The sequence below is a fragment of the Podarcis erhardii genome, assembly GCF_964252035.2.
Source record: "Podarcis erhardii genome assembly, chromosome: 1".
Taxonomy (NCBI): Eukaryota; Metazoa; Chordata; class Lepidosauria; order Squamata; family Lacertidae; genus Podarcis; species Podarcis erhardii.
The window spans coordinates 109,034,343-109,106,431 of NC_138497.1; the positions used below are offsets into that span (position 1 = coordinate 109,034,343).

General features: G+C 44.5%; 1 protein-coding gene across 8 annotated transcripts; it reads left to right on the forward strand.

The window, feature by feature from the left end:
* Window positions 1-17,032: 17,032 nt before the first annotated feature.
* TANK (TRAF family member associated NFKB activator) lies at window positions 17,033-54,354 on the forward strand. Of its 8 annotated transcripts, none has more exons than XM_081872888.1 (10): window positions 17,033-17,185; window positions 23,220-23,322; window positions 30,290-30,451; window positions 34,142-34,250; window positions 35,592-35,692; window positions 41,892-42,071; window positions 43,138-43,211; window positions 43,728-43,846; window positions 45,850-46,418; window positions 51,674-54,354. In XM_081872888.1, exons 3-10 carry the CDS (start codon window positions 30,353-30,355, stop codon window positions 51,845-51,847), a joined length of 1,425 nt encoding a protein of 474 aa, XP_081729014.1. In that variant the 5' UTR covers window positions 17,033-17,185; window positions 23,220-23,322; window positions 30,290-30,352; the 3' UTR covers window positions 51,848-54,354. The 8 variants fall into 8 exon arrangements, with proteins under 8 accessions (XP_081729014.1, XP_081729019.1, XP_081729017.1 ...); XM_081872893.1 differs by lacking the exon at window positions 17,033-17,185 and adding an exon at window positions 20,478-20,635 and having other exon boundaries at window positions 43,728-43,813; XM_081872886.1 differs by lacking the exon at window positions 17,033-17,185 and adding an exon at window positions 20,483-20,635.
* The last annotated feature ends 17,735 nt before the right edge of the window (window positions 54,355-72,089 follow it).

A 72,089-nucleotide genomic window follows, 5' to 3' on the forward strand; every position in this document is an offset into this window, starting at 1 on the left:
CATTGTTTAGTAAATAAATCTACCACACCATTCAATATTTGGAAGGAAAGCAAAATAAACAGTAGCAGGGAAGTACCACTCAAAATACCTCTGTGCAGCTGGAAGCCCATACGGCCTGTTGGATTGCAACTGGCTGATCATGCAGAGCTTGGCACTGTACCACAAGTGTCTAAGAACAAAAAAAAAAAAAAGGTACCAAGAAGGAATATTGGTGTAAAACAAATCAAAATGTAGAAGCAGCAGTGCTATTTTTCTAGATAAAGAGGTGTCGGAACTCACCATGAACGCCTCTCTTGTTGTCTTATAATGGCATTGGTGCCCACCTGAGAGGTGCCAGAACTCATTTCCAGCAAGTTCTGGCTTTAAAAATGCCCTGAGAAGAAGTATGAAGTTCACCACTGTGTGCCCACAATTCACAGTGATGAAGCACAATGCATGACAGAGTCATTCTGTGATCCTTGTCAGTTTTCCACTGCAACACTTCAGCCTGATGTAGATAATATATTTCAAGGGTAGCCAAAATGGTGGCAACTTCCAGCCCAGATGTTCTTGCATTAAAACTTTCAGCAGCCCCAAAGAGCATGTCCAATTGTTACAGTTCAGGGGAGTCATAGTCCAGCAACAGGAATACACTAAAGATTTAAGCACTGGCCCTTCTCAGAGATAGTATGTTGCGTTGGCTGGCTGACCCATTGGTTTGACCTGGTAAAATTGGCCTTCTGAAAGAAAAGCAGCAGCAACCCTGATTTTAAGGTGATGGATACTTGCCTTTTGTACACCAGTGCTTAATGTAAGCAGTAATATTTTCATGTTAATCAAATGATTAAAATAATAGTATTGAATAGATATGGCAATATAAGCAGCAGCTGGTTACACTGACCATGAGGATCAGGGGCATACACAACACAGGGCATAGACCCATGACAGACAACTGCATAATGTTTGCATGTGCAGGTCCATATGTATGGATATCATAGAGGGTGGCTGACCATGGAGGCTGGTGTCCATTGGGGCTGGAAGGGCAGAAGGCAGAGAGATCCAAAAGTAGATGGAGCCAGAGCTGATGACAGGCAGAGCAACCACCTGACTGGTTGTAAGTAAGAAGACAGGTAGAGGCTGGTGAGGATGGACTGAGGTTGGTGGGGCAGTGCCCCATTTGCCCTAATGAACCAGCCTGGTTGGCTCGGGCTTCACTGTCATGGTGCTGTGCCGTGAACTGGCCGCCATGTAAGAAAGTTATAAGTTTAGGAAAAGGGAGGAAAAGGGGCGGAAGATTCAGGAGCAGGAATGAAAGATCTGAGTCTCTGGTCTCCAGGGCTACCCCCTAACAATGTCCCTGATGGGGATATAAGTAATTGTGACTTGAATGAGTAATGATCTGATTAATTTTGATGCAGCCTGTTTATATGTGTGTGAGAGCAGGAGAGAGAGATAAAGGAAGAAATCTGTCTGTTTAAGTGTGATACCTAAGCTGATACCCAGCCTGACACTATCTATAACTCCTAATTTGTTCTGCTAATGGACAGAGTCCGTCCATATGGGGATTAGCACATAAACCCACTGAGCTGCTTCTGATATTTATGCAAACATAAGAACCTCAACACCATCTGTAATGTTCTGTTCTAGGTGCTCTGGTTTTGTTTTTTTAATAGATTGAAATTTAAACTTTCTATACTGCCTTCAAGCATACCAAAATATACAGTAAAGCCAGATGTCTATATATCTAATGAATCATACACTTTACAGTCTCTGGCTAAGATAAAAAAGGATGGAAAAGAAGATGATGAAAATCCAACAGATGTCCCAAAATATCTTTTGTGTCTCACAGCACTTCAAATCTTCCCATTGCTGCAATTTCTTTTTAACTTCTTTATGTCACTATTACTAAGCAGATGCTGATTCACTGAACCAGGGGTGAGGAACCTCAGCCCCTCCAGACATTAGTCATAGAATCATAGAATTGGAAGGGACCCTGAGGATCATCTAGTCCAACCCCCTGCAATGCAGGAATACGCAGGTGTCCCATACAGGGATCGAACCTGCAACCTTGCTGGACTTCAATTCCCATCAGCCCCAGCCAACATGGCCAATGGTCAGGGATGATGGGGACTGTAGTCGAACAACGTATGAAGACCTCCAACAATATCAGCAGGTTGCTCTGCACTGAACAATGGTGTGTGTATTCTAAAAACCTCCAGTACTAAAAACAAAAGAAAGGGGTTGGAATGCCATGGATAGCATATTGCATAAAAGCAATTTCCAGAAAGCATGCATAAATCTCAGGTTAAAGAAAGTCTTGGTAATCTTTTTGTTTCTAAAGAAAGGAATAAACTTAGTTTCTTGCTTCTTTGGCAGAGGGACCTATTGATTTTGAAATCTTATTTCAAATTATTATTAACTGCCTATCCCCACAAGGCTCAGGAGTAAACCCTACACAAATCTGGAGCAGAGTCCCTGAGGCGGTTGGATAGCATCTTGTACCCCTCCTTCCAACAACTTCTGCAGCCATGCTGGTGCCAAACATATTGCTCTACTTTCCTTTGGACCACATCAGCGAGGTCTTCTTGTCTGGGCAGCCCAGGACCTCCATACACACTTGCCTGGCTTGTGCCCTGGGCAGGTCACTTTGGCGCTGTGGAGGCACACTCCATTGTCTCTTGAGACAGATGGAGGCCAACAACAACAATCCCCGCAACAAGCCTTTTAATTAGGTCACACATTACAGCATAGAAGAAGACAGATCTTTGTCCCAAGGTCTAAAATTACACAGAGGGAAAACAAAGGAGAAAGGGAGACAGGGTCAGCATTTCTTAAACTGCCCCAAAACAGATTCCAACAATAATGTAAACAAAGAACAATGACAGCAAAGCACAAGCAACCATAAAATGCCATCAATAAAACAATAACAGCAACAATAAAAAAGAAAGAATTGTTGCTCATTAAAACCAAGAATATACAAAAAGGTTTTGACCTGGTGCCTAAAACTCAGTAGCATATGTGGGCAAGTATCTCTGAAGAGGGTGTTTCATAACCCAGGCACCACCCCAGAAAAGACCCTATCTGCTCACCACTCAACTATTCCCTGAAAGAAAAGGTGCACCTAAAAGGGTTTGTGGTGGTGAACTTAAAAGATGGACAGGTGAACCAGTGCTTCAATTTATGCCATCCAGCACAAGCTGGAAACCAAGTGAAGATGCTTTAACTAGTGAGGCTGAGATATATACAAAAGAGCCAATCACAGTCAATAACCTGACGGCTATTTTCTGAACCATCTGAAGTTTCAGAATGCCCCCTGCTTTCCCTCGCCTCCAGTGTCCCTGTTCTTTAGAAGTAATTGACTCATTGTTCGCAAAGACTTTCTATTGTCTAATGTTAGCTCTGTGCTCTTCTCTCCCCCCCCCCCTTTGCTGCTACACGTGTTAACAACAGCCAGGAGAGCTGGAAAAAATAGTTCTTGCAATAATTATACCAGGATCACCCACTACCAAGCTGGCATATGGGGGAGAGGAGCTATAGCTATGGATGTAGCGCTATCCCCAACGCTTTATATTCATCTGGAAGGCATGCTTGTTCTAATTAAACTTTTCCTAAAATAGACAGGTCTGTATTACAGGACCAGTTTGATTTGGTGAATCTTGACAGTTTCGGTGCTTTTAAAAGATGATTCTCCATTCGGGTCCAGCCGGAGACAGGAAAGTGAACAACTGAGGGCAAGGAAGAACAGAATGAGAGCGAGGAGGTACAGCGCAGGCCAGTGACATTCGTACAAGCTGGTACAGGCTGCTAGAGGCTTCTGTGCCGACACAGCACGGCAAGCGTCTACTTTGGACAAAAAGGCTCTCCCTTCCTCCACTGCCTGCTCACACTTAGCTTGGGAGTTTTGCCTGAGAGCATGCTCCCTGTGCATGAGCTTCTGCTGCTCATTTCTCCACCAGTCATTCTTAAGGGATTCCTAATCAGCCTCTAATACTGTACGTTTCTGTTTCTGGTCCACAAAGGACTTTGAAGATAAACAAAAACTTCAGGGAAGGAGAGCCTAGTCATGCTGTTCTTGACTTTTGGTGCTGGGGGAGATGGGTGTCCTATCCTGAGAACTAGGGTTTGATCACTTTTGGTGCTGGCTGCTTATTGGGTTTTTGATCTTCTGTCTCATCTTTGTCCTGAAATTGGACTGGTGCCTACACATCTTCAAAACAAACTAACTAAATTCATTTTGGGAGCGGGCAAAACTCGCCGGAACTTGATTCCAGCACCTCTCAGGTGGATGCCATTGCCATTACTGTATAAGAGAACAAGGAAAGCATTTGTGGTGAGTTCTGGTACCTCGTTTTCTAGAAAAACAGCACTGGGACCAGGGTACCGCTCAGCAGATAAGAGCCCAGTGAAACAACTGCATCCACCATTTCCACCTTCATGTCAGTGAGCTGGAGGATTTGCTATTCATTTCCCACTAGCCAATAAGGCAAACCCTGCATGACTTCTGACCCACCCAGGTGAATGTTGCCCACCAGTCATGTCCTGAGGCCTGATAACATCCTTGATTTTTAGTCACAGACAGCAGAAACAGGAGGTTACTGGTTGCCATGGAAGGCTTTTACAGGAGCACACCGGTCTGGAAGCTGGTCAAGAACTTTATTGCGTGGACAGGTGGAGTCCCCAGATCCCAAGTGGTCCCCCCCCCCGTCATGTGGAATAACGACTCTAGACAACGTGCTATGGGATTAAATTGGCCACAACTTTATTAATTTTCCAATGTGGGTAGACCTTGGCTCAGGCATTGGGCGTTCTCCCTCCCCAGTCCCCAGCCGGGGACCTAGGGAGCTACAGGGTTATCCAGTGGGGGGTGGGGTGGGCTGGCTCTGGAGAACATATGTTCAAGCAGAGATAGCCGCCCCCGTTACGCCGCCGCCGCAGGGGAGAGCAATGACGACCTTTCGGCGTATGGTCAAAGCCTCCCTTCAGAAACCCCTTTAACGGGGAACCCTGGTATCGCCGCCGCAAAGAGGAAGATGGACTAAAGGATTCCGCCCAAGGCCTGATACCGCCAAAGTTGTGACGTTTTGCTACGGGAAAGGCGAAACCTGCCAATGCAGGGAAATTCCTTTCCGGCCCTTTAACAGCGACCTTATCGTAGCAGCGCCCGCATACCTGTGGAGAAAGGTTAACCTGCAAAACCTATGAAGAAAAGTTAACCTGCAAAATAAGACATTAACTGAGGGTGGGTAGGGTGGGAGAAGCTCTGGAGCCAAGTGAGGATTACCAGGTAAGATCCACCCACTATTGTGTGGGCAGGTAATCCCTCCCCCTACCTAGCCTGGTTTCCCTGGCAACGCTTCCCCCAGGTGGGATTGGACAACTCACTGGGGTAGGTGGGGACCTCCAGGTATCCCACCTGAGGGAAGGCAAAGCCTATGCTGATGGGGCCACTCCAGATCCAGGGCTGCACGCGTCCACGCAAAGGGCGCCCCCCGTTTTAAGCGGGGAGCGGTCATTGTCTCTCTTAAAGCAAGACCAGAACAGAAAGAGGAAACTCCTGACTCCACTCAGATATAACTAAGTCCAGTGCCACCTAGTGACTATATAATTATTCCACAAATTGGCCATAGGTGGCTATACACACAAGGGTTGCATTCAATTTGACCAGTTATTCAGGCCTGCAATAAGGTATCACATTGGTAATCAATAGAAGATCTTTTGCGATGGAAGATTTGTTTCCACTCTTTTGCTTGTGTCATGAACAAAACCATTAGAACAAATTAGTTTTTCTCCTTTATAACACAGTTTTCTAAAGTCAAGTGCTGTTCTATTAAAATATGCCCAGATGCAGATTTTATTCTCCAGACATGCCCGCCTTAATGAGGCCTAAGCATCTGAGCAGGAAATGTGCTGTCCGAAAAGATGATGAAATCTGGACCAGTATGTTTTCATAGCAATATTTTTCAACTGTTACATCCTAGCCATACGGTACTTGTGGCTCAAGTTGTGCATTGCTTGGTATTGTGCCCAGTGTCTCATAGCATGTTAACTGAAGCAGCAGGTCTTATCCCTTCGGCCTCTTCAGGAAAGAGACACTCACGCCAAGGGGCCATCATGAAGAAAATGGGCAACGTGGATGCTTCTGGAAACACCTGCAAAGTTAGGCAGATCCTCTAAGCTCAGAAATAAACATTGATGAGATATTTTGCTGGCGTGCCACACTTATCTGGTCCTTTTCGCTTTTGCCGCTGGTAGGAAGTACAATATTTCCACCACCTCAGCATACACAAAAAATGTTCATAAATCACACACTCATCCTTCAGAAGTACCTGTATTTCTGGTTGCTCAGAGACATCTGGCACTGATTCAACAGACTGTGCGGGTGCATTGATGACTAAAAGAAGCAGGATGTTAACGTTGTGGAGGTGCAGGGGGATGATTTACAAAATCAATCCTCTTGGCAAACTGGGAATCCAAGTTTCAAAGGGCTAGTGCCCGGTCAAAGCCTAGAAGAAGATGGCACCTGTCCGTCAGTCCACATGTAGTGCAGTTTCTCTCACTAGAAACAACAGCCACCATATTGCAAGAGGTGGTACTAGGCAGGGCATGACCTGGTAACAAGTGTGTTGAGAGCAGCTGTAGCAAGGTGGGGAGACCAACATCAAAGAGAGGCTAAAAAAGCAACTCCCCTACGAGGAAGGGCTTTTTAATTTAGAAAAGAGGCAAGTAAGAGGGGGACATTGTAGTGATGTAAGAGGTAGTATGCTTTTGAAAACCAACTGCTGGAAACTGCAGAGGGGGACAGTGTCCTGTTAGCAGGCTCCCCATAGGCATCTTGCTGGTCACTATGAGAAGAAGATTCTGGATGAGATGGATCTTCGACCTGATCCAGCAGAATTCTTCTAACGATCCTAAGCAGGCAAATTGCAGGTCTTCTCAGAGGCCCCGCAGTAGGATAATTCATGCTGCACTCCGTCATCCAGAAATTAATGTACGGACAGAAATATGGATTTACTGCCATTCCTAAACTATGCTATGTATTAGTATCAAGTTTGACAGGGTTTTAAATGTGTGGTTTTTATTATGCCTTTCAGATAAAGCCTAGGGATATTTATTCACTCGCCACTGAAGATAGCATTCCCCACCCCTGCCCCCAAGCGATCATTGATTTTGTATGTCCCAATATTATGGGTCTTCTAAAACGGCTTTAAAAATGGTGTTGGAAATCACCATCACTGACTGTTATATAGGAAAGGCGAGTGTTGGTGAACAGGAGTCCCACTTCATTCTTATTTGATGCATGGCTTCCTTCTCCGTGCGAATTGTTTACAGACCAATCGAATGTCCCCCATATGCCCCCATATGTTTGCCATGGTGTTATCTTTTTATTATAAAATAGACACTTTTTTAGAAATAATGTTTTGTTTTTCCAATATGCTGCGCTGTTTGACTGGCTGAAGTTTTATTTCTTCAGTTGATGAATAAATAAACTTCTCTCATCCAGTAATTTGAAAATGGTTGGCATTCTATTTGGTATAATTGGGAGATGGAAGCAAAATAATTATGTTTTTGTAATATAACTGATACATTCAACATAAGGCTTCTGATTTAATAGCCAACATGTTCTCTTTACATGGCTCCTGAAGGGAAGAACAGGCTAAAAGAAAATAATAATAATAATAATAATAATGATGATGATGATGATGATGATGATGAAAGGACCTATAATGGTGTTTTTATTTCCTTGGATATTCCCCAGCTATTGTGAAGACCATTTCTTTGCAATATGCATTAAATATTGTACAGCCTGCCTGGGATGAGAATAGATAATAGAGGGTGGGGGAGTGAGAAATAAGTTATTTCTGTTGATGTTTTTGTTGTTGTTCTTAAATAAATTAAGGTTAATTGAAATGGAACACAGGTATGCGTTTTATTACACTTCTGGGTATACAATCCAAGGACTGTTTCATAGTCAAAGCTAATGCAAAATTCTTCTTAATTAGCATTGCTGCCCTGATTTTTATTCTCTCCCTCCGACCCCCCCCCCCCCCGCGCTAGAGAAGAATGTGATGCATCTCAGTTTTAAAATGTTCAGATATATGATGGAGGTGAAGAAGTGATCTGGTAACTGAATGACTTTCCTGGCAGGAGCGAATCTGACAGGATGGCATTTTACTAATTAAGAAGAGTGCTGGACTAACCAGATGGGCGGAATACAGATTGGAACTTTTTAAAAAAGACTCGAATGAAATGGGGGGGGAGACACACCACCCAAATAAAAATATCCAAACAATTATAATGTAGGCACTTGTGATATATCGGAAAGAGGTCATCAAACTGCTAGAATAATCAAAAGCTATGGAAAGAGCTCAATTACATACGACACAAAATTAGGTAAGGAGAAGCAGCAGAAGCTTGCAACCTGCCTGGAAGAGGGATATGCAGAAAGATGCAGACTTCTGGTCACAGATCCCCTTGCTGGATGGGGTTCTATTTGTGGAAAAAACTGCTGTGTGAGTTAAAGCATTCTATCCAGCATGTTGAACTGCATGAAGAGCTAAGAGTTTGGTGCAGTCATCTTTGGGAAAGCCAACTTCCAGTTTGGGGAAAGATTGAATCCAGGCCTCTCCTGTTCCCAGCCCTGTCCTAGTCAGTGCTTTGTGTGTCAACCAGGTAGATTCCTCAAAAGCTGTGAATGCTGGCATGCTGGTGAGACTGAAGACAGAGGTTGCACAATCTGGTCCACCCTTCTCTCTCCTTTTGACAACCCTTTTCTCTCTTTCTGATGCCTGCTTTCTCTTGTTGTGTCTCTCTCTTCCCCCCTTCACCCCAGTGCCGGATTTACATATAAGCTAAACAAACTATAGGGGGACACGGATGGCGCTGTGGTCTAAACCACTGAGCCTAGGGCTTACCGATTGGAAGGTTGGCTGTTCAAATCCCCACGACGGGGTGAGCTTCCGTTGCTCGGTCCCAGCTCCTGCCAACCTAGCAGTCTGAAAGCACATCAAAGTGCAAGTAGATAAATAGGTACCGCCCCGGCGGGAAGGTAAATGGCGTTTCTGTGCACTGCTCTGGTTACGACAGAAGCGGCTTAGTCATGCTGGTCACATGACCCGGAAAAACTGCGGACAAACGTCGGTTCCCTCAGCCAGTAAAGAGAGATGAGCGCCACAACCCCAGAGTCGTTCGTGACTGGACTTAACAGTCAGGGGTCCTTTACCTTTTAAAACAAGCTATAGCTTAGGGCCCCACTCTCTTGGGAGCCCCCAAAGAATTCTTAATTGTACAGTGGTACCTCGGGTTAAGTCTTAATTTGTTCCAGAGGTACGTACTTAACCTGAAACTGTTCTTAACCTGAAGCACCACTTTAGCTAATGAGGCCTCCCGCTGCCGCCGCGCCGCCAGAGCACAATTTCTGTTCTCATTCTGAAGCAAAGTTCTTAACCTGAAGCACTATTTCTGTAACCTGAAGCGTATGTAACCTGAAGCGTATGTAACCCGAGGTACCACTGTGTTTCACTATTAATATACCTCTTCTTCATTGTATTTCAGTTCAACAATTACTTTGATAAAATACATATTTTGTTATGTGCAAATAGTTTTAGATACCTATTAGGTCCATAAATTACCATATAGCATATATTCAACACAAAAAACAGCGACAATTTGTTGACAAAGGACAGCTGGACATATAAAGGGCCCCATTACCTTCAGTAGCTTAGGGCCTCATCAAACCTAAATCCGGTCCTCTTCCTTCCATCCAGTGGGCTGCCAGGAGAGAGACAGATTGCTCTCGCCAAAAGTCCAATTTGACTGCTTGAAGAGGGCTTTTGAAATTAATCCACAGGTTACCCATCCCTGTTCGAACCCAAGCTCAACCCTCTAAAGAAGTACTGTGACCTCATTGGTGCTTCACTCACCACCACCACCTCTTTCCATTATTTTGCCCATTGCTATAAAAATGCTCATAAAGGGCAACAGGTCTAAATGAAGAAATATTCCCAAACATCTACACACAGATAGAAGGCTGAGTAATCAAATCCCCTGTTGTTTCATAGCAATACAGTGAAATGCGAGTGAGGCTTTGGCAGTAATTGCTGCATTTCCGTTCTGAGTTTTCTGATTTTACAGGGTGAAAGATGAATTAATATTGCACTGATAGCTTTTTTAAAGAAAAATACTACAGCTACTCGTATCTACTATCTATTTTGGAACGTTGTTCGTCCGTCTGTTCACTATGCATTTGCACACCTCTAAAGATATCATAACCAAATTGGGCATGATGGTTCCTGATATGAAAGAACATGTTTTCATCTATGTTTGGATACTATTGGACACCATTTTGAATCAAGATGGCGGACCAGACCTTTCCAAACTGGCCTTAACTGACATTCCCCTATTGGAGGACATCTTTTCAGAGGACCTGACACAAGAGGTAGATTTGGGGCTGCGGGGTGAGATCAGGGTTGGGCTTTAACTTATTGTTGTGATGTGGCTGTGTACGAACTCTGCGTGTGTTTCTGTCAAACATTTCTTCAGCACTGTGCAGCTTTCCCAGCTGCCTGCACTTCCTGATCTGAATAAAGTCCTCTGGGAGAAATTACCTCAAGTTGACTTCCCCTGAGCTTTTATTTGAGGTGGAGGAAAACCAGGCTACTGTGTGCCTGAAACTGATGTTTTCACTGGTTTTGCTTTTAAGCATGGGCAGAGCCAGGATTTTTCTTAAGGGGGGGGGCAGAACCTCAGATTTGTATTGATTTTGGGGGGGGACAACTGCCCCCTCCCCACTATGCCAGGCAAGGGAAACCCAGTCAGACGGGCAGAGTATAAATAATAAAAGTATTGTTGTTGTTGTAATTATTATTATTATTATTATTATTATTATTATTATTATTATTATTAGGAAGTGCAGACCACTGGCGCTGACAGATCACCAAAGAGATGATTTGTGGAACAAAATAAATGGCATCACGAACACATCTGAAGGCAGCCCTGTTTAGGGAAGCTTTTAATGTTTAATAGATTATTGTATTTTAATATTCTGTTGAAAGCTGCCCAGAGTGGCTGGGGAAACCCAGCCAGATGGGCGGGGTATTAATAATAATAATAATAATAATAATAATAATAATAATAATAATATATTATTACTACTACTACTACTACTACTACTACCCTGGACCACCTTGAAAGAAAGGTAAGCCCAACAAAAGCCCTGCACCTATAAGAATTTTTCTGAAATTTTATCTCCTCATTCATAATTTTCAGATGCAATTTCTTTTCTCATAAATTGGTGAAGAATGCTTGAGGTGGGCAGCGGCGGGAGGGAACGCAGGGGAAATGTTTGGCACAGCAGTAATAAGGGAGCATTCATTCTTATCTGCTGTCAGTATGTGAGCCTCCAGTCTCTGAAGAATACAAGCTACAGCGGATACACCCTCCTTCCTTTCCATTCTTCTCATTTCATTTCCTAGCTCTTTTGAATAAGAAAAATAAGAAAATCAGATGATCCGTTCTGTGTGCCTCACATAAAGATGCTCTTGCATCTCTTGCATGTAGGCAGCCAACAGAAAATGAGTACTGCGTTAGAAGAACAGGTGTGTTTTCACTTGGAAGAAAGCAGCAAGAGATATGAAAATGACTTTAACAGCTGGCGAGGAAAAGATATTGAACTTGTGCCAGGCAAACGTTTTATGCGTGTGTGAGAGAGAGATTTTCCTTTGCGAAGGGCTTGCCCAGATGGCATCTTCCCCTATGTCTGGTTTAAACCGGAAATGGGGACGGGGAAATAACTGCAAGAAATAGGTAGCAAGCAGCTCATTGTTTTGTGGCTCATTCCTTCTTTTGGATTCCGCAACCTGTGTGGATCCTAGCAAACCTGGTTCTATCATTGGGGGTCAGCACAGTCCCAGTTCCTTGCAGGTGACCCATGCAATGATGGAATTATTCACCACTGAAAGCCAAAGATCCCAGTTAAGACAGTCACAATTTCAAACCATTGTGAAATCTTAAAAGATCATAAAATATAAATGACCGTGCTGCAAAATTATCATGCCATAAGCAATCATGTAACAAAACAGTGACACTCTGATATTTGCTAGCTTTGTAATATCTTGGGTGCTTAAGCTAGGTTTATTAAAGTAGGTTTATTAAATATGTAGGGCCTATACCACTTCCCACTAAAAAGTCCCAGAGTGATTTACAAGCAAGTAAAATATGCAATAATACAATGATTAAGAAAAGACAGCTGCATGTATAAAACACAGTCATCAATCGCAGGAGTTGGGGCAGGCAGGAGTATTCTCATGACACAAAATACTGTACTCCCTTCACCCCAACGGTTGCAAGAGACACACAGGTTAGGACTTGTAGCTGTGAACATACACTTGAAAGCAATGGATCTAGATCATGACTACTTCTATCATTTTTTTGCAAATGTCAAGGAAGGTAAAAGACTTTAGAGCATATCCACCACAATTGCCCTTCCCACAATTGCGGTGACACAAATCACAGCTGATTTTACAGTGTTTGCCCTAGAGAACTGCAGCTGGTATGGTTTGCAATTTCAAAGCTGTGGCAGCTCTCTGCTGCTGAGAGCATGAAGCACACTTGCTTGTCACTTGCAAAACCTTCTGTCCAGAATCAAGTAATTATAGGAAATCCCTAATTCCACTGATTGTTGTTTTCTCCTCACTTAGTCTAGGAATGAAATATGGAAATTGCATGATGACTGCTTGAGAAATTAAGTGATTAACTTTTTATGTTGATGAAACTGATCTGACTGGAAGGCTGCTTGTGAAGAAACTCTCTATTCTCTATTCTCCGCCATAGCTCCCCCCCCACCCCCGAACTGTGCAGCTGTGTGAAAGTCACTAAGCCTAGTGAAATTTCTGCATAGCATTTATCTAGAATATATTTTGAAGATCTATGGATGACTAAGCAAGTGGCTGCCTAGCACCAAACAAAACACACTCAAACCCCTTAAACAAAGAAGACATTTACTCAACAAATGTGTTGAGGCATGTTCACAATTCTTCCTCTTTTGCAGACCTTTATGCAAATACTGTATGTAAAAAAATTTTTACCTTGGGCAGGGTACTCATGTTTATGAATAATCCATAGTTGAATCAGCGAGACACCTTTATTTATATAGTGAAATCTCTATTTATTATACTGCATTTGCCATTGTAACAATTTGTACAGTTCAGAATCTCAACTGGCCTGCATGACTGCTGTTGTGCTAATGGAGATCCTTGTACAGTACAGTGGTACCTCGGGTTAAGTACTTAATTCGTTCCGGAGGTCCGTTCTTAACCTGAAACTGTTCTTAACCTGAAGCACCACTTTGGCTAATGGGGCCTCCTGCTGCTGCCGTGCCTCCAGAGCACGATTTCTGTTCTCATCCTGAAGCAAAGTTCTTAACCCGAGGTACTGTTTCTTAACCCGAGGTACTGTTTAGCAGAGTCTGTAACATGAAGCGTATGTAACCTGAAGTGTATGTAACCTGAAGCGTATGTAACCCAAGGTGCTAGTGTGACTCATCAGCCCCATTGTTTCACATTTACCACTGGAAACGGGTACATCCTTATGGGGATTGGCACTATCTACCCTCCAGGTAAGTAAGTCAGTCTTCAGAAGCTCATTCTGGCAAAGATGGAGTCATGTTCTAGATAACTTTGTCTATAGTCTGCTTAGATATACTGTAGAAGACAGCTACTAAAGAATGCTGCTCATAAGTAGCTGCACAATACTTGTCCCAGCAAAAAGCTCTTAAAGCCTTCCAGACGAACAATTTAGCATCTGTTAAAGGGCTGTTGCATTTCATCAGCACACAATAAACCTGAAATGCATTTTTTCTTGCATCCTATCTGTGGCAGGGGATAGTTTTGGTTGGGTTGCCATTTTTCATAAAAATATGTGAAAATCCAGACACAAAAGTTGTTGAGCTTTTGCTCTCTCCCCCCCCCCCTTTCTCTTTTTGCAAAATCTCCAAACAGGAAATTCATTTCCACCGTGGGTTGCCACGTACCCAGCTATGCTATTGTAGTTCAGAAACAACAAAGTTTCCCAACAGAGCTTCCAGGTAAAGTGGCGATACTGAGGGTGCCATGCCTGAGGGCCCCTAAAATCTTGGAGCCAGCACTGTTCATACCCATACCCATTTTATTTTTTTAATCCCCTAGCATTCTACATGTGAGCACTCATTTAAGCCTTAAAAAAAATCAGCAAGGCTCTACACCAACACACTGCACCATGACTTCTTCACCAATCAATTATATTTTCATTTGTTTTAGATTAGCCCGTGATTTTATGATATTATTGTTTTAGACATGTTCTTAGCCACCACCAGAATCTCATACCCTCCAACATTTCTCCAATGAAAATTGGGGCATCCTATTCAATACTACTACAGTGGTACCTTGGTTTAAGAACAGCTTACGGTAGTTTATGAACAACTTGGATTAAGAACGCTGCAAACCCGGAAGTAGGTGTTTTGGTTTGTGAACTTTGTTTTGGAAGCAGAACATGTTCCGCTTCCGCTGCTATGGGAAAGCACGCCTTGTTTTAAGTACGCTTTGATTTAAGAACGGACTTCCAGAACGGATTAAGTTCGTAAACCAAGGTACCACTGTACTAATCATCACCATCAGCATCTCAACATTTATAACCCAGCCATCTGCTTGGGTTGCCAATATATATATTTGACTGACAAAACAATACAGTATATAACCATTCAAATGTTGTGTGCATTCAAATGATGTGTGTACTGCAATATCCATTGTCAGCTAAAAGTGGCCTCTTGGTGATTTCCTCCAGGACTGATTCTGAACCATGGTGACATATAAGGCATCTTCTTTGCCCTGGAAGGGGCCAAGCATTAGTACCTTCTGGAAGCAATATAGGGCTGATTCAAAGTGTGCTCCCCATCCCCACTTTTTAAAAAAAAACCAAAACAAAACACAGAGGAGGTTTTAATGGCTTTTGCATTTCCCAGAACTGTAATGTAAATTTGAAGTCTATATTGGCCAGGATGCATATTAGATTTTTAAATGGCTTTCCTCCACATGGACATTTAAATGCACAAATCATGCAAGAGAGGCTTTTAATGTGCGAAAACATCTTCGGCAGAGGAGACAGGAGAGGCAAGGTGAAAATTACCATATCCTGGAGACCCACCACTGAAGAGCCAAACAGTTGCTATTTTCCAAACCCTAAATCTTCAAAAGAATTGCAATGTTGGGCTGCCTGCCAATTTAAACAATTGCCAGTAGGCCCGATGATCCGGTTGCAATCAAATAGACAGAAAAAAGCAGTAACCACTCAAAAATCTCAAAGAAACAGATTTTACATGTTTAAACAATTCCAAAGGAAGACTCCTTCTATACCCAACAATATAAAGAGCAGGAGCATTGTCTGACTTTGAAATGCCACCAAGAATGTCTAACAAATCCAAATCCACTCTATATCTGAACTGACCAATTTGGGAGTTGCGTCCAGGTGCTCAGATTGAAGGGTTGGTAAAAAAGAAAAAAAAAATGCAAAGTGTGGACTTTGTTTTCATTTACAGTCTCTTTCCCCCCACCCTGAGATATCATAGAGTTGGAAGGGACCCTGAGGATCATCTAGTCCAACTCCCTGCAAGGCAGGACTATGCAGCTATCCCATATGGCAGTGGTTTTCAACCAGCGTGTCATGGCACCCTGGCCTATGTCCCTCTTTCTTTCCTTATGCCCTCTCACATCTCTGCCTCCCAAAGGCTTGCACGACTGTTTGTTGCAGCAGCCCTGGCTACAAGCTCCCCAGGCGAGTGGTGCCTCTGGGGCTGGCCAGGGGGTGCTGGTTGCAGGAGCTGATGCAGCCTAAGAGTAAGCAAGCGGGCGAAAAAGCCCAGCCAGCCAGTCTACCAGCCCTTGCTGTTGGGAATGGACAGACACATCCCATCTCCCTATGGGGCAGTGTGAGGAGGCACCTCTCTGTGGGGTGGGGGGTCGAGCTCAGAGATCAAGGGCAGCAGCAGCAGCAGCTGCCCAGAGGACTCCCAAGGAGAAGGAAGAGGAGAGGAGGCCAAGGGAGGGTGTTCAAAAAAAGGCGAGAGGCTGCCAGCTCTGCAGGCAAAGAGTGACATAACTGGGCTCCTGAGCCCCACAGGGTGCCACAGAAAGAATGTCGTTGGTCAAGGGAGCTGTGGACTCAAAATGCCTGAAAATTCTGCCATTCAGGGCTCAAACTTGCAACCTTGGTGTTATCAGCACCACACACAAACCAACTGAGCTATACAGGATATCCAACTGAGCTATTCTCACTATGTTAATTTAGAACACCTTCACCGTCTTACATGTGCTAAAGGAACTGTGCCATTTCCCATGAAATGTAATTCACACATTCATGTTCATCACTTGCTGGCAGTAACATCAAATGAAGACTTGCATGTGTGAATGAACCCTTGGCAAACGTAGCACTGCAGAAATAAAGTTTGCATCGAGGTTTTTAGTATCACATATTCCAAAATAAAAAATTCCTTCCAGTAGCACCTTAAAGACCAACTAAGTTAGTTCTAGGTATGAGCTTTCGTGTGCATGCACACTTCTTCAGATACACACACGTGTGCATGCACACGAAAGCTCATACCTAGAACTAACTTAGTTGGTCTTTAAGGTGCTACTGGAAGGAATTTTTTGTTTTGACTATGGCAGACCAACACGGCTACATATTCCAAAATGTCGTCTACAAGTACTTGCAGGTTTTAACATGTAATATGTGAATCTGACCTTAATATATAATTATTTCCCTGTTGTCTGATTTGGAGAGCATTGTGATTACTTTGATAATACATATATTTAGGGGGTGGGGTAATTCCTCTGTACTACTGCACTGCTGTTATGTGTGGCCTTTCTGAAGTGCATGAGATTCTTTCCTGGTCTAGAGTCATCTACTTACAGCTTGTTTTCACTTTAAATTCTCATTTAGAGAGAACATGTTTCATAATGATTGGCTATCTGTGGCTACATACAAGGAAGTTCTCAAGTGGGGGATTTCTCAGTGGAAGTTCCCATCTAACGTCAGTCATAAACCAAACAGGACACTGCCTGAGCTGTACTTTTCTTAAGCTCCTGGGGAAAAAGCTTTCCGATTCTGTGAACATTATCTACTTTGTTATTATTAGGAACGGAGGCAAAATTAAAAGGTTCATCAAGAGATTACGTACAAGGTAACCAAAATATTTCTTTGTATATAACCCATAAACAAAGACTGTTTGGTGCTGCTGAAATATATGGTGTGAAGCTGCCTTGTGTCAAATCGCTATTTTGAAGAAAGGGCATAGGATCTATAATTCTAATATTAATTTTAACTGATCTGCTGCTTCTGTTTAAGTAATTAAAGTTGGGCTCGTCTTTTGATTCTTAACCTTTGTGCCCACCCATAGTCTATGAAAATGAGGTTGCAGTCTTAAACACATTTGACTAGGAAGGAAGTACCATTGAATTTAGTGGATTTACTTTTCAGTAAACACAGCTGGGGCTGTGCATTGACAGCAGCCTCACAAATATAGCATGTTAAAATTCAATAGGTTGCCTGGGTAAATCCATTCTCTGCTTTAAACAAGTTATAATGATTTTTGTTAAGACTGCATATATCCCTTCTCCTCCTAACATGAACTTCCTGTGGGTCTCCATTGGAATCAAATTTTACTCATCCTCTAGCACTGAGACTTATATATGCGTTCTGCTCAGTCATCACAATTCTGGTACAATCATGCATAACACTGTGGACATGATTTGTGTGCTGTTTTTACGGTGGTGCCTTATGGTAGTTTAGTACTAGAGCACAGGGGTCTTGCTAGGTACTTAAAAAACTAGAGGACCAGGCCCGTGACACAAATGTACATAAAACTATCACATGATAATTTATACATAGAGTTACCCCTGGAAAATTAAGGTGGTTGGTGGCTGAGGTCTCACTAACACTGCACTTGACGTGTGCACAGCTGTCCTATAAATTGCTTATGCTCAAGAAACACTTTTTTAAAACACACACATTTTAACAGTGATGGAGAAGTACAACCCATCCCATAATAACAGCACATCCCTGGACTAGGATTAGTAATGATATTTTACAGTGATTTAGTACTAGGGGAACATCTATAATAATACTGAGCTTTTAATGCAGATGTAACGAATCCCAGCGACGGGGTGAGCTCCCGTTGCTCGGTCCCTGTTCCTGCCAGGGAAAGCACGTCAAAGTGCAAGTAGATAAATAGGTACCGCTCTGGCGGGAAGGTAAACGGCGTTTCTGTGCGCTGCTCTGGTTCGCCAGAAGTGGCTTAGTCATGCTGGCCAATAAAGCGAGATGAGCGCCGCAACCCCAGAGTCGGTCACGACTGGACCTAACAGTCAGGGGGTCCCCTTTACCCTTTACTAACATTATACTAGGCACAACCCATCAGGAAGCACTGTCAGATTTATTGTACTACAATTGTTACAAGGGGGCTGGCACAAGAGAACTTGCCAATGGATTATGCTCAATAGTTGGTGGGAAGAAGCAAGTTAGAGATTTGTCCTACCACTCTCCCTAAGGCAGGGATTGGGGAGCCTTTTTGGCCCAGAGCACCAGATCTTTATCTCCTATGGGCTAATTTTGACAGCTAGGCAGAAACACCAACCTGTCAATCATCTGGCATCATAAGGGCCTAAATTATACCATTCCAACCATTTTTGTTATATAACTACCGTGGTGGAAAGGTACAGATGAGTGCAAAAAATAATCACTTTACTCACATTCATCATACTAAAGTAAGACTGTACTCCTATGCATACTTCACCCGAAACTAAGCCCCCACTGCTTTGGTACTTACTTCTAAGTCAACATGTACCATATTTTTCCATGTAGAAGACTTGGGTTTTTTCCTAAAAAATAATGTCAAAAATTAGGGGGCGTCTTATACACGGAGCCATTTCCCCCCATTTTCTTAAAGCTGAGTCCCCAAAAATAGGGGGCATCTTATACATGGGGGCATCTTATAGATGGAAAAATACTGTAAGTTGACTATGGATGCCACCTAGTTAAACCTGCACTGTACCTTGGACTCCCATTGATCTTGATAAGAGACAACACATGCCTAAACCTCTGTATCTGAATTATGAATGTTTATATTAGGGCCTGGATTTTACTAGATAGAATGTTGGACATTATTTTATTTTTGCTTCACGTAAGATGGATGATGTTACCATTATTAGACAGAAGAGTTTTTGTGGGGTAGGAGACATTAATCCACTTGATGTGGGCCATCTAGTGTTTGAAAATGTGGATAGAGGATGGGCTATTAATGAGTTCCATCCCAAATGTATTTTATATATATATATACAGTGGTACCTCGGGTTACAGACGCTTCAGGTTACAGATGCTGCTAACCCAGAAATAGTACCTCGGGTTAAGAACTTTACTTCAGGATGAGAACAGAAATCGTGCTCCGGCAGTGGGAGGCCTCATTAGCTAAAGTGGTGCTTCAGGTTAAGAACAGTTTCAGGTTAAGAACGGACCTCCAGAACGAATTAAGTTATTAACCCGAGGTACCACTATAAAGAAAGCACCATGTGCTTTCCATATGGTGGATTGTGCTTGCATTTGGGAACCCATTAATTAATTTTTAAAAACCATCTGTTGGTAGTGCTAATGTTCCAACCCATTTTGGATTATGGTGTAGCCCAGTAATGGGTCCCAACCCACCTGCTGAAGTCTAGTGCAGTAGTGTCACTGGGCCGTATGAGCTCTGATGAGCTCTCTGTTGCAATGAGGCAAATCAAGGCTCATCTGGCTGGTCAAACAGTTGCAAGGATGGTGCAGGGAGCAACAACTGAGCAGGAAGCAAGCAAGTAACCCCGTTTCAAATCCCACCAGGGCATAATTACATCTCTGCACTACATAGCAGGGGTGGGTATGTGTGGCCTCCAGATGTTGGTTCCCCAACCCACATCTCCCTTCTTTTTTCTTCTTTTCTGTTCCCCATTGGACGGTGCATCAGTTAGGACTGAGCCTAGCAGGCTCTCCTCTGCACAGCACCGCAGGGGAACTTCCAGGCACCTGGACCTTCCAGATGTCAATGAACTCAGACTCTCATCTGCCCCAGCCAGCAGGGCCAACAGCCAAGGACGAAGCGCCTGGGCTGCATCCCCCCCGACTCAAGAGCAAGGGGGCAAACAAGGCACTTTCGCCTCCCCGCTTTCCAGGCGGGCTTGGATCGGGTCCGACGAACTTGGCTAGAAGGGAGGAGACGCAGGGAAAGGACTGGAAAGCAGCCAGCGGTGTGCGGACTGCGGCCAGGAGCAGCCAGGCAGTCGCCCTCTTCATTTTCTTGGGCGAAGGCAGCAGCAGCGGGGGATCTGGCCCGTGGAAAGGGGCAAGGGGCAAGGGGAGTAGAGGAGGCGGCCCGTGATGGGCGGGGACCTGCTCTGGGACCTCACCCCGCTGACCCCGCTTGGGCACGGCGATCTCGGAGGCGCCGCGCGCAATTTTACGCGCCCAGTCACATGGCCCGCGGAAGGCAGCAGGAAGTGGATTGTGGTTCCTGGGTTGCGCGTCAGGGCCGCTGCTTTGCGCCCGGGCGCTTGGAGAGGCGAGCAGAGCGGAGGTGGCTGCGAAATCCGTGAGCTTCCTTGCCTTTGTAAGTAGCCCGCTGTATCCCAGGCTGAGCAAACGAGGGCGATCGCCCTTCTCCTCTCTGTTACCAGCTATTGCCAGACGCTTCACCTCCTTTTTGTAGTTGTCCCTTGCCCTCCTTTAACCCTCTGCGCTTTTGAACGAGCATTTCCGCGACAAAAAAAGTGTGGCGCTCAGCCGCATCTCAGAAAAGCTGGCGCGTGTTTCTCAAAACGGCGCGATCATAAACTTGTTTACTTCTCTTTCCCTTTTCTTTTCGTTTTGTAAGCCTGGATTTAGTCGGAGGGATCTGCTTCCAAACTCAGTGTGCATGGGAATGCCGCCTAACTAGTGTTGATTTTTCTTCTCCGCGCGCACCCCCTCCAAAAAAAAAAAAAACACACACAAAACTTCCCGGCGTCTTTCTGCTCACTAACTCGGCCTGAAGAAGTTTGCGGGGCTACTTTCAGTGCGTCTGTCGCTCATGCATTTCCTTAGAAGGGCGGAAGTGCCTAGGGAGGAAGAAAACACACGCATGCAAACAGAGGGATAGGCAGGCGTTTAGGTGGCTGTTTTTGTCCAGAGCCAGCTGCACCTGGAACAAGAAAGGACTGGGTGGATTGTGGGTTGGACCCTTAAGTAAGAGAAAAGGAATTGGGTGTTTTAATGTGCGTGTGCCCTTCACAGGAACAGAAGGGCAAGGGACAGGGAAAGCTTCCTGTTAGTTGTTTTCGAGGCTGTTTTGTGCAAAAGCCCTGTGAGAAAATCACGTTCATCTCTTGTGAGCTCAGATGACATCAAGTGTGCCTCCCATCCCCCTTTCTCCTTCAGCTTATCGCTCACAACTGGAACTAGAATCCAGAGTGGAAGACTGTAAAAGTGGACAGGTCCACTGACAAGACGAAAGACAAACACTTAGAATGAAATAATTCTGAATTCGTCCGGAGTATCTTTCATTTGAAGTTGGCTCCCCTGATGTCATGGTAATGTCAGATTGACAAGTGCAGGGGGGTCTGCTAGCTGCATTGTAGTCCCCAACTCTGTCTGGTTGGGACCTGGAAGGCCAGGTTTCCAATCATGACTCAGCCACAAAGCTCTCTAGGTGATATTGGGCCAGTTGCTACCTTTCAACCGAACCCTACCTTGCAGGGGTGTTGTGAGGATGAAATGCAGAAGAAGAGAAGCATGTACACCACCTTGGAGGAAATATGTGACATAAATGGAGTAAATAACCTAAAATATTAAATACAGTGGTACCTCGGGTTACATACACTTCAGGTTACAGACTCCGCTAACCCAGAAATATTACCTCGGGTTAAGAACTTTGCTTCAGGATGAGAACAGAAATCGCACGATGGCAGCGGGAGGCCCCATTACCTAAAGTGCTGCTTCAGGTTAAGAACAGTTTCAGGTTAAGAACAGACCTCCAGAACTAATTAAGTTCTTAACCCAAGGTACCACTGTACATAGTTTAAGGTGTGAAAGAAGGAAACTTTTTTTTTTTTTTGCTACTATTGTGAACAACTGGAGGTCATCAATCCTTGCTGATCACCCAGAGATTATTTAGTAGATCAGTTCTACCTTCTGCTTACCCCTGATTTAGTTTTGGGGCTAACTGGTCACTATAATTAAGATCAGATTAGAAGTGCTTTTCTTCCCGTATATAGAGTGGGTTGGCGTGCTTCAATCATTGCTTTCTCTTTTTTGCCCTATGTCCACTTTTTGATGTATCCCACTGACCTGGATTGCTGATGGCTACATGGTCTTGCTTTGGGAAGGGGGTGAGGTTGACTGTAGTGAGATGTAGTAGGCCTCATTTTGCACAATGAGGTACAAAAACAGCAGCATGGGTCTCTTTAACATTTCCATTCTTCGCACAAGCTCTGGTGTCCGGAGTCTCCCTAAGGATGCAACCTGTGCAGCGTAGTTTGGGGTTAAGTCCTATTGAAATCAGTGGGGCTGCATACTCTATATTGGAGGGTTGGTTGGTTTTTTCACTGGCTGAGGACAGGAAAAACATGCTATGGAAACATTTACAGTGATGTTGATGGAAAGCTGTAAATAGAAGATCAAGCTTGAACTTTTGTATTCAACTGACAGGTTTGCAATCCTAAATGCACATTCCAGGGAGCAAGACAGTGGGATTGACTTAGAGGAGACAGGCACAGGTTTGCTCTCTCGGGCTGCAACCCTGTGCACATTTACGGAGCAGTCCTAACATGGGACTGAGGAGGAGTGATGTAGCAGGATCCATCGTTGCTGGCCAGGGCAGAAGGTGGCTGTGGTGGTGGGTGAGGCAGTTCTTCCACTTCTCTAAACTTTCTCCAGGTTGGCATAGCTAAGTGGCCTGAGGATTGTGCCTCTCAGGGGGTGGGGTGGGGGTATTGTTCTGTAGCGTCCCACTTGGTGCTTGGCGGAGAGACCTGCTGACAGTGGCTTTCCTCCTGACAGGGGCCTCCAGCCAGAGTGGAGAGAGAAACAGGCCCATTGTCCCAGTGGTACTCCTCTGTTCTGGAAGAGACCGGCATCCTCATCCAAACCCCATTCCTGACTCTATGTAAGGCAGCTTCCTATGGAGGATCTGAACCTGTGGCACTTCTTTCTTGCAGGACCAAAAGCTTGATTCCAGGGGAACTATGAAAAAACTTCACTGAGAGAAGATGACATGGTTCAAGATCGCTTTTGCTATTCCTGCCAGAGCATTTGCAAATGGTCTGTATCAATTTGATGCTGTAAGAAATGCAGACTTCTCTGCCTAAAGCTTTGTTTGTATTTCCAGTCCATCTCAGAAACATCTCTAACCCTAACAGAGTTTTAGAAAACATTTTTAAAAGAATGTTAAGGATCGTCCTGAGGTTGACTATCCCAGTGAATGCTGTCCTTGGAATAAATAAACAAAAAATTATTGTTTTTCAATCCAGACATTAGATGCATGCATTTGGGCCACCCACTGGTTTCTCTGTTTTTCCTTGTGAGGTTGGAAAAGCAGGTTCTAAACTTCACTGCAGCCAATCATGACACTTGGTTTTTTCAAAAAAAAAAAAAAAAAATCTGCAAGACATAACTTGCAACAGTTTGCTAAACAGTGCGTAGGCATCTTCAGTGTAAATGCAGAAAAGGTGAAAAAGTAAGCTTCAAAGTATGTTATGTAAGTATGCAAACAACACAGCACACTTATCAAGATACTTGAGATTTTGAAATTATGCTTTTTACGTGCATAGAGTTGACCCAAACTGTTCACTTCCAGTAAGAAAGAAAGAAAGAACAGTCTTGGGCTTGGATGCTAGCATTTTGTTTGCCTGTTCATTAAAGACTGCAGTTCATTAAGGAGAAGTAGAAAAATCAATGTTTGCAAATTAAGAAATTTTCATATAGAACATGATAGGCTAAAACCATGCAATAGTCTTGTAGAGCTGGCTTTCAAATATGAATGCTGTAGGGGGCGCAGGTCACAGGGATTTCGCCTACCCCTTTCCCCCGTGAAATGGGCAAGAGCGAGCTATTGCATCTCCATTCATTTCTATGGGACTTGTGCAGGAGAACTTCCTGGCTGTATGCAGCTTAAGTCGTACAGAATTATTTTTACTGTGCCCGTAATTTGCATGCAGTGTGAAAACAATTCTTCTGAGGTCAAAGTTATTATTATTATTATTAGTGGGTGGTAGGGGAAACGGGCGATAAATTCTATCTCCAGGGAAGTAGTGGGGACACAGGGTCACCAGCACCTACTCTAGGCAAAGGCCTTTATGTTTTTTCAGGTCCTGTAATGTTTTTGTCGTGTCCTGCAATTGCTTTAACTATGCTGCTGCTGTTACTGTTTTGCTGGTTTTTTAACAAGACTTTTGTTTGATCGTAAAACACCAGGAGAGCTAAGGTGATGCAGTAGGGTGCGCATGTCCTTAACAGACAAATTGTAAATACAGTGGTACCTCGGGTTAAGTACTTAATTCATTCCGGAGGTCCGTTCTTAACCTGAAACTGTTCTTAACCTGAAGCACCACTTTAGCTAATGGGGCCTCCTGCTGCCACCGCGCTGCCAAAGCACGATTTCTGTTCTTATCCTGAAGCAAAGTTCTTAACCTGAGGTACTATTTCTGGGTTAGCGGAGTCTGTAACCTGAAGTGTTTGTAACCTGAAGCGTATGTAACCTGAGGTACCACTGTAAAGGAAAGCTCCAGTTGGGCGTTTTAATGTGTTGACTAAATGTGCAAAGTGGGTGGGGAGTGTAGGAATGAGACCTCTAGCTCCGCCCACTCCTGTCTTTGTTTTCATCACTTTCCTCCCTAGGGTCCCTGTGCACAAGAACTGTAGAAAATCATGGTTCCAAAACATGCAGAAAATATACCGTAGTTAGAGTATATGAGGATGAGTTAGCCGGGTTGTCCTCACAATGCCCCCCCCCATGTGCTCAGTCATAACTTTATTAGAACACCTGAGATAGGGCTAAAGTTCTAAGCCCACCTGTAGTTTTTAAAACCATATCCTCTGTTGCTGCTCCTGGATTGAGGATTCTCTCTCCCCCCCCCCCCACTCCTAAAGGATTTCCTAAAATTTAACTTTGTAATAATACCGAAAGAATGCTAGGAATGAGCAAGGATGGTCCTACCTGATATGGTGATGTTCTCACCACCAAGGGGGCCCTGTTTGTATTTTTGAACTCCAGACATCAAAACGTCTTGGGACATCACCACTGTTTTGTGTGCAGAAGCTTTCAGGGAGAAACAATATGTAGTGACTTGAGTGATGAGTAAAGAACCGTGTTTTCTCTTTCTTGTGAAATTTTTAAATCTTTCTTTGGAAGAGCATGCTTTCAGAGCATGCATTAACGTCAAAACTCTTGGTGTTTAGTGATGGAGGCAGAGCATTACAGTGGTACCTTGGGTTACAGACGCTTCAGGTTACATACGCTTCAGGTTACAGACTCTGCTAACCCAGAAATAGTACCTCGGGTTAAGAACATTGCTTCAGGTTGAGAACAGAAATTGTGCTCCGGTGGCGCGGCGGCAGCAGGAGGCCCCATTAGCTAAAGTGGTACCTCAGGTTAGGAACAGTTTCAGGTTAAGAACGGACCTCCAGAATGAATTAAGTTCTTAACACGAGGTACCACTATAATTTTGTCTCAAGCCTAGGTGGTTTTGTAACCTTCCTTACCTGAGTAAGCTGTATGCCATGCCTTGCTCTGCATTTGTGTTAGGAGAGGAAGAGCTCTCAACCCTGTGTTAAAGGCAACAAACATTGACTCAGTGGCCTAAGCAGATACGCTTTCTTTCTGCCACACCAGAATGCCAATACAGTGGTACCTCAGGTTAAGTACTTAATTCGTTCCAGAGGTCCGTTCTTAACCTGAAACTGTTCTTAAACTGAAGCACCACTTTAGCTAATGGGGCCTCCTGCTGCTGCTGCGCCGCTGGAGCACGATTTCTGTTCTCATCCTGAAGCAAAGTTCTTAACCTGAAGCACCATTTCTGGGTTAGCGGAGTCTGTAACCTGAAGCGTATGTAACCTGAAGCGTGTGTAACCCGAGGTACCACTGTAGTATTTTGAGGCATTTGCAAAACTCTGACACATTCGGATTCTGCCTTACTCAGATGCAGAGTTTGCAGGGAAAAAGCACCATGACAACAATGGCCACATATGTGAAACAAATAGCTGCCCTCAAACATTGCTTGGTCAAGTTCCTGCATTGCAGGGGGTTGAACTAGATGACCCTTGGGGGTCCCTTCTGACTCTACAGTTCTATGATTCTAAGCTGCGAAATCTGACCAGAGTGTGGAAACTGGCTAGCGCATCAGGAGGGAACGGTAGCAAGATAAAATGAAGCATGCCTTCCTCAATCCAGGGGTAGTGGTGCTGTAGAATTAACATGGTCTGCCCTGGGTGTGGTACCCAGAGTAGTGTGGTATAATTGGGGTGAAGTAATTCAGCAGGTAGGGACGTGGGTGGCGCTGTGGGTTAAACCACAGAGCGTTGGGCTTGCTGATCAGAAGGTCGGCGGTTTGAATCCCTGCGGCGGGGTGAGCTCCCGTTGCTCGGTCCCTGCTCCTGCCAACCTAGCAGTTCGAAAGCACGTCAAAGTGCTATATGGAACTGGCTGAAATGACTGGCAGAATCCGAGATTTGGGAGAAGAAGTAATAAAAGAGGACTGGAAAAAATTCAAGGACTATTTGCAAAAACATTGTAAGTTGTATGAATGTTAAGAAAATGCATTTTTTAGGAAACACCAGCCCCAGCAATTGTAATTAGATGAAATGAAAACTAAGGTACAAAAAGTTAAAGGTGGAACAATGAAATAAGGTTTATTGTGTTTCAAATAGGATATATAAGAATTGGGATACAATATTTTGAATTTGGAAACATGATAAATTGAAAGATACAATAAGTTATGAAACAAGATAATAAATTGCTGAAGTTTGTATTATAAATAATGCAGAGTCTGGAAGATGTGGGGAAGTCCAGATAAAGGGAATATGGAAATTTGAAACATCTACTTTTTTCTTTTTCTGTCTTTGTTTGTTTCTCTTTGTATTTCTGTATTCTGTAAAACCAATAAAAATTTTATAAAAAAAAAAAAACGAAAGCACGTCAAAGTGCAAGTAGATAAATAGGTACCGCTCCGGCGGGAAGGTAAATGGCGTTTCCGTGCGCTGCTCTGGTTCGCCAGAAGCGGCTTAGTCATACTGGCCACGACTGGACCTAATGGTCAGGGGTCCCTTTACCTTTACCTAATTCAGCAGGTCTCCATGCAAATTGCTAGGTGACTTTTGACAAGTCACTAGGGAGGTGTTTGGACAATCCCACCAGCAACTGGGATCCTGGGATCATGCCAGGCTGCATATTTGGCATTGGTAGAAAGAAGAGCTTCTGACCATCATCTCCATTTATGCTAAATCCACAAACACATGGCAGAGGAGGGCGTGGTTAACATTCTTGCCAACATTGGGTTCTATCTCATTCCCCCTCTTGCTTTACTAAGGTGGCTGAGTTGCCCCGAGTTCCTTGGTAGGAAACGTAGGATGCTATAATAATGTTTGCTAACCACAGCCTTTGCCCCCATCCCAGACAGTGGAATGGCCTCACCAGGAAGTCTTGCCTGGCACAGACTTTGTTTCTGTCTGGTGCCAGGCAAATGTGTTTTTATTCTGCCAGGCATTTGGACAGTAAAAATGGCCTGACTTTGGGGTGTTTTACTTTTGTTGTTCAGATGTACGTGTGGGCATGTGGTTTATTTTATCATGTCGGGTAGGCAGTTACAGTATACCGGTCTCATTATAATGGATTTTTATTTTTATTTTTTTATTTTTACTGTACAGTGGTACCTCAGGTTACATACACTTCAGGTTACACACTCCGCTAACCCAGAAATAGTACCTCAGGTTAAGAACTTTGCTTTAGGATGAGAACAGAAATCGTGCTGTGGTGGCGCAGCGGCAGCTGGAGGCCCCATTAGCTAAAGTGGTGCTTCAGGTTAAGAACAGTTTCAGGTTAAAAAAGGACTTCCGGAACGAATTAAGTGCTTAACCCAAGGTACCATTGTAGATGTTTTGTTTAATATATGTATAGCTTCACACAAGAGGAGACCCAACATAATTTACAGAGATAATATCCAGTCCAACCTAACCCCCATCATCACCTTCTAGGGCAGGCAGCTTTAGAGTTGAGGAAATATCACTCTGCCTGTGTGGGTGTTTGTTTGTTTGGCTGGTTCCTTGCATTTAACTGGCACATGCTCCTCAGGAAGAGCGAAACTGACTTCGCCTCTGTCTCCCTTCAGCAACAGAAGCTCACTTCGCCAAGAACAGCTTAAGGGAGGTGCTATCCCTGGCCAATTTCCTAAGCTAGGCTTTTAGTTATGAGATACATATATCAACTCCAGCCATGCAAGGAAGTCTGCAAGATTTACAGGTCCACAAAATTTGAGTAGCCATTTGCCATCTTGTACATAAGAAAAATTATTTTGGTTTAAATGGCAGGGGGTGTTTCTGGGTTTGGTTATTTTTTTTGTAAAAAAAAAAAAAAACTTGTTGCCTGGAGGCAGGTCTTATATAACCCAGGAACCCTGATTGCAAGCCATTTCTAAACCTTGTAAAGTACTAATAGGTTAATTGCATGTGAAATAATCTGCTTGCTACGCAGAGCATTTACAGGGCAATCCTATAGATGCCTACTAAAAAATAAGTCACACGGAGTTCAGCGGAATATACTCCCAGTTAATAGGGTAGCCTTGACATCATTCTGAACTTGTCCTTCTTTGGCTCCATCTGCACAGTACATTTTAAGCAGCGTCATGCCGCTTTTAAGTCATGGCTTCCCCCAAAGAATCCTGGGAATGGTAGTTTGTTAGGTTTTCAGAGTTCCCTAGGGAGATTGTTAAACCCCTCTGGGTATTGTAGCTCTGTGAAAGGAATAGGGGTCTCCTAACAACTCTCAGTTGCCTGGACAAAATTCATTTCCCAGGATTCTTTGGGGGAAAGCCATGACTGTTTAAAGTGGTATAGCACTGCTTTAAATGTACAGTGGTACCTTGGGTTAAGTACTTAACCTGAAACTGTTCTTAACCTGAAGCACCACTTTAGCTAATGGGGCCTCCTGCTGCCGCCGCGCCGCCGGAACACGATTTCTGTTCTCATCCTGAAGCAAAGTTCTTCACCTGAAGCACTATTTGTGGGTTAGCGGAGTCTGTAACCTGAAGCACATGTAACCTGAATCGTATGTAACCTGAGGTACCAGTGTATAGTGCAGCTGGGGATTTATTTATTTATTTTAAGAAAAGAAAAGGTAGTTAAAAGATGGCAAGATGGCGGAGCAGACATCCAGTTCCAAGCATGTCTCCCACTAGCAGCTTGCCCACCTAGCACTGGAATCATTGCAGCTTATCAGGACCAGGCTGGGGAGGGGCATTGGTGAGACTGGGGTGGGTAGGTGCCCCAGACTGACTTTGCAAGTGTGCCCACACAGCCCCTGACCTCACTGCCAACTCTGCCCCTCCACAGAGAGCCCAGTGTTGGAAAGGCAACTCTGCCCTCTCACACCAGCCACTACTGAGGCCTACTCAGAAATAAATCTCACTGAACCCAGTAGGGCTTACTTCCAGGTAAACGTGCCTGGAATCGCAGCCTAAATCTCTTCGACTAGCATAAATCCTTATTTTTAGTAACCTGTTTTTAATTGGGGAAAAAAATGCAGTCTCAGCAGAAGGGAATGTGTCTGCCTCCGAAGGATCCGAGCTTCTGTAGCTTGTAGAAATTGGTAAAGGTTCCTTAAATAATCATAATGGTTTGCCTTAGATGATAAATAGAAAAGTGGGGGGGGGGGGAGCAGAAGCCTGCTAGTGCCAAAGTTGACTCTGTTTAAATTAGAAATTTGTCACATTTAATTAATTATGTTCTGGAAGCTGTTCTTGTTTGTTTGGTATTAGATCTGAGGAAAGATAATTGGATTTGGTTTCGCAGCGAGCAATAGTCTGTGGCTACGGCAAACTGCAAAGTTTTGGTCAATAACTGGTGCAACCTAGTAGTAGCTTTTACCGATGACTGTTGTGTTGGCGTCTCTCTATATTTGTGGAGAAAGTATTGTGGACACTGGAGGACTTAATGCTGCGTTTCGGGTGTACATTGGGTCACAGCTGAGTGTTGGGTTGGGTTGGGGAAAGTCCTCCAATGCTTTCCTTTCCTTTTTCAGTAAGGCAGCCAGGTCTGCTGCATTTGTAACTTCTTCCGTGATGAGACACTGCTGGAAGGAAGCATGGATAAGAATATTGCGGAGCAGCTCAATAAGGCGTACGAAGCCTTCCGACAGGCGTGCATGGATAGAGACTCTGCTGTGAAAGAGCTAAAGCAAAAGGTACGTGGCTGTTTTATGTCTAGCGCTACAGGCTAAGATTATGTTTCTGATGGCTCCCAAAGAAAAGTCGACTCCCGATTTCACACACAAAGTGGAATGGTCAACACAGTTGGATAATGCCAGGGAAATTCTGTTAGTTATCTGGGGTGATCTGCTCCTTGCAGGTGTGAAATTGTGCCATGCAGCTTGTTTGCCCTTGTCCATAAAATTGAGGTTTTTGCACCTGTCTGGGGTGCAGGTTGTTACCAGCTTTTAACTGTGGGGAGGCCTTGAAATGCATATTATAGATACTGCTTCTCTGGTTGCCCTCCCCAAAGCAGGCAGTGCCTGTCCGGAAGCAAAGCAAAGCAGGGTCTCTCCTTTTTGCAAGAGGAAGTGCGAAAAGAAGCAGTCATTTGGAACTTCCCCACTTTCGTGTTAAATATAGCTGGTGCGTTATTTCAAAAGAGAAAAATTGCTTGGATGCCATGCACCCTGTGAACTAACCCCATTTGTTTCCATGGGGGACAGTTAAGCATGGGCTTAATTTCTCCAGTAATAAGATTTACTCTGGCTGGATTGTTCTGTTGGGTAGTTAACCAGCCGGCAACCCCAAATTCCAAGCAGCTTGAAAAATTCTTACTTAAAACAAAAACCAGACCAGCTCTTCCTAACTATCAGAAACAGTGTTTTCTGATAAAATTCAGAATTTAAAAGGCTTTTAAAAAGCACCAGCATTTATTGTTAAAAAGAGCCAGATTTATTTTTTTCCCCAGACTGTCTTCATGTAAGGCACTTTGGGCTAGGAAGCCATTTGTGGCTTCCGGATGCTTGGAACTGACTGCACTTTTAGACCCTGTCTGAATAATTAAGGCGACAAGAGGAGGAATGTGCTGGCGAGCCTTTTGTAACAACCCCAGCAAGCATTTTCAAGACGCACGGCACTAATGCTCTGCGTCCCTTCCAGGAATCCTCAGAGATGAATCGGCCCGGCACTTAGATTGAAAAACCTAAGGACTTGAAATGGCTGAGAGCTACGGCAGTGGACTGTGTGACTGCTTGCTGCACCAGAAGCAGAGAGTGTCATGGCTGAGGAGATGGCAACTCTTGCCGCTTCTGGGATTGGCTGAGCTCCGATTGGCTGAGCCTGCTAAGGCAGGGATGGGGACGTGCATTCCCTTCTGGGCAACCTTCCCCTCAATGTGTGCCAGTGGTGGGTGGGGCCAGAGGCTAAAGTGCGCGGAGCAGCAAATGCCACAATTTACCTTCATCCAATAGGCTAGCTTCTATGTCTGGCCCTCTCCATCCTCTCCCGGCAATCGAGAGGCATCATCCCAAGACACATTCCAGCCAGACAAAGTCACTTGGGCGGGGGGTGAAACAGGGCCAGAGAGGGCTGTGGCCCCGGGGAGAGTTCTGAGAGCCAAATTGAGAGGCTGCATTGGTCTCCATACCTGAGGTTCCCCACCCTTGTACTAAGGGAAATCAGATCTTCACTCTGTCCTCTGCACATATTTGTTCCCTTAAAACAAGGTTGGCCCTCCAGGTGTTGCTGAACTCCAATTCTCATCTCCCTAACCATTGGCCATGCTGACTGGGACTGGTGGGAGTCGAGAACATATGGAGTGTGGCCACAGACTTCCCCTTGAAATGTGGCTGTCGTCGTTTTGCTTTGCAACTTTGAAAGTTAACCTTTATAGCACATTTAACAGCTTTCATTTACACCCTCCTTCCCATCACTAGGCTGGTGAATGGCGTAAGGACAGGCAGGAGGATAGTATAATGTCTCTCTCTCTCCCTGTTTGACCCTTAAAACAACCCTGCGAGGTATTGACTGGCCCAAGGTCACCCAGCATGGACTTGAACCCAGGTCTCCTTTGCCTTGAAGCCTAAGTGCTTGCAGTAGTTAAAGCACATTTGTGATCTTCATCACTTGATGGCTTAAATGGAGAAGAGTGCTGACACTTTCCTCCCAATTGCAAGCTTCCCTGTTGGGTTTTGTACAAACTCTGCTTACTCACAGTGTTGGAGTCTTGGAGGTGAGGCCCTGCCAGGATAGTTCACACTCCCCCCCTAAATTTTCAGTTTTCATTTTTCAAAAAATGGGATAGGGCCACCTTTGTGGTTGCATTCCTTTTTATTAAAAAAAACACACACATCTTAAAATTGATCTCTTCTCCTCATGGAGATAAAAGGGATAAAAGTTTGCCTCAGTGTCCAACTTTTTTCACCAATACAAGTGAATAACCTTAAATTTATTTGGCCACCTTTTTTTAATGTTCTGGTTTTTCTATAATGATTCACAGCCCCACCATAAAAAATCCTGTCAAATCATACTCAACACAGTCTTACCAAGTTTATTCTCAAGGCAGGGAGCCTGCTTCTTTGGCAGATGGCCTCCGGAATTGGGTACGGAACCATAAACACTATGGAAGAAACCATAGAAAACTTGGACTTCAGATGACCCACACACGTTGACTTTGCTCTGATTCTTATTCTCTCCCCCAACACACACACCTTTACTCCATGTTCTCGATTCTGTGTTGGCATACCCTCCAGCTTGTGGCCAATGGCTGATTCCGCAAGTAGCTGATTGGCTGCTTGTTTTGCTACTCTTTGATGATTGGAACTGTGTCATGCAAAGAAGCCGGAGTCATCTCAGCCAGATGGCGCTCGGTGTAGAGGGATGTTTGGTTGTCAAGTATATCTTCTAGTTGGTAACTTGTTGCTGCCATCTGACTCTAAAAGAATTATTTGTGCACGCTGGCTGTCAAAAGCATCTTCTCTTCTGTCTGTTTTAGCTGTCATGCCTGTGCTCTGTACAGAAGTGTTGACAAGACATTGCTGTTGTACATTTTCAATTTGGGTCTTGGTGACTTTTTCTTCTTCTTCTGTTTCCTGAGGTCTCCTTGGCTGCTGGAAAATGCTGACCTCTTTGGCTTTTTAATGGGTTGGTGAAGCAACAGCTGTTTGGTGCTTTATTTTGAATCAGGCTGTAGGGAGAGTCTTGGGTGTATTGGGGGTTTGAAAGGGTATTTTTCTCCCCCTCTGCCTCCCCTCTGAAGAATGAAAGTGGCTAAATAAATCATGGGGTTTCCATTATCCAGCTTTTGGAGAAGGGCTGGGGCTGGGGCATTTAATTCAAAGTAGAGCTGGGAGATAACTCAGTCAGGAATCCTGGAGAGCCACTACCAATCAGTGTAGTTAAATACGGAGCTATATGGACCAATGGTCTAATTCAGTGTAAGACAAACTTCCTATGTCCCAAGCAAATATTTTTGATCATGCAAGAGGGCAGACTTTTTACTTGGCAATAACTTGGCATCACAGTATACCCCTGTGGTGGCACAGGGCTTAACTTCTAAACGAGAGCCGGATAATTGTGAAGACAGGCCTGCATTCAGCCCACGAGCCTCTCTGGGTGAACCTGGGCCAGTCTATATCTGTTGGCCTACGTCGCTGGGTTGTAGTGAGGAGAATATGTTGGTGGAATGAAATCCTTGATCCTGTCCTTGAAGAAAGGGCGGGATGAAAATGCAGTAAATAAATAAAGTGGCAAAGGAATTTCTACAGAGGGAGAACCAGAGCAATAGCACAGGTGATAACTTTTTTTATAGGCATAGCTGCTGTGACAAAGCCAGGTGTTGTACTTCCCTGTGTTAGCCTGTTGTCGTCACAAAATGACTACTTCGAATTAAATTATCTTTACAGACAGACAGCTACGAAAAGCAGATATGTGAACAACAAAACCAAATTGTATTTCTTACAAGCACTGTCACAAAACTCAACTCACAGTTGGCTTCTTTGAGCTGCAACAAAGGTAGGTAATTTTCACATCTATATCTTATCTATCTATCATCTATCCATCTATCTACACCACCACAATCCACTGGGTTTCCCCAACACAAACTGCTTTTTTTATCATGCATCTGGACTTCGGGGCCAATGAATGGTTGCTGGTTGTGATTACTCAGTAGTGAAGGGTCGAGGGGAACAATGTCTAGGTCACTTCATACCTTCGAGCACCTGCTTCTGGAACCATGCCTTGGGATGTCCTGGCAAAGTCCTGCTTCTGGAGAAGGAAGCTATAAGGGAGAGAGGAGTGGGCAGTTGTATGAAAAGAGAAAATGGGAGTATAAAAAGCTAAATAATGAAGAGGGAGAGAAATAAGAAAGAAAAAGTATTCCATAGGAAAAAAAGGAATGGGGCATGAAGGGTTTGAATAGTTTTAAGAGGAGCAGGTTGAAAAGAAATACTTATATCACATGGCATTCTTCAGTTCCTAGAAGGCATCATTTTAAGAAGATTGCAGTGCTATACTGTGTTAAGTGGGACTTGGGTGGCGCTGTGGGTTAAACCACAGAGCCTAGGACTTGCCGATCAGAAGGTCAGTGGTTCAAATCCCCACGATGTGGTGAGCTCCCGTTGCTTGGTCCCTGCTCCTGCCAACCTAGCAGTTCGAAAGCACCCCAAAAAGTGCAAGTAGATAAATAGGTACCGCTCCGGCGGGAAGGTAAACGGCGTTTCCGTGAGCTGCTCTGGTTAGCCAGAAGTGGCTTAGTCATGCTGGCCAATAAAGCGAGATGAGCGCCGCAACCCCAGAGTCGGCTACGACTGGACCTAACGGTCAGGGTCCCTTTACCTTTACCTTACTGTGTTAAGCATGCTCAACTCTCAAAACTGCTGCCTTGTCTATCTAAGGAGGAAACTACACTGTACTTCAAATGTTAGTGTGCACTTATTCTCGGTAGTGGCGCCTGCCCTGTGGAACGCCCTCCCATCAGATGTCAAAGCGATAAATAACTACCTGACATTCAGAAGACATCTTAAGGCAGCCCTGTTCAGGGAAGTTTTTAATCTGTGATATTTTAGTGTATTTTTGGTTTTTATGGAAGCCGCCCAGAGTGGCCGGGGAAGCCCAGCCGGATGGGCGGGGTACAAATAATAAATTATTATTATTATTATTATTATTATTATTATTATTATTATTATTATTATTATTTTCCTATATAGAGATTATCTGCGTGTACCGAAAACAATCCCAACCTGATATTGTGGAAGTTGCATTATTTGATTCCCTATTGTATTCCATGTGTGAAACGCCATGTATGATATACCATTATGTTTGGGGTTTTTTCATATGTGCATGACCACCTACCAGAAGACAGCGAAGCCAGAAGAAATGGTACGTTACTGAACTTGAATGCTGATCAGCTGTATGAAAAGCTGCAGTTGGCAATGAAAAGAGAGAAGCTTTTAAAGGTAGGATGCTTTTCACAAGATAATTCTAAAATAATAATAATAATACTGGCATGATAAGCATCACATTTGAACTAGACAAACTGTGATGAATCGTAATTATGGTTTATTAGAAACAAGCCAACTTCAAACCACGAGCTTTCTTCGACAGATCGCACAGTTTAGGGTACGGATGGCACACAAACTATGGTTAATTAAAAAGGAAGTGAAAACTTCCAATCTCCTTGCAGTCATGTCAGGATGGAGGACTTATTGCAACATCCACATTTGTGCCTGTTATTGTTCCTTTATCATCGATTAAGCCTGGTAAATTTCTGCACTTACAGTGAAGTTGCCCAAGTTATGCCAACTTGGAAGAGTTGATGATCTGGTTCTGTGACTCTTTCCAGTGTTCTTTTTACGTGTCTGAGAATTGAGAATTGCTTTGGAATTTGAGGTGGTGAAGGGTTTTCAGCTGAGCTTGTCTTTTTGAGCTGGCCAAGGGGTGGTGTGTGTGTGCATTGTTCTTTCCCATAAACATTTCTCCAGTGTGCTGCAGCCTCCCTGGCTGCCCGCACTTCCACATTTGAAAAAGTCCCACACGTAGCTGTCAAGCGTCCCTTATTTGGCGGGACAGTCCCTTATCCCAGCGCTGTGTCCCGCTGCTGTCCCTTATTGATGATGTCCCTTAAATTTCCTGGGTTTCAAAGGAAGCAGCTCCTCTCCCTCCCTCCCTGCCGGCCAGGGAGGAGGGAGGCTCCAACTGTGTTGCTTGGCTGCGTTGCTCACCCAATAAGAAGTCTAAGAACGACTGGGGGGTGGAGCTTGCATGCCTTGTGCTGATCAAATCGGCTGCCTTGCCTGGGGACTCGCCTTTGCTCAGTGCTTCCCAGCAGAGAGGTGACGGTGGTTATCCTTGAGGCTTCATGCTTCATTTGGCTGCTGGCTGGGCTTTCTGCCTTTGGCTCGGAGGGGCTCAGAAGTTGAACATACCTGTGCCTGGAAAATCCCTTATTTTGGCTGCTGGTCCCTTATTTTTGAGTCTGCTGGTCCCTTATTTTCAAATCTGTAAGTTGACAGCTGTGGTCCCACAGGAACATTTCTTGGGCTTTAATTGACACTTGGGAAGCTGGGGAGACTTCAGAATGCAGGCCGTTAGAGAGATGATGTAGAATGAAAGGGAAGATGCTCACAAACGCCCCTCTGTCACCCCAAAGATAAGGTAACCCATGAGATTTTCACCAACGTTTTTATCTCCTTTGATAATTTTCAAATGCAACTTTTCTTCTCATTAATTGATGAAGAGTAAAAAATCAGGAGAGATGCTTAGCACAGCACTCATACAGATATGGATAGCGCGGCGTTTTATAAGTGTGTTTTTCTTACCCTTGTTTTGCTGAAGACACTCGTCATTTGACTCACTCAGTCTAGTTATCAGTTTGCCCTCCTAAAAACCTTTGAATAGCCAGCAATATGAGTTGAGAACAAAGTAGTTACATGAGTAACAGCGGGGAGCAACATAGTTCTTTAACAGTTGCCTACATAGTTGCACTATTTCAAATGGCAAACTGTCAACTGGTTTTGGATGTGCATAGAATGCTCTGTGAAAATGCAAAGTCTATTCATGAATGCATATACAGTGGTACCTCGGTTTATGAACTAAATCCGTTCCTGAAGTCCGTTCTTAAACCAAATCTGTTCTTAAATCGAGGTGCGCTTTCCCTAATGAGGCCTCCCACCACCGGTGCCCTTCCTCCGTTCGGCTTCTGTTTGTAGACCGAGGTAAAGTTTGCAAACCGGAGCACTACTTCCGGTTTTGCAGAGTTTGTAAACAGAATTGTTCGTAAACAGGACTGTTCGTAAACCGAGGTACCAGTGATATTTACAGTTCCTCACACGCTCTCTCTGTGCCAGTGTGGCCTATAGCCAGCATTCTGTCCTTTTTAGTTCTCACTGGGTACTAATTTTTTGCTTTTTAGTGCTACCTTCTAAATTTTTATTGACTTGACTTACTATAGCTAGTTCATCATTCCCCCCCCTCTTTTCCCCCTACACACACAATTCTCTTATGACACCCGATCAGGAAGTGAAGTTCTTCTTTCCAACGTGTTTTTTATTATTATTATTATTATTATTATTATTAAGACCTGTTGTGCTAAGACTGGGTTGCAAGGCATAATGTTTGAACACTCCGGTGCCAAAATCTTCCTTTCGCTTCTGATTCTGTTTTTCTTTGCTTATCTTTGAGACTGTTCTTCAGTCTTTTACACAGTTACAAGTCAGCGATACTATAAATATGTTGGAAGGGTCACATGTTCACCCCCAGGTCACACACATGGTGTGACATCTGTCCACCGCTCTTAACCACTACACCACATTTTGGAGATGATCTTGTAACATCTCAGTACAGTCATACCTTGGTTGTTAAACAGATGCAAACCAAGGCGTGGCTTATGATTGGCTGATTGGTCCCGGAAACAATGACAACAAGTGAAACGGACGTTCGGCTTCCGAAAAATGTTCGCAAACTGGAACACTTACTTCCGGGTTTGCGGCTTTTGGGAGCCAAAACGTCCGATTGCTAAGGCGTTCAACAACCAAGGTCCGACTGTGCTCACTTTAATGAAACATGGGTGGTGCTTTGATGCACATTTCTAGACCTCCAGCTGAAAATTGCTTGGGTGATCAAACCTCTGGGAGGAAGTGGGCAGCCAAAGGTGACTGCAGAGAAAAGCCGCTTTCATCTATTGCATCAAACCAAGTCTGTCCCGAGTAACCTTACTGAGTTTCTTTCCGTCTGACACTGAGTCATTGAAGGTAATTGCCTTAGGATTACTTCGCACATTGCGTTTTTAAAGAGCGCACCTAAAATATAAATTGTGAATGCAGCCAACAGGTGTTTAGAAACAGCTACACTTGTCAGAGAGATGGCACCGAGAGAGAGAGATGAGATTGCCGAGGCTTCCTGTTGAGAGTACGCTTTTGTTTTGTTTTGTTGCTGTTAGAATTGGCTGAGTACCAGACCCGTTCTGATTGCCAGGGCTGTGCATGGAGCAACAGGCCTGAGAAGCAATGGCCTGGTGCAGGTGGGCTCTGGGTGCATGGTCAGGGCTTAGCCACCATATTTTCCCGTGTATAAGACGCCCCCATGTATAAGACACCCCCTATTTTTGGAGACTCAGAATTAAGAAAATGAGGGGAGATTGCCCAGAGTTGTTGACCCGCCTGACCAACACTTCCGATAGCATGCGACACAGAAGCCACCAATCGTCTGACCGCTCGCCATCAGCCGCCGCCAATCACCCACACAATTGCCACAGCAGCAGCCATTGCCGCAGCCACCAATCACCCGCACTATCATCGCTTACAATCTCCTGGTCGCGGTAGCAAACAATCCCTTGTCCCCCCTCCTCTGCACTACCCATGTATACGACAACCCCAATTTTTTCACATTATTTTAACGTGAAAAAACCTCGTCTTATATGCAGAAAAGTACAGTATTTCTCAGCAAGATCTGTTTCTGGCTCTCCTGGAGTGGGGTGTGGGATGCGCCAAGCTCGGCTGGCTCCGTGGAGTCGCTTTTCCTGCCTCAGGTGCCATCCTAACACTGGGTAGACACGCTGGCGGCCTTCATTCCTGTGAAGTGTTTGAACTGGCCCCTCAGCCCAGTAGAAGTCACAAAAGGAAAAGGAGTTTGTGAGGCAGAGGGGGGTGCTGTAAGAACATTTGCTAGCCCTCTTTTTCTCTTGCTTGCAAGAACCTTTACATTTGGTCCTGCTTTACACTTAAAGAGCAAATCTCTCATGAGGCTTCTGTTATTTTTGCCATTGGCATGGAGTGCAGCAATAACAAAAGGACGGTATTTAGCGTGGTGTGACTGAGAGCCAAAACTCCTGCAAGAAATCTTTCCCTCAGCTCTCAGTGGAGGGACTTACCAGCATTGTGGGATGAGCTTTAAGCGGTGTTGGCCAAATAACACACTCTGGATCAAGGGCCATTACGGTCAGATGAACCTTTTTATTTTAACCAAATATAAGTGTCTGGTGAAGGTCGTTGCTTACTTTGATAATATTGTTTTATTTTTCAGAGTTTGAGCAGTAGCAAATTTATTTCAGATATTTTAGTTGTCGTTGTATAAACAGACAAAACCCTATGAGAGCACAACGCGTCTCAAGTTTCCTTTGCAGCATCAGCTCCCTGATTTTGTGTCATTTTTTAAAATCTAGGGCGCTGTTTATTTCCTCGTTTCTGACTATGCCTTGCATGTGCCTTTCTTTCCCACTTACCCTGCAAAAAAAAAAAAAATTGAGTTTACACACACATGCTGAGTGAATTATGGTTCTGTTTCCCTTTTATAAAAAACAAAACAAAAAACTGACAAATGTCATACACCCTTGAGAGCTGGAAAATTCAGCCTTTTTTAAAAAAGACAATTTTGCTGCTGCTATAACTTCATGGTTTTTCTCTTCCCTTCTCCTTGCTGAGTCTCCCCCCCCCCACGCTTTTTGTATAGAATGTCATCCTATATAGAAAATTAATGGTTTAACATTGCAGGAGCCGACTTTTTAAAAGCCTTAATTTCTCCCCTTTTGAAGTTTTATAGCTTAAGTCTTGCAAAAATCCTAAGTCATTAAGTGCTAAATAGCTACATTCCAACTGTTCGAGAAATTACAACCCTTGAAGACTATTGTCACCTTCTTTAAATGTACTTTATCTTGATTCCAGCACATCCTAAAACTAATTAAATATTAGTGAACAGAGTGTATAAATGGAATGAGACAACATTTCCCACATTTATAGGCACTGATATGCACGCCGCTACGGTGACTATTTTCAGTATTCAAAATAACGCACAATTGTTTTGAATAATTGTCCACAATGAGATGTAACTTCATGCTGCCATAAATGGTTATTAATTATTTCAGCCTAACCTGATGGGGTAGTGCGTACAGGCTGAATTCATTTTAAGGATATATAAAGAAAGGACCAGCTTGATCAGACTGAAGACCATGCAAGTCCAACATCTTATTTGCTACGGTAGCCAACCAGGTGTCTATAGGAAGCCCCCAAATGCATTCACCCCTCTCCCATTCTGGCTCCACAGGAACTAGTATTCAGAGGCATGCTGAACCCCAAAGAGAGCCTTATCATACACAAATTTGTCTAATCCTGTTTTAAAGGCATCTTAAATAGGTGGCCATCATGATAGCAAATTCCATAGCTCAGCTGTGTGTTTCACACAAAGTGACAAAGGCATCTGCAACAAAACAGTTACCGGTATTTAAACAAAAGGATTCTATGAGGAAGCACATTTTGTCTGTCCTAAATCTCCCAGCATTCACCTCTATTGGATGGCCTCCTCGTTCTTGTATTATGAAAGAGACAAAAAGACTTCTCTTTGTCTTACTTTCTCCATAGTATTTATTTTTTTAGCAAACTATTAGACTTCTTCGATTCAGAAATCCCGTCCCCCTGCTCCAGTGAATATTTATGATTTTTTGCTTTTGGAGGGTATCTATTGGGAAAGAGTATTTTCCTCCACCACATGAGATGGAAATTTGCTAAAATGCCAAGGGGATCCGAGTGTGTGGATCAGGCTGTATTTTGAGTACAACAACTAATTATATGTTTGAGGTGGGTGCTGTTTTCACCCTTGTGTAACATCTACAGTGAAGTAAGGTAAGCTAAAACTGGCCTGAATTTGAAATAGCTACAAGACCACACTGGTTGGAAATTTCCCATAGAAACGATATGCTTTTGTAAACCACTTTGAGGTTCTTTACCAGCAAGCAGCATGGAAGTCAAACTAAATGAATAAATTTATACACCTCACTTGCCTTTTCCCCCCCTGCCCTCCATACTTTGAATTCCCAAATATTGCAACCTTTCCTCATAGAGGAGCTGCTTTAGCCACCTGATCATTTTGCTTGCCCCTTTCTGAACCTTTCCCAGAGCTGCAATATCCTTTTGGAAGTGCACCAGCCAGAACTGTATGCCAGATTCCAAGTACTGTACTGGGTGGGGCCATACATCTGCACAAAGGTGTTAGCGGTTTTGGCAGCATTTGTTTTCGATCCTTTCCCTAATGATCCCTGACGTGGAATTTGCCTTTTTCACAGATTGCCAAGACTTAATTTAGCCTGTAGTAGTCTATTCTGCCACGGCATTCCTCAAAGACTGAGAAATTAGCCAACTGTGCTGTATGTGCTTCTTTCTGTTTCAGGAACAATTGGACGGTGAGAGTGTAAAGTTAAAAGAAACCGAAGAGGAAAGCAATTTAAAAGAAAAGAAATTTGAATCTATTATCGCCATCAAAGAAGATGAAATACGGCTTCTGAAGAAACAGCTGAAAGAAATAAGTGAGGCACAAATTTCCATGCCAGGACCAAGAAACGAGAAAGAGGTAAGATTATCAAGGGGAGGGAGACCCAAATCTCTGCCTATAAATAACACTGTATGCATATGGAAATTGTTCATGCAGATGATCCTTGTAGAATGAGGATTAGGCCATGTATTTGGGCTCTTTGGCGCATGTGTATTATGCACATGCTCTATTCCCTCCCCCTTTTTGCATATAATTTGGAAGCAGTCGTTTTTCAAATGCTTTTCTACCTGTTGCGGAGTATGGTTTTGGAAAGCCAGTGCACATTCAGCCTTGCCTTTTGTGTTTGTGCTTCAGAGACAAATACGTTAGCTTCATTTTGCCAGACAACCTTTCAAAGTTTCTGAAAGCCATATAAAAGACGGATTATCGTAACAACTTCAGTTTCAGGCTTTTGAATAAAACGCCCATGTAATACTGTGCTAACCCACAAGGTGGTAGTCAAATATAATAACTTCTCTTCATGCATGATAAAACACAAGGTCTCAGCCCTGGCCCAGCTTATTGAAGGTATGTAGTAGAGTCTCTACTGATAGTTTTCTGGCTATATATATATATATATATATATATATATATATAGCTATGATCTGATGCGTAGAATATGTGGCTCTCTGTCCCAGTTTTATCATTTGTTTGAAGAGGATTGGATCAAATACCAGAAAACATTGAAGCAAAAATATTCCATGAAAAGGGGGGTGAATAATGACAAAATCTTCTAATGGAAAGGAAATGAAGCTCAGAGAATTAATTGTTGGAGCTGCAGATTAACTATGTCCTCTGTGTAAGCTCTGTATCAGTGTATATAGCCTCTCCCACTCATCTCAACATCCACCCAAATACTTTGGGAATCTTCTGGTGCCTTCATGTAAATGAGGATGTGGACATGTTCAATTTCCATCTAAGACATTTTCCAAGCCATTATTTAGAACGATTTCATTTTACTTTTTTATATTAAAAGGGGAGGGGAAGGCTAGTGCCATTGTTAAGCTGCTACTGTACGCGCCTGTTTAATGTGTTGATTCATTTTGTTAGGCTGTTATAAATGCAAGCTTCTTCCTTTGTTTATACTTACGATCTTTTTTAAAAGGCAAGGAATGGAAAACATGTTTCATCTAGGCAGGAATTATCTCCGGGGGCCTTCGGTACAGCTGCTTGTAAAAGGTACATCACACTTATTCCCCCCCCCCTTATTTTTTTATTTATTTAAGGAACCTGTTTTCTTTTTAGTAATCATCTCATGTTTACCCTCTGATTTTTAAAAAGTCAGGAGTGCTCCTGTTCTCCCTTGCCACCGCTAAATATTGAAAAAAGGTATCTAGAGCCACTTTTGAGCATTGGCAGGTTTGGTCAAAGGAGGGGCTGTACCCTGTGCCTTAGCACGGCCCTCATCCCTTTCTCTGGTTAAATGGAAATGGTTAAATGCAGTCAAAATGGGAGACGACAACACACACGCCGGCTGCTTTACAGATTATTGTTTTTCTAAAAAAACCAACAATGCTGCAATATCAGGTCGCAGATCTCGTAGATCGTGTCTCTTCCCATTCCCTGAGTCTGGCTTTCAGGTATAGCGGGTGCCAAAATTTCCCAGGGTTAGGCTTGATAAAGACAAAAGAGTGGAACAGAACGTGGTGCTTTATATCTGAAATAATGTATTTTTATTTATTTTATTTTTGGAAGGGACGAACTTGAGGCTGTTTTCTGGGGCATGAAGGAAGAATTTCATCACATACGCGCACTAGCTAAAGCACAGACGGACCAGCTGAGTAAATTTAAACTACGGAGAGAACCTGTAACTGGTATCGCTTTACTGCAGCTCTTACTGTGATTCAGCTGTTTCAGTTGGGGGGGGGGGGACATGCTTCGTTTTTGGAATATGATGTATATGATGCATGCGCTTTCCAACGCTACCCGGGACTTGCCCTGACTTCTGTGTGGCGCTCTATAATTGATGAAATGGTCCTACAATGCAATAACCCTGGTGACCGAAATATAAAAAGAAATGTGTGTGTGTGTTTGATAGAAAAAAGAGAGTGAGCGCACGCACGCACACACAAACACAAACACACACACACACACACACGTCACTTGTGCAGTGTGATGTGACTGTTCATTTTGCTGCAAGTGCATGTCTTGAGAAGCTGCCGGTTGCCTTGTTTTTCTTGACCTATCTGCTTGCAACACAGTGAACGCTCTTTCTTCCCTTCGCCAGTGAAGGCTGCCCCTGTTTTCTCTCTCCCACACACCTATCTGCCGTACAGAGATCACCTCCGTTCGATAACAACATGATCAGTGACGCTGCCTTTAGTTATCTGGCTAGGAGCAAAAATATAGATCGGAATTTATACGGCAGGTTTTTGGCCTGTTGTGTGGAAAGGCGAGGATGCAGATACCTATCGGAGTGCATTTTAATATCTGCTTTGTGTATGCCTCGCTGCGGTTTGCCGCACAACCTTAGATGCTCAATTTCTGTTGAAGCAGGAGAGCGGAGCACCTGTCTGTAACGTAAACTGATTTCGGCAGGGCTTGTGCAGCAATGCTCTGAGCTTATTGCGTGCACTTTGAATTAATGCATTTTGTTTTGGAGATTAAGGCATGCAATGCTAGGCATGTCTGCTTAGAAAGAATCCCCACTGAGTTCATTGAGGCTTGCTCCCAGGTAACTGGGTATTGGATTGCAGCCTAATTCTGTTTAATGTCTTTATTTTATAAACATTTTTCAATCCTTCTCATAAGAGACCAACACCAGCACTCTCAACAACGACTGGTTAGAGGCTTCTGGGGAGCATCTTTGATCTAAACCACTGGTTTTGTTGCTGCTCAAAACCTTGTATACCACACTTTTGCCATCTAACAGTAGCTGCGCCTAATTTCTAGTACTGGCATTTACAGCTAACTTCGTTGCGCAGCATCCATAGGAGGAGGCCAGCATGTGTTGAGCTGGTGATAGCCATGTACCGCTCATTCGAGGGATCAGTTCAGTTTAGGTTTGCCTTTTCGGTGTGCCACAGTTAACGTACATTTAAGTTGCTTTTTTTGTAGCTTGCCAAAAGTGGACTGAAGGCAGCCTGTGGCAAATGGATGTGCACGGCTAGACCCTAGGCGTGTGTTGAAATGGTTGCATAAGCCACAGTTTGTTAAGAAACACACACACACACCAATCCAGTCACCTGTCATTCCTCAGCTAGAGACAAATTATCTGTGACGCAACCCAATTCTTGCCAAAATGAAATCTCAATAATAGGTAGCGTTATTCATAGTGTCTAGAAAATGCTTTCTGTATAACATGGAATATAAATATCATCATTATTTTTTATCTTAAGTAGTGAGAGAGACCCAGCCACCCCCCTGAAAAACAAGTCTGGCAAATGGATTTTATTTTGAAAGGTTTTAACCTAACTTGTTTTTAAACATCTAATATTATCTAATAGTTTATGGAAATGAAATATAGTATATCTAATAATTAAATCTTAACATTTTAGGGAAACTGCTTAGAAGTTTTGTTGGTTAAGCGGTATATAAATCTTGTTAGTGGAGAGCGTTGGGGATGGCAAGGCACAAGGGCAATTGCAGGGCTTGAAATTTTGGCCCCAAACAAGAGTTCTGGCAAATTTTATTCTTGTATAGGAGAGCCAATGGGTTGGCATGGAAGAGTCACAGTATCAGTCTGTGGTGTGTCAAACCGATAAATTGACCGTGCTGGTCTTTGGGGAAATTAAATTTCTCAGGCAGTTGAAGTTACGTGCTTTAAACCAGAGACTTAGGTACTGTTTAATCATTTCCTTTTCACCTGTCTTTACAGAAATTCCATTCTCCACGCCTATCCAGTGCACCGATGAACAAGCAGATGACCTCTGTAATCCTTGGGTTAAAAAGGATCTAAACAGAGGTGCCCCACACTTCCCATCCGCCACTCCAAGCGGGATGGGGCAGGACGAGGAAGAAAACTCTGTGGAGTCCCTTTCTCAGTTTAATGTCAAGTTCCCGCCCATAGACAACGATGCTGCTTTCTTGGAGAGCACCCCAGATGCTCCAGGAATCCCCTGCCTTGTGATGACTGAAAACATGCTCCCAGATAAGCCGTTTCATAGGGACCTTGGAGACCAGGACATGAGCTACAGCGAGGTGAAGCGCAACATGTTTGAGGGCCATGGCACCGACTCAAGCACTTCAGCCGCACATAACCTGCCAGCCAAATCTTCAGCCGCCCACACAAACGCACTCGTCCAGAGTCCTTTGGACAACCCTCTGTGTTTTCAAGTGCCTTATGTGTACAACTTTGGAGCCACTGTCTTTCCAGATGAAGATATCCCTGAAATAAAACTTCCATCTTTAGAAGATAACAAGAGCCCTGTTGGAGTCCCTCAGCAGGTATCTGCTGTTTTCCATTTCCTTTTGTGTTTACATATGATGATTCTGATTCTGTAAAGCAGTAAAACTGAGCAGGTAGCTGAACTTGCTCAACCTACTGTGTACCCGGTGCAATATTTATTATCCCATCTGTCCACTGCTCTGATTCAAAGCGTTTGCATTAGCACAACAGCCTGATATCATTGTGCCACCACTGTAATGTCATAATTTGTGATATTGTGTTTAGACCAGCAGCCGGTATTCCCTATTCTAAGCCTTCCATCTGCTGATGCAGCATGCTTTGAAACTAAGCTGCAAGTTAATCTTTTTGGGCCTTCTAACTAGGGATATTTGAGTGACTGAAGAGTATATTTAAGCTCGTGTCTTGTATGTAGACCCCAGGCCAAATGCCCACACAGGCAGTCTGTTGTACAAACCTCTCTTCCAGTCAGTGCAGGTTTTCTTGCTGTGCACCGGTTCCAGGCATTTCTGTGTGCACATTGTAGGTGCATGTGCATAGTCATCTCTGGAATTGTAGAAAACAGGGAAGCTCTTTTTGTTTGGTTTTTTATTACATTTTTATTCTGCCTTTTCTCTATTTGTGCCTATATGTTTTTCTCCCACCCCTTTTATCATCTCATAGCTCAGTGCATGCAGGAGTTCGCAGATTTAGTCCCTGGTACCCAGTGGCGTAGCGTGGGGGGTGCAGGGGGGGCCGGCCGCACCGGGCGCAACATCTGGGGTTAGGGCAAATCCATGGGTTAGGGGGCGCAAATCCACGGGTTAGGGGGCGCAAATTACTTGCCTTGCCCCGGGTGCTGACAACCCACGCTACGCCACTGCTGGTACCTCCCATTAAAAGAAAGTGATGGGAAAGACACATCTCTGCCTGGCAAACTGTACAGGGCTGCCAGTACAGGGCTATTTGGACAAATAGTCTGATCTAGTAGGAGCCTGATTCCTATGTTCCTAGCCCATTGTGGTAGCTTAGGCTGAGAAAGTGACCGAGAGTCAAGGCTGAATGGGGGCTTGAACTCAATGTATTCTCAGGCCATAACCTGTCGCTCTAACTATTGCACACTGCTTCTTCTCATCCATGCTTTGGGAGTCTGCTCTGGATTATGTGCACAGAGGATTTATTTATTTTTCAAAAGCCCTTGCACATATCACACAACTGCTTTTTTAATATGGAGCGAGAAGCTGATGAAAGACATATGCATGCACATTTCCGTGTTCAAGGGTCAGTTCTAAGTTGATAAATGTTCATGCTTCATATGTACAAAACCAATGTTTGTTTATTTTAGCTTTCTGCTGAATTTTTGTGTGCATGTAATCCTTCCACATTAAGCAGTTTTGTGAGCAGGCAACATGTATGGCTTCAGTTTGGAAGTGACTCCGTCTTGGCTTCCTCAAACCTCACCAAAAAAAGTTATTTGGCTACTTGCTATTCTCCCATCCATTTGTCTACTCCTTTCTTTCCACCCCCCACTGCAGGCTGCTTCTTCCCCTACCTCCAATTTTCTTATTTTCTTTCTCTCTCTCCTCCCTCATGGCACTGCCTCTCTAATGTTTAAGAAAAAGGCAGGTGGCCTCACAAGATCTGTTGCTAGTGGCAGATTGGACCTCCTTTGTTTTTTTTAGGCTGAAATCCTATACACACTTATAGGGAGTTAACCCCTTGGAACTTGGCAGGTTTAAACCCATGTGCTGCATCTGGTTTAAACCCATGTGAACTTATTTGATGATGATCTGCCATTTTCGGCAGTCACAGAATGAGAGGATACAGTTTGATCTGAAATGATCCATATTAAAACTGATAAGCATGCCCGTCATTTTTTGTAAATACCTCTTAAAAACTCTGCTGTGATCTGCTTAACATACTTACCGCGGCGTTACTGTCATCTAAATCGACTAACCCTGTTGAAAGCAGATGAATTAAAGTGCAAGCGTGCGCAGGTTTTAAGAGGCATATTGATCACACTGCGTAGTGTTAATGTAGTCATGAATTACAGTCACCACTTTTATGAGTAATGGATCCTCGCTACAAATTATTGAAGATTTAATGAGTTACACCTCTTACTTTTTCCCAAGTTCATTGTAGCACTCTTAATTTTAGACACATATGCCCAAAGTCCTGAGTGTGCCTTCAGTCTATTACATCCTAAAATAATAATGATGACCTGCAGTTTGGTAATGCACTATTTATTATATATTCATACTAGTTTCCTTTTTCATCCTATATTAGGGCTCTAGGTTTTGTATTTGAATTATTTGATCCCTGGATAGTTTCTGCTTTTGTCTTTACCGCACCAAATTCTGAGTTGGGCTGGATCAAAGCAAATGAAACTATTTCTTCTGTTACCACTGAGATTCCTGTGGTTTGTAAATCATCTGTTCGTTCTTCTTCCTCTTTTTCTCCATCATGTCTCCTACTTGTTTTTTTAACTATTCATTTCTCAGTAGATGGCACTCTGCATTGTATATTAAAGCATGTGAAACAGCTGGCATGTGATTTCAAGTTGATAGAGAAGCATGCAGCTTTAAAAGTGCATAAGAATTGGTGTTGAACTGTCAGAATGTGCAGGGCGTGAGACTATAAAAATTCATATACTTGAAAAATAAGGAAAAGCTTACATTTTAAAATATAAGTGGCCTGTGCTGTAATTTAGTAGTAGCCAGGAAGCCTTGATATTTTATGTGTCTACATTTGGAGAGACAACTGGTGACAGAAAATACTTCCAATATTGGTTTGTTGTATACAGGAAGGTCTTTGATTAAAGTTGTGCATTTTCTCTAATCACCTAGGCAAAAAAAAAAAAAAGCCACCGTTCCTTTAAAATCTTCTAAATTGACAGCTGCATAGATTTGCTAAACATTTTGTTACCTTTCTTGTTGCTTCCTAAATGTTTTCGTACCCGTTTAAGGGTGATTTTTTTTAACAGATGCAAAATCTCATCACTTCGAGTCCAGTTAGCAATAGGTTGCAGAAAGTTTCCATCATTTGAAAATGTGTGCTTAGCCCCCCCCCTTTTTTTTTTAGCAGCAGTAGGGAAAATGTGAAAAATGGCGTCACAAAATACTTGCTAAAAATAAGGGTCCCAATTCACAAGGCATGTTAAAAGGGCTCTGTCCCTGTTACTGAGAGAGCTGCGATGATAGCCTCATGCTTGCCCATACGAACTGTAGAGCTGGCCTGAAAACCTTTGCAGGGTCTGATTTGAAATGTACTTTGTAAGACAGTGACAGCAATTCCTGGCGGAGAACATAGCTTCAACTTTCACACAAAGACAGCTTGGGTCAGCCCACCATCCTGTTTGCATGGTAAAAAATGGCCAGGTTGAAGACACATTGAAAGCACACAAGTCCTTGTTCTATACTATTCACCATTGCTGACATCCTGATAGTGCCATCTTACTTGCCTGATATTCTCTCCCACTCCTCCTGTAGACAAGAGCTTTCTGTCATGCATTTAGTACATGCGTTAACAAATAACAACGAGGAGAGGAAACTTAAATGCAGTGTAATTGGCAACCGTAAGTCATTAGAGCTGTGGCTCTCAGCTGATGTAATAAATTTAGCTCTTCCTTGCAGACACTAAATATAAAAACTTGAGCCTGCTTCCTTAGTATATAGCAGTTTCTTAAACACCTGGATTGAAAACTGTAATACTGAAAACAGGAGCAGAGACTGAATTGAAGGATTAGGATTTTGATTCATCCCTTCATTCTGTGTCGTCTGGGGAGCTAGTCTAGCAAGCAGGGCTCCTGATTTTGAGACCAACAAACATTCAGAGCATTTTCATCCATGTAAATGTGTGCACGTAGCTCCAGTTCAACACAACACTTTAACATTTGCACGAGTGTTATTTGGCAGGGGGAAGGTTGCATAGTTTAATTTATTTTGAGCTATAATTCATCTTTAGGACTGCAAACGCCTGTAGCTTAGCTCACAAACTGAAAGCCATTTTTTTAAGTGCATGCTTTCTTCAGTATCTTAAAAATAAGCACCAGCATTGATTAATCCAATCAGTTCTCATGTTACCACAACTTCAGTCAGTTAAAAGGCAGATAATTAATTGGTTCACACTTCTAACAATAACATTCTTGCAAATATTCGTAGCCATACTTTTATTGGGTGGGGTTGCCAGCAGAGATCCAAAATAAAAATTACAGTAGCAGCTGAATGCCATCTACAATAAAATAATAAAAATCCTGAATAAATGTGTGTTAGGCAAGAACCCTACAGTAGAGCTTACCTGAATCAAGCTCAAAACTCAATGAGTAAAACACTTGCAAGCTAAGGCCCTCCAGCTGGTGTGAATTTGATCAAATATTTCAAATACAGCATGCATATTGTGGCCATCTAGTCATGACTCCTATTACAGTTATTAAAACTGCCAGTTTAAATCAAGGTGGAGTTGCAAATAAGTAATTAAAAGCACACTTCCTCAGTGATATTTAAAACACGCGTCAGTGCCTAGACAGGTTTCCGAAGCAATTTACACCAACAGAAAAGTAGACTGTTTGTTAGAACTTGATGTAATTACACCTAATTAGCCTGTGTTCTTCGTGGATTGATGACTGACCAGAGTAAAAAGAAAAAAGGCCACAATAGAAATCTGCTAAGGCGTTGTGGCCAGTATTAAATATTGTTTAGACAAAAAAATTACTCAGAGAAATTGTGAGTGTGAATTTTTTTTTTTAATAAACCACTTTGCTTCAGAATTTTTCAGATACTGGTACATATGAATGACATAGAGGCTTTGTATGCTCACACTCACATGTACATATGCACGCTTTCACACATTAGATATATAAATTATATGCATTTTATTTTTGAAAAGCCTTCTGAGCCCGAGTTGTTTGTTCCAGCTCCAAATCCAAGTTGCTTGTATGCCCTCATAAGTTACATGATCGAAGTGATTGGTAAGATATATTTTCTTGGTGTTTATTTTTAAAATGGGGGTACCACTTCAGTCGTAATCCTCATGTAATTTGAATATTGGTGCCCTGATATAAACATGCATTGAAATAGGAAAGTATAGTATATGCATTTATCAATCCACAATTATCAAGAATAAATGTTTTAGCTGATGAAAATATTGGCAAGATTTCATTCTAGGAGTATTCATTTGATTTGTTTTTCTAAACACAAAGTACATTCAGTCAAATGAAAGGCCGCATATTTAAATGTATGTAACAGCAACATCAGCCATCCCTAGCTGGTGAAATATTTGCATTCATAACTCTTCTTTTTCTACCCTCTGCTTCTTACAGCCGCTCTGGGAGCCATATCACACTCAAGACAATGATGTATTGGCACTTCCTTCTGCAGACTCGGAACTTGATCAGACTGGAATATGTGAATTCTGTCAGAAAGTTTTTCCACCATCTAGTACATCAGAGGACTTTCTGAGGCATCTGAATTCACACTTCAACTTGAAGTCCTAGTGTCACCGGAGTACAGATTTCTGTTGTTGCTGCTGTTGCTGTTGTTGTGCTGTTGTTGTTGTTGAAACCAGGTGTTGCTGTACTTTGATTCCAGCCCAACTGCGCATCGTAATTCCAGAGCTTTGTGCAACATCTATACCAGAACCGACCCGGAGCTATGTTAATACAATTTAAGCCAATTTCAGATGCATAAAAGGAAAATAACTGCAATGCCACCAACAAAGGCATATCTTCCTGAGAACAGGGGTTGGGAAGAACTGAAGATTGCGACTATCTGGTCGAGGGGGGAAAGAAGGACTTGACTTGGTAACTATAACACCATTGTGCCTTTGCTTTCACTTTTATTCACTGGAATCTTTTTGACCATCGAAACAAATATTTACTTTTGCCATCGTGAATGATACAGTACTGAACTCCGGCTAGAAACAGATGTGCTTTCAATTCAGCTCCCCCACCCTGTGACCAGGTTTGTAAGGGGGAGGGAGGGCTTTGGGGAGATGAATTAGTCAGAGGTGTCCAGAATGGAGCTTCACTTTCCACCTGGTTTAGAATTGCACCCTTAATTGTGTTCTTACTCTGTGCTGATCCTATCACGTAGAAATGTATTTGCCATATGGGCTGGCTTATTTGCAGTTAGTGTTAGTGGCCCATCCTTCTTAGCTACTGGTCCTAAGTGTGCCAGTGCTCCACATAAATGGATCAGTGCCTTTAGTAAAGACATTAACCATGACTAGTGGCCATCAAGCAATTTTCTAGGAGGCCGTTTGGAACAGAATAAAAAGTTACCTAGAGCAGGGCTTTGCTGTTTCGCTTTGTCCTTTTTCAGGATTGGTGAGTGGTCTCACATAGGTGATCTCACTTAAATTATATCAATGCTATAGTAACAAAACTGCCTCTGGGAATGCGGGTTCCTGTTCCTGAAACATAAATGCCATTGTTTAAGGCTAGCATTGAATATTCAAACTGACCTATGGTGTCGTGTTTACCCCATAAATATTGGACTCACACAGTCAGTGTTTGTGTGTCTTCTCTCCCAATCTCAAAAAAACAAAAATTCCCTGTTGCAAAGGGAAGAAGATGGTGCCTAAACTGAAATGAATTCACCCTGTGAAACTCCATAAGCCTGACTTTGCGATGATGTTTAAGCAAGCTCTTTAATTTTGGGTGTGGAGAAGGCAGTCTCGCACAGGGAACCTGTTTCTGTGTGGATTTCCCCGTTCCCCTATCCAGTATAGTTGATAAGTATCAGTAGAGGATAATAGCATCTGCTTGCAATAAATGTTAATTTTGTGGAGAAAAGTGGTAGCGCGATAGTAGAGCCTATTACTGGCATGCAGAAGACACCACTGTCAGTCCCTGGCATTTCCTGATAGGGCTGAAAAACGTGGCAAATAACTACTAGTCAGTACAAATAGTACTGAGTGTGGTATGGCTTGATATAACACAGCTTCCTGTGTTCCTATACTTACCTTCCCAGGCATCTTGAGGGAAGCTAGGGATCCTAGGTCCATCCTTCACAAAGCCCCTAATTTCCCAGGCAGCTCTTTTGCACTTTCCTCACCATTACCTTTACCCCTTCCTCATCCCCCTCTCCCAGCTTTAGGAAGCTGGAAGCATGCCTTAATTCCGGCCAATTGAGCAGGCAGAAATGGCTGTCAGTCTTGGTGTTGGTGGGCAATGGGAGGACCTGAGGCCTCCAGAGTTGTCACTAGATGAAGGGCCCAGGAGTGGCAGGGAGGAGCCGTAAGCCAGCAATAGAGCAGAAAACATCTTCTGCCAGACAGAACAGGCAATATTGGACTAGGCTTGTCAATGATCTGGCAATATAAGTAGTTAATGTCAGAACAATAGATGGCCCTGGATGAAGATGGCCCTGTTTGCATCAAAAAACATGTCTCACCAGCTAAGTGGGACTGAGATGAACATTGTATAAGGCTTTCATAATATATAATGAGTACACAAACATTTAACTTTATTGGGGTATTGCATGGGGAGGTTTGTAGTGAGTTTTTTTAAAAAAACAAAACATTCCCATTTTAGAGATGAAATAAGTTGTTAATTCTGAGCGTTTTACAGCCATCAGGCTTTACCTGAGACACTTCAAACCGCCACCCCCCCACACACACACACACCAGTATGGTATTTTTCAACAAGCTGATCATGTTTGCAACATGATAACTTTGGACTGGTTGTTTTTTGTTTTGTTTTTTGTCCAGATGTAATAATTTTATATAGTTAGGAGTTTAAAAACTGTCTGTATATGCTGTTAATATCTAAATTTCTTCACTTTTCCCAAATGTCTAGTATTTACATAAAAGTCCCAATTTTGCAAATCGAAAGGATGGAGAAAACCCGGATGTCTTGCATAATTTTAACTCATTTGGATATATAGACATTTTTGTACAACTTTGGTTACAGCCTCTCATCTGTTTCTGAAAAACTGTTAACTGCCTTTGTGCTAAAATAAACTGCATCGTGCAGGGTTTTGGCTCTGGTGTGACCCAGAATGTGTGTTTGGTCTTACTCCGATAAAACTACCAGGCCAAGCCTTTTACAAATCCATGTATGACATAACACGTTCTGAGACTTTTCTTTAGGCTTGCTTATGAATTGTGCTCTTCAGGGTGTACTCTGGAAAGAGAACAAACCGCATTTCTTGAAAACGGGCCTTCATCTTGAAGTTAAAAGTAGTAAGGTGTGATGGCAATATAATAAAGGGCTAACTGGGTTTTGGTTTTTTTTAAGTCATGTATTTTGCATTGCCTACTTTTCTCTCTACACCCATTCCCTTCCTATATTTCCTGTGAGCTGGCACATATCACTCTCAGTGCTGGGAAAAACAAGTGGGATAGCAGAATACCCAGAAGTACAAAAAATGTTTTTCAAAAACACAGAATTAAGGGGGGGGGGAATTCCCCTTCCAAAACAAGAACACAAATAGAAACAGGCTAGTAAGGTACTACAAACACTGAGAGTTAAGTAGAAGAAATGAAAATGGGCTGGAATGAGCTTGCTTGGCCCCCTTACATCTTAAGTGTAGGGATGGGGAATCTGTGGCCTTCCTATTGGGACTCCTATTCCATCTCCTTGCCTAGTTGCCTTAGCTGGTGGAAACTGTATTTTAACAATTAGAGGGAGGGTCACAGGTTTCCTACCAGCGGTTCTCAACCTGTGGGTCCCCAGATGTTGTTGGACAACAACTCCCATCATCCCTGATCTCTGGCCTTGCTAGTTAGGGGTGATGGGAGTTGTAGTTCAACAACATCTGGGGACTCACAGGTTGAGAAAGACTGGCTTAGATAGCATCCTGCAAGGCTGACTAGCTGAAGCTCTGTACTGGAGCTTTTCTGCTAGGGGTGAAACACTTGGTTGCATATCAGTTTCTAGAAGCTTTCACATTCCTTCTTCAGCTTCCAACTCCTAAGATACACCAGCAGTCCAGTGTGTGAAAGATCAAGGAAGGACTGCAAAGCAGTTGACAATTTATATTTTAGAGGAATTCAATATTGTGCCCTTTTGCAGGCTTCCACCAGCACACTGCATTAGTTGAATCTGGGCCTCAAAGTATGCTCTGCCATCTCCCTTTCAGCCACTCAACTTGGTAGTGGATCTAACAGACAAGCAAAGAATAACTAAGCTTAGGCATCTTAAAATTAGATGGTATGAGGGTACAGCAGCTACTTCATCTTAAGGAGTTTAGCTTATACAAAATTCCATACAATGCAAATTTCGCATCTTTGTAGAATGCTGCATATTTAAATTTATGAATCGCTTCTCACGTTAAAAAGTCACTTAGAAATTTATAGCGGAAAGTAAAGTACAGTAATAAAAATACGTAAGCATAATTAAGAACATAAGTATATGGGGGGGGGATTCAATCATTGGCATTACCCAAATGCCTGGGGAAACTTGATACATTGCTCCAATTAGGTGCTGGTAGGCAAGTAAATTTGCACCCTGAGCACCCTCCAGTCTAACACAACTTTTTGAGGGTGAATGACTATTTCGGCTACTGCTGCCAGCGGGGACATCTGCTTTATTATGCTCACCAGGGGAAGCGCAGGCAGTAGGAAACACTAATACTCCGAAAAAGAGGATTGAGCCCAACAGGGATACAAATTATTTTTTCAAGTAGTGGAGGAAAAGGGACAAAGACATTTTGTCCCTGCTTTCTTCCACCTTCTCAAAGGTGCTGGTCTTCCCAGTGGCGTAGCGTGGGTTGTCAGTACCCGGGGCAAGGCAAGTAATTTGCGCCCCCTAACCCGTGGATTTGCCCCCCATACCCGTGGATTTGCCCCCCTAACCCGTGGATTTGCGCCCCCTAACCCTAACCCCCAGATGTTGCGCCCGGTGCGGCCGGCCCCCCCTGCACCCCCCACGCTACGCCACTGGGTCTTCCTTCTCTTTGCTCCCCACACCTCACAAGAGACATGTGCATCTTTTTAACCATAGTTGGACCCACAAAGCACACTTCAGGTGCCAGTGGATTTGAGTCTCCCAGAGCTGACTTAGGCTTCCCATCAGTGGGAGAGGAGAGACTGGTGCTGAGGTGAGGTTCCCACAACCGTGGCTGCTCCGTGCACAGGTTTTTCCTTTAGCATATATGTATTTATTGCATGTGTGAGCTCGCTCTCACACACACACCTTTTCTCTCCCTCTCTCTGGCTACCTCGCCAGCTGCTTGTAGCTCCAGTAATTAGACTGTCACCGCTCGTTAGAGGAGCGAGGGAAACACACTTGTGACAGATTCCACTAGTTCATCGAGGGGGTGCGATCTTCGAAGGGAAATTTAGTACATTAATTTGAGGTCTCAGCTCTGTCCTTTTCTGGAGGTTCCCTCTGCAGTCTGTTTATTGCCACACTCAGCTTGGGCTTCTTTTTCCCCCTTCGCCTTCGGAGCCCGCCAATAAACTTTAGATTAGATTAAATCAGCCATTTGACATTTGCCAGGGGTTTGGTGCAGGGGCGCGCGGAGGCGCGGGCGCGCGCCTTTCTCTCCCCGCTTGTAGCGCCGCTCTGTCGCCTAAAGGGGGCGCGCTGCGGAAAGGTCTCTCTCACGCTCTCCTTTGGCGCGCACAGGCCCAAGCCTTTCCCTTTCGACCCCCAGAACATGGAGAGGGAAGCTGAGCAGGGGGCGTAGGGTGGGGGTCGTCACAATCACCACCACCACGACCCCACAAAAACCTGTTCCGCTATCCAAGTCGCCGAGGCTACCAGGCACAAGCAGCCGAGCGACCCAGCTGCCCGCGCCACCTCAAAATACGCGCGCGCCCCGGAGGAGAAGCGCTTTTGTCGCCCTCCGACGTCCTCTTCCCCTCCTCTTTCCTTACGATTCATGCAAGGTTACCTCAGCAGAGGAGGCTCAATCCAAACGGCAACTGGCGTTGCATTTCTTTTACTTTTTTATTTATTTTTTTATTATTTAAAAAAAGAAGAAAAGGGGAGGGGGGAACCTGAAGGAAAACGGGGGTGGGGGGGGGACGGAATCAGAAATAGGGAAAGAAAAGAGGAAAAAGCAGCAGGCTGATTACGAGGTGTCAAAACTGCCAGGAGCAAGAAGGTGATAGCAATCAGGGGTGAGAAGAGTGCGCCATTCGTGCGGGGCAGCTAATTATCCGTCTCATTTGAGGCAGCCGCGTTCGAGGCAGCCGCGTTCGCCTGCTGAACGGTGACAGATTGGCGCGGAGGAGAGGGGAGGTGTTAAAACAATGGAGCCGGGCTTGCGAGCGCTGCTGCATGCTAATCAGGACGGCCTCCTTCCTGCTTGCCTGCCTGCCTGCCTGCCTGCCTTTCCCTCCCTCGGCTCGCCGTGATCCCGCCTTCCCCTTCCCCTTCTTCTTCTTCTTCTTCCCCGGCGCCACAGAGGGAAAAGCTCGTCGCAAACGCTGCCTTCACCCCCCCCCGGCAAACCCTCTCCCGCTTTGCACACCCCAGCGCACAGGCGCGCGCGCTCGTTTCCACGAATCGGGGGCGCAATCCTGACTCCCCTCCATAAAGCCATGCGGTGTGTGTGGGGGGGGGGGAATCTCCCGCTGCCTTTAATAATCCCACCCCCTAATTACACGGGCGGGAGGGGGGCGCCGAGCGAGGGCGGCCGTGGCTGTGATCTTGCGCGGGCCAATTAGGCCGGCGTTCCACCGGCTGGCGCTCCGGGTTTCCCCTGTTCTTTCTTTCTTTGCTGCGGGGAGAAGGAAGGAAGGAGGGAAGGAAGGAAGGCTCCTTGGCATGGGGGGGGGGGCGTTCCCTTCACTAGATCGGCCTCGATCCGACGGGCTTTCATTGTGGAACTTGGACCTACAGGCACACACGCACACCCAGAAGCAGGGGTTCCAACTTGAATAAAATATGGGAGAGAGGCAGGTGACAGGTCATTCCCCAGCCCGCATAACAGATCATGAGACGTGGCGCGCACACATTATTTGAATGACAATGCTCATCAACTTTGCGGAGGCCCAAATATTTTAAGGGGGGGGGCGAAGGGATCTCGGTCCCTAGGAGTTGGCTGCTATGCACACAGGCCATTGTAGAACCTGTGGTTTCGAAACTTGGAGTGCTGTCCATCAACTCTGCATAGGAAATGCGGAGGCCTTCTAAAGATAGCCTGCTCCTTTATACAGTACGTATGGTCTTTGGCCTTGTTTGGGACTTGTGCTGAGATCCTGTGCAGACTGACCTGGGGGACTTGTGTCTGAGTCGACCCACATGCATTGCTCTGCATGTCTAAACCTATGGGTGTTTATTTGGAAGTCCTATTTGGAAGTTCAAACAAGCAAGTTTAGGCCTGTTATTGTTATTGTTATTAATAATAATTTCTGTCCTGCTTTCCTGCTGGTGGACAGTCCTTCTATCCTGCTTTTCAGCCAGCGGATACTCCTAAGTGGGTTAAATAAATATCTCAGTTTAAAATATAATACAAATATAATTACCAGCACTATTTCATACGCATTTCAGCCTATGGCAATTTAAAAAGCCAACAGCTTAGAAGTTCAAGCTATGTGTGTGTGTGTGTGTGTGTGTGTGTGTGTGTGTGACCCTTTTATCCTTCTTAAAAGTTAAATTCTGTGGATACTTGAGAATAATGCCCATTGAACTTATTAGGACTTACTTCTGAGTAAAGATATATAAGGTTGCACTATAAAAGTCCATTTTTGCTCCAAGTTAGGTTTCAGCAGAATTGGGCTACATCACTTTATTAGTAGAATGAGTAAAAAATAGGATCTTTCTAAAGGAGTCTCCAAAGAAACAACAGCCTTGCCCCAATGGATTACTAATCCCTTGTAGATGTTGCTGCTCAGACTTCTTATTAAACCACTTAGTGACCCACTTTTAATCAAGGAGTGGCAATACTTGGACTTGCAACCCATCATCGAGAGTTTCTAGTCATTTGACTTTTGTTAGTATTGACTCCCGTTTCTGGGGGGGAAAGGCAGGATATAAATAAATATTATAATAATTAATAATAAAGCATGCTTGTTGTTATTTCTCCATTTCTTTTGAACCTCTATTCCCTACCTAATAATAATAAGTGCCTTTCTCTTACCACTGACTAGCCATTGTCCATCCTCAAAGTTTGCAATTGAGATCATGCCTTCAACATAAGAGGATGCAATGTTTCTTTAGCCTCCCTTCAGAAATTACAAACTGGTTTCCAGTGTAAAATTTAAAAGCCCCAAATCTAGTGTAAGTAGCTGGAAGGTGCAGCCCTTAGTGACACTTAGGAAACCACAATTCCCTCTTATTTCTCATACACAAAGCTGAGTGTTGTTTTTAAGTTGCCCAAAAGGCACCAATCCATGGATGCCAAAGAGGGAGGTATCAGCAGACTGGCATCCCCAAGCTTTGCACAAGAAGAAAAATATTTGGTGATGAAGCCCAAGTGTGTCCCCACCACACACACAAAAGGTGTCCTGCTGATGACACGAGTATATTCAGTGGCCATGGAACGCTGACTGTTGGGATGGGGATAAAAAGTTGGGAGAGAGCAGGAATGGAAAGGTGTATGATGGGGAAGAGTATGCCTAAAAGACCAGAGTTCTGAACAGGAACATTTCACACTGCAACATTTTGCACATGTTCCATTCTCTTTTACAATGCAATATGCATGGTTTGCTTCATTGGTTATATCACAGCCATAATGAAGTGTGGTCAATGGTTGCTTTCAATGCACCAGAAGAGTAAGCCATGTAGGATGCCAACCTGCAAGTAACTAGTAGCTTTCCAGAAGCGAATCAAACATCCTGCAGACCTGGTGCAAGGTTTCTGGAAGTCAACAGAAAAGAGTGTGTCACATGTGGGTGGGGTAGAGGAACTTGTGAGATTGTCTGCCTCAGGTATCCAAATAACTTGACCAGACTTGGTTACCATGTAACTTGACTTGAAGGTGGCAGGGTACAATTTGCTATTTGTCCTCAGGCAGCAAAATATATTGGGCTGCCTTGTCAGGATTCCACAGGCACACACAGCAGACGACCAGGAAGGGAACAATAAATGCCACGCTTGTCTGCAGATCCTACTTTGGGCTCCACCAAAACAGCAGCTACACCTTACCTGTTCCAGCTTTGACCACCTGGCCTCGCTACCCGACCTGCTTCTCCTCCGGGATTTCGTTGCTGCTGCTTTTGTTGTCAAACCACTTCCTAAAAAATGTAGTATCGTGAAGCACCCGGAGTCTCTTATTAGTCGTATGAGGCAGAGGAATGAGCGCTGGATTGTTTACTGTCAAAGCCTTCTCAGTTTCCATTCCATCCTGCCCCTAAAGATTTTGATTACTATACACTTCTCTTTAACATTAAAATATTATTTATTACAGATTTACACAAACTGCGCGTGTGAGTTTCATGTGAAGGGAACAACATATTGATGCTGGATAAGAAACAGTTTGAGCTAAATGATAATATACCCACGCATTAACAAGGCAGAGAAGGGAGGATTCCCCCCTCCCAGCCCACGCCCTAAGAGGTTAAAGGGCGCGTGTGGACCAGATCACCAGGAATGCCACAAAATGAGCCACGTTCATCTCCCCAACCTCGCAAAGAACAAAAACAAAACCCACCTCCAAACCAGCGTCATACTACGTAGGGTTTGCAGGATCCGTTAATTTCTCCCTTCGCTAATAAATCTCATCCATTCCTCGCTGCAAATCCCCTCTCCTGCTATTAACTCCATCGCCTTTACTGTTCTTTCCAAAGCTGATCTTCCCTGTCGGATTTTTCATCTGAAGAAGTGTGCATGCACACGAAAGCTCATACCAAGAACTGACTTAGTTGGTCTTTAAGGTGCTACTGGAAGGAATTTGTTTTGTTTTGACTATGGCAGACCAACACGGCTACCTATCTGTAACTGGATTTTCCATGGTTATCCTCCGCCTCTTTAGGCGCAATAATGTTTAGGAAAGACTCACGAGAGTTCTGTAGATGGTGAGGACTTTCCGGAGTCTGTAGCTTTGCGACAGGAAGGTTACAGGAAGAAAATGAGGAGAGCGGGTGAGAAAAGATTGTACATATGTTTATATGCTCTGCGTCCAGTCCCCTTTGCCCTAGTAATGTGATGTGGAGATATCTCAACCTTTGCTTTCCCTAGTACTGAATCCGAGCACGAGGCAGCGCAGCTGCGTCGCTGTCTCTCCTTGACCAGGAGAGGCGGAGAGAGCGGCGAATGAATCCGGGCCTCCTCCTAGTCGATCGATCCCCGCAATTATTTGCACATACGGACTGAAAGGTGACTTGACGCTTGCTCCCCGGGGAAGATCCCTGGCCATATGGCTGAGGAGGCGGTGGCGCTGCTTCTTCCCATATGAGCTCTCCAAGGTGACTTGATCTGTATGTGCGTGTATGTGTATGCATATATATAAATGCTTGGTTGTCACCTTTTCTCTCTCCCCTCATGGGCATTACTCTACTGAAGGAGAAAGGAAGCAGCCTTTTCATCCCACCGTGCAATAAAATTAAGGGCACGTTTTGTTTGCTTGGTGGCTTGAGATGCCTCCGGGTGTTGCCTTTGGAAAATCAGTTGCTGCTGCTGCTGCTGTTGTTTAACTGGCTTGTCCTCATGAATCGGAAACCGATTTAAATCCGCCTCTCTTTCGAAGAAAAAGTCATTTAGGAAAAGAAATCCTAAGCAGTTTTTGGTTTTTATTTAAAGTAGCGTTTTCTCAGTTGTCAGATGTGCCATTTATTGGCGAAGAAAAAGGAACGTGTGTGTGTGTGTGTGTGTGTGTGTGTGTGTGTTTCTACCGACAACGACTTCTTTTGCCACTCTAGACAAGTTTGGATCTTCTCAATCGTCTCTGTGGGTCCTTTCCGGTTTTGCTACAGGTCCCGGGTGCAAGACGGAAGGAGGGTTAGGAGTTAAGGCTGTAATCCAATGTTAGTCCTTCTCAAAGTAGACCAACTGAAGTCAGTAAACTTGAGTAACTCCAATTTCATGGGTCTGCTTGGAGTATGACTGGCGTTGGCTGCTACTCTAAGTCTTTAAAAAACAGCAGCACCTTCAGAGTGACCTGAAACTCAGAGGGAGAGATTAGACCAAGAGCCAAAATAACAACCGAACATTAGAAGGCCGCTTCTGAAAACCATAAAAAAATTGCTTTTTTTCAAGAAGTTGATTGCAAGGTTTTGAAAAACACAGAAATCTATTGGAGGCCACAAATATCAAGGGCATTCCAAAATGCTTTGGCTAAAAAAAAAGGGGGGGGGGAGAGACACTGGACACGATCCAACCAGAGTTAAACGCTTATAAGGCAACAATCATAGGCACACATGTAGTTTGTGGCCCACGAAAGCTTATGCCACTATACATATCTTGGTCTTTAAGATGCTTTTCTTGCGATAAGAAAAGCACCACTCCAGCGGCCTGCTGTCTGGAAACTGTTACTTAGCTCCATTGAGCCTGACTTTGCCAGGGGAAGAAAGCAGACACGGTCATAATCCCACTGGTTTGCATAGGAAAGTGCATGACCGACCCTATATATGTTCACTAAGAAATAAGCCCTACTGAGTTCAGAGGGATCCGGTACCGAATAATCGTCCATAGGTCTGCTGCCTTAAACACGTGCTGAAATCTTTCCCACTCAAACCAAGACGTCGTGAAAATGCTTCGCAGTGGCTGGATCTTCCTTAGAGGGAAAAATCGCATTTCATTAAAGTGTCTTGCTTCTAAATAGGACTGTAGACCTTTCAGGATCCTGGGAAGAATTCCAGCTGCAAGACAACTGGAACGTGTGATATAAAAAGAAACCCTCCATTTGCCGGCCAAGGATCCCCCATGATCTCCCCAAAAACAAAAGCAAGTATTTATCTCGCTTCGCTTTCCTAAGCGCGAAGCTCTGTTCTGTTTTTGTCAGTGATCCCGTGAAATGGACCAACTCTTGGGGGATATTAACATAGCAGTCCCATGTTAATAAGGATCTCGACCGGATTAGGCCCGCAGAAGTTTCCAGCTGCCCATCTGAGCGGCCTCGACAGCGCAGCGCCTTCTTTTGTGTCAAACGCTCCATCCTTAACCTCCGATCCGTCAGGAATGTCTTTAGTTGCTGTCTAATTGATAAATTGCCTCAGGTGCCATCGGTAGGCGCACGTACGGCTAGAGAACCACGCGCGCTAATTAGTCACGAAAGCCGTAATTGGAAGGAGGGAACAGCTCAGGACTGTATCGAGATCATGGACTCCGAAGCTGGCACCGATTGTGTTTATCATAGGTGTTTGGAGAAAACCGTTCGCCCCGTCTAGGGCCAACGCAGCTGCAACAGGCAGCCCGAGAGCCGGCTTAGCGATCATGATTTCCTTCTCAACAGGTTAGCCTAAGGGTTCTTCTCTGCTGGTGGGGGCTTGGTATCGCGTCTGCATCTTGGCCACGCGCTAAGGCAAGGAGCTCCCTGCCCGCAAAGGCGCGCAAGGCTGACAAAGAAGTGCGCGCGCCATATAGTACAGCACACACACGCACCTGGGGTTCAGTTTCACTGAATTCATAGCACAGGAGTCTGCTGTAGGTGTGCAATAGACTCTAAACGTATTTTATTATGTTCCCACTGAAAGAAACTCACCAGAAACCGGGAAAGTAATAGATCAGTCCTTGTTTCTAGAGTAGCCCCTTGCCCTGGAACGGAGCTGGAGATAGCTCCTCCTATTGGCTTTTTCTCCACATTTCCTCAAGGATGGGGCGTGGGGGAAGGGACCGTGATCCCGGTGGACTTGTGGCGCTCCAACTCCCACTACTCCTGATGATTGGCCATTCTGGCGGGGGCTGATGGAAGTTGAGAATCCAACAGCAGCCGCAGGACAAAAGTCTCACCTCCCCATCCTTCCATCGTCTCCATTGCCCCTGGGCCCTCCAGATGTTTTGAGACTACAATTCCCATCATCCCTGACCACTGGTCCTGCTATCTAGGGATCATGGGAGTTGTAGGCCAAAAACATCTGGAGGGTCGAGTTTGCCTATGCCTGCTCCTGGGGGTATGTAGTCAGGCCTGCCTACCCAAAACCAGCCTGCTACATCGCCGTTACCCAGCTTGGGCGCAGGGGGAAAAGTAGCAAAACCCGTTTCGGTGGCCTCTCCATCCCACTTGTTGGAGCCCCTCTGAGGCAAGTCCGTTTTACAGAGTAATTTGGGCTAAGGCTTTCAAATGCAGAATTCGAGATAGAAGAAAGGAACCGTAGTCGACTAGTATCGATGCAACGCCTAGAAGTTCCATTGAGAAATGGAGGCTCTTTCCGTGTTTAGGATCGGTGAAGGCGCAAGAGAGTGACGCTAGAACTTCTTGCGCAGATCTGAAGACTTGGAGACCTATTACTGAGCGGCTCAAACATCTCTTGGATTCCCTAGGCCTCTGAGAATAAGTAGATCTCCTTCTTCACGTGTATACACTTTATGCATATAAAAAGCTCGAAATATCGACCGTATGCATTTGTTAGAGAGAGCTTAAAAACCAGTATATCTCTTTGGAAGCGTTAGCTAAACTGAAATACTTCTGAATGGGTCTCCCCGTGGAAATCGCTCTCTCTCTCTCTCTCTCTCTCTCTCTCTCTCTCTCTCTCTGTGTGTGTGTGTGTGTGTGTGTGTGAGAGAGAGAGAGAGAGAGAGAGAGAGAGAGAGAGAGAGAGAGAGAGAGAGAGAGAGGAGAAATTCTTGTGGGTGCAGGCTCAGGCGCACATTTAACACGCGCTTTTCAGTATCTCGGTTCGAAGGAGACGCTGAACCCCACGTTTCCCTTTGAGGCAACCCTTGCTGCAGAATTCCCGGAGCGAGGGAAATCTGCCCCCAGCCAGCGTCGAGGTGGGCTTAGCCGGCTCTGGCTGGGGGGGGGGGCTCCTTCCGGGATAGAAGGACGCGCCGTTCCGGCCCGAACAGGTTGCCTTTTTCGTTCCGAGCGCGCGCCCGCGCCTGGCAGCCCTTGTCAATTCCAGCCTGCGAGCTTGTGGAAATGCTGTACGCATAACTCAGGACAGAAGGGTGGGGGCGTAAAAAGCCAAGTCCAAGCTCCATGGGAGCACTGGGAAGAAACCTCGGGCGCCATGCCATCCACAAGATGCGAAAGCCCACGGGGGAGCTCAGCAGCCAAGCCCACAGAAACGACAATTCCCCCCCTCCCCGAGGAGCTCTTGCTAAGCCATGTGTCCACGGCGCTGCGGTTTGCAGACTGCAATTATTAGCTAGGGGTTTTTTTGACTTGCAGGTTCCCAGACTGGGATTGTGGCAAAGAGCCAGCGGCGACAGGCCTGTCTTGGCCCAGTTTACATCACTTTGCCAATTTTATCGCCATCGACCCGGATTCGGCTGTGCGCATTTTTGTCAAGAATCGCGGGGGGAGGCATTTTTTTGGGGGGGGGAGACGGGGAATGATTTCCAAAGGACCGTCATGCTGTACCAACGTCCCTGGTGCTAAATCCCATTGAACCCATGGGGCTTACTTCTCAGTAGACATGCATACGTTTGCGCGGGTAGCCATCGTTATCCATAGGCAAAAAGATCGAGAGGTTTTATCACCTACGACTAGGTTGCCTCCTTCCTTTGTATACAAAAAAACATCTAGTCCATGGGCGGCGCGATCCAATGCATGCATGCTTACTCCGAAGTAAGCGCTATGGTTTTTAATAGGGCTTACTTCCAGGTCGGTCTACACACAATTGGTCAAAGGGGCCGTCACCTTTCCTAATAATGCACACTCGTACCAGAAACGTTCTGCTTCTCTCGCTTCCTCTCCACCACCCTCATTTAACTAATTATTACATCGTAGGAAACAAACCGTGGAATACACTATCTTAAGACCTAATCAAAGGCTTTTTTGTAGATGTAAAAAAGAGCGCAAAGCACGTTCTTCTCCGTTTACCCACCGAGGCATTACAAAACCAGCTAGCATTACAAATATGAACGCATGCATGGAAGGAGACACGGGGATATAATTAGACGTTTGATTTTGGACAAATAAAAGACTGAATTTTCTCGACGGGGCGGTGGTTGGGTTTATATTACTGTTTTGTACTACCTTCTTTTTATCATTTTTTTAAGGTTGTTACACGTCTCTCTGTGGGCCTTTAACGAGAATGATTTTTTGTATTCCCTCGCGATGGAAGCTGCTTGAGATAAAATCAGAAGGATGCCCGACCCATGCACACCGGAGTGGAGTCGATCTGGAAAACAAAACAAACCTATTTCCACTTCACTGTAGTGGTAACTCCACCAGCGTTTAAGCCGAGATGCATCAGTAGGGACGAGGCTCAGGCTTCTCCGGTCACACACGCCCATGGGTGTAGCCAGGATTTATGTGATGGGTGGCAGGAGTCGTGTTGGGGAGGCAGAACCTCAGTTTGTTAAGTATTTTTTATTTGATTTACTTTATTGGCGGGACAGCTGCCCCCCTCCCGGCTATGCCCATGCACAGGCGCAAGCGTGGAAAAATCAATGCTGAAAAAAGGCCTTTACGCGCTCCTCTGGGCTGTCACACTGTTTGCTTGGAAGTCCCTACTGCCTTGAATGGGGCTTCCTCTTCAGGGCGCTACAGGATTGCAGCCCTGAAATCCGAACCCAGGCGGGTTTATTCGGAAGCAAGTCCTCCTGATTTCAGTGGGATTGACTATACCAAGTCAATGCGGTTTATAATAGGATTGCATCCTAAGGGAAGGATACGGTCTTGGATGTAGGAAGCGGGTAGCAACGTAGCGGGAGATGTAGGAAGGGGGTAGCAACAGTATCACTGGTCAGTATCCATGGGCCATATTGGTCTGTACGACCAAACGAGGAAGCTCACAGATTCCACAGAAGGGAAAGTCCCTTTAGCATTGACCTGAAGCTAAATGCAGACTTGCCTTTTCCTGACCTTGAGTCCACTTGGTTCCTATTGACGTGTTGGCAAAACGCGGTGGGCACCTTGGGTGGCGGGTAGCGGGTCTGCGTGGTGCTCTGATTACGCTCTGTGAATGCAGAAGCAAAAGGCCAGGGGCCCATTCTAAAAACCAACAGTGGGTCAATCAGGCGTCCCTACTCCCCTTTCTTTACCTTTGCGGTGACGTTAACATTCCTAACTTCTCCTTCCTTTTTTCCATTAGAGAGACTCTTCCGAGTTCCCAAGACGGCGACCCTAAGCAAAATTGCCTGAGAATCAACCTTGTTTCAACTCCATCTCGATCCTAAACTTTCCCACAAGTAAGTCCTATTGAACTGAACGGTGCTTACTTCTGAGAAGGCAGGTGTAGGATTACTTTGGTGGGTATACATTGGCTATACAATGGTACCTCGGGTTAAGTACTTAATTCGTTCCGGAGGTCTGTTCTTAACCTGAAACTGTTCTTAACCTGAAGCACCACTTTAGCTAATGGGGCCTCCTGCTGCTGCCGCGCTGCCGGAGCATGATTTCTGTTCTCATTCTGAAGCAAAGTTCTTAACCCGAGGTACTATTTCTGGGTTAGCGGAGTCTGTAACCTGAAGCCTATGTAACTTGAAGCGTATGTAACCCGAGGTACCACTGTACCGGAAATTGCTTTTCACGCAAGTGAGCTCATGAACGCTGGCAAAGGATCGGCCTGTAAAACAGACAGAGCTTCTGGTCGTAATTTCGAGACTTCAGCGATTATACTGGACATGCCCACATTAGCAGAGGGGTACCTAGGCCCCCTTGCGCCCTTGGCAATTCCCGGCTCTCTGTCTTTCTTCGAGATTTTTGCGCCCGCCTGGGCCTGGGCCCTGGCGGGGACCAACCTAACCAACCCCTAGGTACGCCCTTGAATATTTGTACTCGAATTAAGTGGGCGGGGATGTGGACCTACTGCCCTTACTTTTTGTTGCAGACCTGAATTAAGGTCCTCAGGAATGATTGGCTAAGAATTGGGATTCATGGGTGTGTGGGTTTCATGATGGTCCTCCTAACGTTGCTTTCCTATTTTAAACACTGCGCCACGGGGCGAAATTTCTTGACAAGTAAAGGAATTTTAATGACCTCTGCTAATTTTTCTCATCCTACCTTAAATTCTCTAAAAGTAGGGTAGAGTATGGTAGGGCCATAGGATCTGCTTTGTACGCAGAAGATCCCAGGTTTTATCCTTGGCAGGATTGAATGTAGGGCTGGAAATACCCCCTATCTGAATTCCTGGAGAGCTGCTGCCATTCAATGTAGACATTACTGGACGAAAGATCTGACTCAGTAGAAGACAATCTGCTATGTACTCTGTCTCATTTCGCATCAGGTAAAACTCCCTTGCAATGACAAACCTAGACAGCATCTTAAAAAGCAGAGACATCACCTTGCCAACAAAGGTCCGTATAGTTAAAGCTATGGTTTTCCCAGTACTGTAGTGATTTATGAAAGGGAGAGCTGGACCATAAAGAGGGTTGATCGCCGAAGAATTGATGCTTTTGAGTTATGGTGCTGGAGGAGACTCTTGAGAGTCCCATGGACTGCAAGAAGATCAAACGGATCCATTCTTAAGGAAATCAGCCCTGAGTGCTCACTGGAAGGACAGATCGTGAAGCTGAGGCTCCAATACTTTGGCCATCTCATGAGAAGAGAAGACTCCCTGGAAAAGACCCTGGTGTTGGGAAAGATTGAGGGCACAAGGAGAAGGGGACGACAGAGGACGAGATGGTTGGACAGTGGAGGCAGTGGAAGACAGGAGTGCCTGGCGTGCTCTGGTCCATGGGGTCACGAAGAGTCGGACACGACTAAAGGACTAAACAACAACAACAACAAAACTCCCTTTGTTCCAGATTGACTCCCATTGATCTGAATCTATTATAGGAGATCGGGCACTGAAGTGGTTTCAACAAAAGTATACTCCACTTTCAGAACCAGGCAGGGTTTTATTTAAGTGTGCGTGTTTCATAGCGTCCCCAGTTTTAAAACACATCATTACACAGTATGTAGCTTGTGTAGCGTGCTCCCGTGGGAGTTTTCTCGAGGGTAAGTAAGTCACACTGAGTTTCAATGGGACTGTCTTTGTAGGAAGCGCGCTTTGGATTGGGCTCGCAGCCTCCTCTCCTGCTCCACCAGAATATCAAAGCTGCAATTCTATACGCATTTATTTAAAATATTTATACAGCGCCTCTTCGGTGGTACTCCCACGGGAGCTTACAAAAGCTAGACAAACAAAAACAGGATATTAAAAGAGTTTATGATAAAGGAAGGATAAGAATTACGCTGGCACCAGCCAGATTTGTCTGCGAAAGGAGTTCAGGAAAAGGGGGGCACAACCGAGGAGACCCTCTTGGTGGTCACCTCAACCCAGATGGTGGGTACCTGGGAGAGAGCCCCCAACTATGACTTCAAATCACCGGCACGTCCATACTGGGTCTTATTTGGGCGCTTATTTTGGAATCGCTTCCTCACATGGATGTTGGGTACATAAAACGGGGAGCGAAAAAACCATGTAGACCGCCTTGAGCTTCTTGGAGGAAAGGTGGGCTACAAAATGAACCCTTCCACTGAACTCAGGACGCCTCAAGACACAAGAAAAAATGGCCTGACCCGGCCCACCTCTGTCCACACTACCTATCAAAAGGCCATGTGCAGAAAAAAATTAACTGGTCATCCCTTTAATAATAATATTTTTCACCCCACAGACTCCAGCAGAGAACAAACTAGCGTCTCTGCCATTAGGCTTCCTATACAGCACTAAATAAATGCTAAGCAGAGTTCCGCATCTTTGATAATAGCGCAGCGCAACCTCGAGCGAAGTTTCCTGAACATCCTATTTACTTATTTGTCAAGAGTGCGCGATTTTATGTACTTCTACCTAGGGACAAAAACACATGGCTCAGGTAGGCTGCAATCCTATACCCACTCTCCTAGATTTCCGCGTAGCCATGCATAGGATCGCGCTGCGCGGCTATTCACGCTTCTGGAACGCGAACCGAAGCCAGGCCTGCAAGCCAATTCCACAAAAAATGAAGGATTGTTGAAGAGCGGAGAGGACGAGATGGTGGGGTGGGCGCTTGGGGGTGGGGTTTGATTATTTTTTTGCGGGTGGCGTAGGGGCGGGAACCCCATCCGGGTCTGTAGTGGAACTGGAGCGCAATCGAGCAGCAACGCCAAGCCAGTCTCCAGGCTTCCCTTCGATGGCATCTTCCTCAGCTCTGACTGGGATCCCTCCGAAGAGATGCTGCGAACAATATTGCAAATCCCAGAGGGACTTTTGCCTGAGAGAGCCAGCCGCAAAACTTGAGCCATCCTCCCGGGTATATCCTCAGCTGGGGCTGTGGCGCGCTGGACTGCCTTGGCTGAACTGATTTCCATGGGACGTTTCCGTCGCTTGTTGCATTGTTTGTATTTAATAAGAATATCTTGTTCTGTTTGTTTTGTCTCCTGGGAGCCAATAAAGCTGTGAAGTTTTTCTTTACACCAAATGCAGCTCTACGGGCGATCAATCAATGGGTAGTTTTTGGATAATCTGTGAGAGTGAGAAATCTAATAATGCAAGCAGCTCAAAAAAAAGGGAAAACAGTCTATTTTCTCTTAGGTTAGCTGAGCCAGGACTAGCTAGAACCGTATATTTCAGGCATGAGATAGTGCATTTGTGTCTCTGTGTGTATGTACAATGTGTGTTCTCCCTGTGATGGCTCCTGTATGCATTAAGGAATATTAAATACTGGATTATTTAATACTATTTGCATATGGAATATTAATATATATGGAATGTAAATATGAACGTGAGCGTAACAATGCTCTCTTTCCACCTGTGATTCCCCGCCAGAGGCATACAGCTCTGTTGCTGGAGGGTGTACATATATATATAGCCGTGACCAGCAGTCATTGGCAGCCTCGAACTTTCATTTAAAGCAGTGGAATCCTCGGACTGAGGAGGCCGCGGTCCTAAACACAAGGATTAGGATGGGAGCCTGGAAGAAAAACGCACGCAGACGGCGCTCCGAGCTCAATGTGGATAGGACTGTCCCTCTTACTTTTTTAAATGTACTTTTAAAAGTTTCAAGTACAGGAAACAAGCTGCGGGTAGGCAAGACACGTAGAATCATAGAGTTGGAAAGGACCAGGAGGGTCATCTAGTGAGACCATGAAGGAATATTTTTGCCCAACGCAGGAATCTTTTGGCCCAAAGTGGGGCTCGAATACACAGCTCTGAGATTAAGAGTCTCATGCGCTACCGACTGAGCTATCCTGCAGGCTGGTGGGGACCCACACGTTAAACCAAAACTGCGCATCGTGATCCTAACCATGGTTACTGAATGGATTCACTAAGCATTTATCTGCTTTTATGAGCACATAAGCATTTATGTGCTTATGTACAGTGTCTCCCCACAACTTATGGCTGGCCTTTCTTCCATCGTGGAAGATCCAGGCAGTCGCCCATCCAGGCATAAACCCAACCTCGCTTAGCTTCAGCGAGGTGGCAGCCTTGTGCGCCTTCAGACAACCACGAGCTGATAAGACCAGCGTATCTCTCACTGACTCCCTGGCTTGCACATTGGGTAGATGCCATAACCGTGCACGAGATTTATCTCCCCCACCCACATTGCATCCTGGCCTTTCTCCAAGGCTCTCGGTGAAAATGCTAACACACGTGGGGGGTCATCCTATCGTACCCTCACTACGCCCGCGTGAGGTAGATTAGCCCAAGATAGGGGAGTTAGTCAAGACTGCCCATTGGTCTGTGTAGCTGTGCGGGGGAACTGAACCTAAACGGCTATGAGCCCACCAATCCGAGTAGAGGGATTTCAGTGGGAGAGTCAAGCAATTGAAATCAGAGAGACTTAATAAATAGTGCCATGGCCCATTTTTAGGCTGCGATGGGAGCAAGACCCG

Excerpts from the sequence above, each read along its gene's own strand:
- TANK (XM_081872888.1), top strand. The coding sequence starts at position 30,353 with ATGGATAAGAATATTGCGGAGCAGCTCAATAAGGCGTACGAAGCCTTC. Across the intron at positions 42,072-43,137 it reads GACCAAGAAACGAGAAAGAG|GCAAGGAATGGAAAACATGT; the intron begins GTAAGATTATCA and ends CTTTTTTAAAAG. Across the intron at positions 43,212-43,727 it reads GGTACAGCTGCTTGTAAAAG|GGACGAACTTGAGGCTGTTT; the intron begins GTACATCACACT and ends TATTTTTGGAAG.